This window comes from Elephantulus edwardii, unplaced genomic scaffold (genome assembly GCF_000299155.1).
Source record: "Elephantulus edwardii isolate Elephantulus edwardi_28Jun2011 unplaced genomic scaffold, EleEdw1.0 scaffold00340, whole genome shotgun sequence".
Taxonomy (NCBI): Eukaryota; Metazoa; Chordata; class Mammalia; order Macroscelidea; family Macroscelididae; genus Elephantulus; species Elephantulus edwardii.
The window spans coordinates 1,435,952-1,507,706 of NW_006400090.1; the positions used below are offsets into that span (position 1 = coordinate 1,435,952).

The 71,755-nt window shown below is 42.7% G+C and overlaps 2 protein-coding genes and 1 pseudogene across 8 annotated transcripts in view; 1 reads left to right on the plus strand and 2 right to left on the minus strand.

The window, feature by feature from the left end:
* Positions 1-5,461: 5,461 nt before the first annotated feature.
* PTRF (polymerase I and transcript release factor) lies at positions 5,462-16,357 on the minus strand. The gene is made up of 2 exons (XM_006901660.1): positions 15,743-16,357; positions 5,462-6,238 (listed from the first exon to the last, which is right to left on the minus strand). Exons 1-2 carry the CDS (start codon positions 16,211-16,213, stop codon positions 5,540-5,542), a joined length of 1,170 nt encoding a protein of 389 aa, XP_006901722.1. The 5' UTR covers positions 16,214-16,357; the 3' UTR covers positions 5,462-5,539.
* A 6,146-nt stretch (positions 16,358-22,503) lies between these two features.
* On the minus strand, positions 22,504-22,797 carry LOC102872818 (annotated as a pseudogene).
* A 27,999-nt stretch (positions 22,798-50,796) lies between these two features.
* Positions 50,797-71,755, plus strand: part of ATP6V0A1 (ATPase, H+ transporting, lysosomal V0 subunit a1) — a 60,137-nt gene continuing 39,178 nt past the window's right edge. For 3 of the 7 annotated variants that reach the window (XM_006901664.1, XM_006901663.1, XM_006901667.1), the window contains exons 1-6: positions 50,797-50,959; positions 58,831-58,909; positions 62,909-63,006; positions 63,577-63,705; positions 69,897-69,979; positions 70,296-70,422. In XM_006901664.1, the coding sequence (XP_006901726.1) occupies positions 50,843-50,959; positions 58,831-58,909; positions 62,909-63,006; positions 63,577-63,705; positions 69,897-69,979; positions 70,296-70,422 (633 nt within the window). In that variant the 5' untranslated portion in view covers positions 50,797-50,842. Of the gene's footprint in view, positions 50,960-58,830; positions 58,910-62,908; positions 63,007-63,576; positions 63,706-69,875; positions 69,980-70,295; positions 70,423-71,755 lie in introns of all 7 variants that reach the window. The other 4 variants (XM_006901665.1, XM_006901666.1, XM_006901662.1 and 1 more) reach the window with 3 other exon arrangements.

Consider the following 71,755-nt stretch of genomic DNA (forward strand, 5'->3'; position numbering starts at 1 on the left):
CTTATACTTTCAAACAAACATTAACTAATATAACTATTTTTGAGATACTTTGAGGTTTGGGCGATATAAAAACCAAGTAAAATATTGTCTTAGCTCTCAAACACCTTCTGTTGAAATCCTACCCATGTTTCGAGTCACAGTTGAGGAAGCCCCTTTCTCCTTTAAGTTTTCCCTTACCCTCCAAGCAGTTCACGCCCTTGAGTTTTGCTTTATATCTCTTAAGAGTCATCTCTTGGAGTTTGTTTTGAACATCTGCCTCTCTCTCACATGAAGTGAGAACTCTTTAAAATCAAGTACCGTATCTTGTCTTTCTCATCTCCTGGCGCCCAGCACAGTATCATAAACAGATTATATGGAGAACATTTTATCTGTCCATCACCTTTTCCCTTCCCTATTGATAATGTCCCTAAAGAGGATGCCGAACGCCAGTCACTGGGGCAGGGATCAGAGTCATAAAGGCAAGCCTTGGGTCAAAGGAACACATTTCCTTTAAGAAAAAAATATTCTGGGCACATAGAGGGTGAAAAAAAGATAATTTAAAGTCAGTTCAAATACTCTAGGAGAGAGCAAATGAAGATCTTATTATGCCTGTTTTTCATGTCACCTCTTAGGGAGAAGTCTGGAGGTACCATTTAGAAATCTAGTAACTCAGTACAAGTTTACAGAAGAACCTCCTTGGATCCTAAGTAACATTTAACAGTATCTTTAAGGAGACAATGTTGTTATTGTAGTTTTTATATGCCATCAAGTTGAAACCAACTCACAGTTGAAACGCCAGCAGGTTTTCAGAGGCTGTAAATCACACAGAAGATTTCCCCGTATTTCTTTCTGGGGGAGCTGTTGGATTCAAACTGCCTGCTGTTGGATTGTCAATCAACACTTTACTACTAGGCCATCAGAGCTACCCTCAGGAGACAATATCCTTGGTTAATCAAGCTGTGCTGCAATCACATGGTTCAAGGCCATCCATTGCTGGGCAATCTCCTCTGGTGCAATTAACTGAAAACCGCTGGCGGGTCAGCTAGGGTCAGTACACAACAACAATCAGTGCTGATTGTATCTCTAGTAGCCTAGCCCATAGGATATTAAGCTGTTAACCAAAGCATGTGTATCCAGCAAGAGAGTCTCCTTCATCAAGATTTAGAGCCTTTGAGAACTGATGGTCACTGTGAGTCAGAAATTACTCAAAAGAAGTGAATTTGGAAGAAGAGAGAGATTTGCATATAGTATGTGTGGGGAGGTGGGGGAGAAGTAGTGAATTTGAAATTTTTTGAACATTAATGGTAGGGAGCTCTGGTGGCTTAGTGGCAAGGAGCTGCACTGCAATCCCAAAGACACATGGTTCGAAGGCCACCAGCTGCTCCACAGGCTCTTGCTCATATGTTGTTTCATTAAATGCTTCTGTGTCTGCCAATTCTTTTTGGCATAATGACTCTGTATACTCTTTCCATCTTCTTTTTAATACTTGCAGGATCACTCAGTATTCTGCCCAAAGCACCCTTAAGTATTGCAACTAGAGGCTTGAATTTCCTCTTCAGTTTCTTGAGCTTAAGAAGTGCTGAAAAAGTTCAGCCTCTTTGATTTTCTGACTCCAGCTCTTTGCACATTTCATTATAATACTTTACTTTGTCTTATCACGCAGGCTTTTGAAATCTCCTGTTCAGCTCCTTTATGTCTTGATTTCTTCCTTCTGCTTTGGCTTCTCAGCACTCCAGTGCAATATTCAGCGTCTCTTCTGACATCCATTTTGGTTTTTTTCTTCCTCCTCCATCTTTGCAATGACCTTTTGCACTCTTCCTGGATGATATTCTTTCTATCTTTCCATAACTCATCTGGTCTTCGCTTATTAGTGTTCAAGGCTTCAAACCTGTTCCTGAGATGGTTCTGAAATTCAGGTGGGATAGGATGGGTAATCTCCTCCTGTGCGATTTACAACCTCTGGAGTTGGTTCTGATTTGATGGCAATGAGTTTTGAATGGTGGCTAGACAGATCACAAATGGTTAATGAAAAAGAGGCTTTTCGAGAGTGGAATCTTGCGTCCCGACCAGCCCTTCTCCCCTCAAGACATGCAATCCACTGCTGTTGAGCTGGCTGTGACTCATGGTGACCCTCAATCAGGATCCCTGAGGCTGTATCTTTATGGGAGGAGACTGGCGACCTCCAGTTAGCAGCTTGATACATTATGTATCGGCCTCTCAGGTTTCACATCGAGACACAGAAAAAGGTAAACTGAGTCTTTCTGGAGAAGCTTACAGAGCAGAATTCCTGCACTGATGTAAAGGAGGAATGTCATGGCATAGGGGCCAGCAGAGAAGTGATTATCCAGAGAATTAGGACCACACTAAGAAAATTGTGGGCAGAACAGAACTAGGAGGAAGAGGTACCAGAGAAGGGGGCTGGGCCCTTATTCCTGTGGGTCACAGAGGGCTTGTTACTACTCCACAGCTGGGACCAGAGACACATTCCCTGCTTTTCACAGCTGCATATCTGGATCCCAGAGGAAAAAGGATCTTTGCCGTATCTCTGCTAGAAGAAGATTCCCAAGCTCTACACTTTCAGCATCTTTTCCCACTTTTTAGTGGGCATCCAACCCTTTCTCGGGTATCCAGAGTTCTGGACTTCCCTATGCTTTCTGCTGGTGGGCAAAGGAGTGGAAGGAGAAAGAACAGCTCTTTAGGAAAGACCTGGCCTGTTCACTGTAGGCGGCCAGAGTGAAGCCCCACAAGAAGCATTGTTACCACCATGGCCTTTCTCCAGGTGATTCTGACACCTAGGAAAACCTGTACCTGTCAGCAGGTGAGACAGGCTGCTCTAGGTGGGGGTGAGGGTGGAGAGAAGTGGCATAATGAAAAAAATGGCTGTCACAAGGTTGTGGGGGAATTAAGCATGCTGTGTGTGCATGGTTGGCACATGATCAGAACTGGAACCCTGTCCCTGTGACACTCCACCCTCTGAGCCAGGGTCTCTGACTTTGCCCTCTTTAGGGTGCTCCTCCAGGCCTGAGACTCTGAAGATTATGTTTAGGGGAAGGCCAACCTAGGGAGGATCATCTGGAGGGGGGGTTGTCCCATCAGCTTAGAAGTGGACACAGACAGCACAGTGTTGAGTAGCAGACAATGAGTGATCCCAGGGCAACTACTACCACTACTTACCAGCTGTGTTATGTTGGATGGATAATTCCCTCTAAGTTTCCTCACCTCTAAAATGGGAGTGATGAATACACTTTCTCTCGGGGTTATTATGAGAGCAAATGACCTAATGTGTGTGTGTGTAAGTGCTAAGAACAACAGTTCCTGGCAGATAGTAAACAGAGGGGAAAAACACACAAACCAACCCACCCCAACCCGTTGCTGTGAGTTGATTGTGAGTCACGATGATGTCCTGGGTATTAAAGAACTGCTCCAAGTAGAACTGCCCCATAGGGTTCGGTTTCCTTGGTTACAGCTCAAATTGCCAACCTCTGGGTTAGCAGACAAGTGTAAAGTGTTCACATAACCCAGGGGCCTGGCAGATTGTTAAACTCGAACTCACTGGTTCCCATTAAAAGGGGAGGCAGCCCATATTTCTCTTACTGTGCTGCTAGAGATTCAAACCACTGGAGATGTGTAATGTTAGCAGTGTAAGTAAGACTATGCCACCATAGTAAGAACTCAGTAAACTGGCTGTTACTGCTATACTTCCTCGTGTAGGCAAGTTTCTATCAGCAGGCAGCTCTTCTGTTCCCCAACTCCCTCTCATTCCATTTCTCATGCTCAGTAATTGCCTCTGGAGAATACAATCCAGCACAGACCCTTTTAGAAAAGCAGGTTTATTGGTCAGGCTGCTCACCAGGACACAGCAACGTGAGAGGCTCCCCAGAGCCCACCGGAAACTGCATCTGCCCACAGCTCAGCCCCTTTAAGCCCATCAGCACCAATGGACCTTGTCCCACAATCCTCCTCCCTCAGCTGACATGTCTCCCACTATTCAGAAGAAAGAAGGATAGCAAACCAAGAAAAAAATATATATATAATAAAGCAAAGCCTTGTATTGTATAAAAGATTTGTGTCCCCGGTCTCCCACCCAGAGTCTCCCTTCCTCCCCACCCCCATCCCTTGAAACAATTAGCTGCAATTCTAAAGAGCAGAGCTAGGAAAATGAGCTGTGGTGTGGGGAAGGAGAAAGCCCTCCAGTCCCCTCTTTGGGTTTGGACTGCATGGGAAGGTGGCTGTCCTTGCTTCTGACATGCTGCCTTTTAATGGGGGGATTGAAATGTGGTAGGGAGGAGGTGGTCAGCGGACAACAAAAGCCAGGCCCTTACACTGGGCACAGTAGGCCCTTCACCCCTGAAAACTCAAGAAAGGCACACACAGAAGCAAAACCCAGTGAGGTCTCGGCAAATTCTGCCACGTTTTGATCCAGGGAAGGATCTTGGGGGGAAAAACTCCCAGGAGGGATCCAGGGCTGGTGCTGCTTGACCTGCGGGAATACTATGCTTCTCACCTGTCCTCCAGCTCTCAGCTCAGTCCTGGTCTTTGGTACCTTGCTCTCTTTCCAATCAGCCTCCTTCCTAATTTCCAGCTTTCTATTACCTGCTATTGCCCCTTCTGCGATCTTAATTCTTAGGGAGCTTTGAAAAAGGAGTGCTGCTGGGGGCATTTCACAGACCCAGTTGAAGGAACTGTGAGATTTCTCTCTACAATGTTGATCACTGCTTTCTCCACTCATCTTCCATTCTGATCTGAAAGTAGTCTTGTTGCCTTCAGGAAAACTCGCAGTAACATAGGACTCTTGACCTCTGTTTCTCATACTATTAGTGAAAGGAATTCCCTTCTCTTCATCCATTTCCATTCTCTACTATTTCCCTCTCTCCTTCCGATAGCCAACCCATAGCCAAGTTCTCCTGTGCACAGGAGCTTAAGCACTAAATTTCCTCACTCCCCTTTCTTGCTGGGGCCCTCTGTGGACATAACCTGGGTTGAACCCTCACAGGGGGTCATGGTTCAGCTCACTCTTCCCCCCTCACTTATGGTGTTCCCTTCAACAGGGTTTTCACATCCTCCCAGTAGGGGGCTTCTCATGCAGACAACGGTCACTTAAGAGTTGATGCTTTTAAGGTAATCTTAGCTTTCAAGCCTCCGGGGATCAAGATGAGGAAGCAGAGAAGCTCCAAGTTCAGGAATGCCAGCAGCTGGGGGTGAGGGTAGGATAGGAATGGGGTGAAGGGAAAGGCAGCATGTCTCAAGCGCCCAACCTTGGAAAGAACAGCAATTTCCTATAGGAGTCCCCAGCTCGGACAACCAGGAAATTAATCACTTCCCCCTCCATTTTCACCCCTTTGTTCAAATTGAGGCTATGCATCGTGGGGGCACCTCCCTTCCCACTTATTCTTTTTTGGATGACTGTAAGACTTGGATGGGGTGCTTCTCGAAGGGGAAGTGTTTTTCAGTTGAGAAACATCTCAGGCAGCTTGGGGCCGTGAGAGAAGGCGACAGAAAGTTCAGAAAGGGGCAGGGAGGGGAGAAGCGGTGGCGGGCAAAGCCCCCCGGGGTTCTGGGCTCAGTCGCTGTCGCTCTTGTCCACCAGCACGGCATCCGACTCCTCGGTGATCTCCAGCAGCGTGTGCACGTCGGGGCTGCTCCCGCGCAGCAGGTCCGCGGCCTCGCGCTCCGCGTCGCCCTCCTCGCCATCCGCGCCCACCTCCACCATCTCGGTGGCCTTGAGCACCTCCACCTCGCCCTCGCGGATCTTCTTGACGTGGAAGGTGAAGGGCGGCACCTTGTACACCGCCGTCTTGGAGCGGGCGTAGACCACGTGGTCGGGCGTGAAGGACTTGCGCAGCTTCTCTCGCGAGGTTTTGAGCTTCTCGCGCCGCTCGACGGGGACGAGGCGCGTGCCCAGCTTGTTCATGCGCTTCTCCAGCGTGTGCCGCGTCTTCTCCAGGTTCTCTTTGGTCTTGAGGCGCGTCTTCTCCAGGTTCTCGCGGGTGCGCACCTTGGTCTTCTCCATTTTCTCCTTGGAAAAGGCCTTCTTGAAGTCGTCCACGCGCCGCATGCCGCTGCGCTTGATGCGCTCGGCGCGCGACTCCTCGATGACTTCCTCCACCTCCACCGCCTCGTCGGAGGACAGCTCGAGCGCCGCTGCGTCCTCCTCGGGCCGCTCGCCCTCAGCCAGCTCGTCGCCCTCCTTCTCGGTCAGCGCCTCCGAGTCCTTCAGGGACTTGCTGATGCTCAGTTTGGCCGGCAGCTTCACTTCATCCTGCGAAGAGAGGAGAGATGATGAGTGGAGGCGAAAGAAAAGAGACTGGGGCGTAGGGATGTCTTGCGGACCCCATTAGAAGAGCTTGAAGTCTTGGGGAGTGCATGCAGAAAAGAGAATCCTTGAGGTACCAGGACGATGACTTCCTAGGTTCCATCCCCAGTCTCTGGCACAGAGCTGGACAGAAGATGGGCACTTAGCAAATGTGTTGAATGAATGTTACTTAAACCCGTGCTGAGAGGGCGGAAGTGACTTAGTGAACATCAAAGGTCGGAGATAGACCTGAATGATAATTGCACCTCTGTTAAATGTCTTTAGAGCCCTCCAACCTTGTCCTATTATCTTAAATCCACCTTTTAGAGAGAACTACTCTTGGCCTTTTGTGGTCAAGGAATTACAACTTGACTTTGGAAATGGGCAGCGCGCCCTCTGGCGGCATACATCGGACACTGCCAGAGCCAAGGAAAAAAAGAAAAGCTGTTTGGGGGGAGTCTCAAACCAATTCCAAATAGGGTAGCTTGCAGGCAAGGTGAGAGGAGTGGACTCCTAGACCTATACAATTTCAGAACCAGCGTTAGAGAACAAAGGCTGTCAATCAACCAGCGCCCCCGCAATGGAGTTCACCCCCCCCATTTAAGTAATTATAGTAAACAGCAAAAGAAAAGTTTGCTAGGAACCATGGATAAGTCCCTTTCTCCTCACCCCCCCCCTTGGCCATTTTTTCCCTGCTGTCTCTGACTTCCCTACCTTGAAATGGAGGCAAGAGATCGTTTTTAATTTTTGCTTGGTTTTGCTTTAGTTTTTCCCTAGATCTAAGCTTAAAGGATTAGGAGTAGGAAAGTGGTCTCAGATTCTCTGTGGCTTCCCAAGAGCTCCATTTGGGACCAAATTTTCCAAATTTCAGAATCATCCCCACTAGGAAATGAGAGAGGCTTACACAGAAAAGAAGAAGAGGGCATAAGTCAAGACAAAACCCATCTTTACTTTCTCCCAGGCTCTCTTTAGGGGCTTAAAATGATGAGACAGTATTTTATAGCACATTTTCTAGAATTGTAAGAAAACCCTGTCTCCTGAGAATATGAAATAGCATGAGCTCACCATCTGACATACACGCTCACACACATACACAGGCCTGGTATCTCTACCACCTGCTACAGGAAATCCTTCCCTAGCCTGCCTTCCTCTTGCCTCCCATCTCCATCTCCCCCCCCCCACCCCCCCAGAGTTTCCTGGTTTACACTGAGAACTAGGAACACCCTCTCCCAGCTTCCTTCCCTCCCTGTTAATAGCATTAGCAGAGGCAGAAGGAATGCTGGCTCCACCCCTGCTCCCAGCCTGGGCACCAGCTCTGCTGGACACCATTCACCTCAGGCTTTTTTACTCAACTACACCTCCCAGCAGGCAAGGTGACCTGGGCACAGAGCATGCTGGGACTTGTAGTCCCTACTTGCCACAGCTGGTTTACTACTATCCTGGGCACCCTAAGCATATCAGTCATAGAGGCACTTTGGAGCAGCTTTTTAGTGACGAGGGGAGGCTCCCAGACTTTCAGCCCTGTGATTCCTCTTGTACTCTCTGAATCTCCTTTTGCAGTTATCTTTTCCCTGCCACTTAGGACCGTGGACGTTAAATAGGACTCTCGGGTTCTGTCTGTGCGGCATCTTTGTCTCCACCCAGCATTAGCTCCAGCCCCTGTGCCAGAAAATATCAGCTCTGCTATATCTTCCGCAGCCTCCTAGACTACAGCCTACCCACACTCTAAACACTGGAGCTGGAAACCTGCCTTTTCCTGGAGTTCACACAATGGAGATGGGCTGAAGAGGGATTAGAGTGAAGGGTGGGGAAGAGTCAGGAAACACTCCCAGCTGCTGGAAAACAAATCCACATTGTCTCCCTGCCCCACCCCCAGCTCCTCTAACTAGTGGCCCCCATTCCATCCCACCTCCCCAGTCCATCCTCTAAAGGCTGAGCTGACTGGTTTTCCTGGCTTCTGACTTCCTAGATAAAGGTCTTTGCCAGCTGAGCTGGGAAATGAAGTGGACTCAGAAGGCTGCAGATATCCAATGCCATCTTCCCAGAGCCCAGTGAAAGGTCTCCAGCTAGAAACCAGTGAGAGGAAGTGTGAGAAGATGCAGAGATGGAGTGCCCCATCTAAAAGGTACTAAAAGATAGACTGTTCACTGTGGGCTTCCTTCAGGATGGTGGCTTTGTACTGGAGAAGCTGCCTTCTTGGTGGGAGGTCAGGAAGAAGGAATTTAACCTGCATCACACTGACCTCTGGTTTGCCCAGTCAGTGCCAGTAGACTGGCTTTGGAGAGGGCATACCACTGTGGCCCTAGGTTTTTTCCCCTCAGTGACTGGATTTACTCTTTTCTCCCCCTACCAAGCCAGGTCTCCCTTATGACTCATAGTCCTGGAGTACTGTCTTGGACTGGCTCCATCTGCCTGTTGCTATAGCAACCACCAACACAATCTGAAAGCACACACCTCCCCCCATCCCGGGTACACAGGCCAGGCACCCTTGTCCTACTCCCACTTCCCTGGCAGCACTCCTAAGTCAAAGGAAGGACTGGGAGGGGGCTAGCAAGGAGGGGAGGGGCCTGCTTGTTCTGTTTTCCCGTTTTTATTAAACAAAACCACCACTCCCAACAGGCTTGGTTTCCAGAATTACCTTTAATGACCAGGTCTGAACAAAAGCATGCACAGCCTTGCGGCTGCCTGCCAAGCACACACAGCCGCCCTCCCAGGAAGGATTTAGAGGAGCCCCAGGGAGCGGCCCAAACCTTGTCCACTTCACCCCCAGCCCTGCTATAGAGCCATGAGACCTTCTGGTTCAGGAAGATCACTCAATGATCATTTAATTGAGCACCTACTGTGTGTTCGGTTCCTGGCCAGGCACTTCACATTTGTCAGGGCAGAGAGACAAGTGTCACCTGGGTCTAGGCAGGAGCCTCTACCTGCCCTGTCCCTGACCACTGCCCAGGAATAGTCAGAGAGGACTTGGGGAAAATGGGTAACTCAGCCGCAGGATCTGCTCAGAGTTCGTCAGAAGAAGCGGCAGATTGGAAGATGGCAGTAGAAAGTGGGTAGGAAGATCTGAAAAAACTCAAGGCTCCTGTTCCATTGTCTAGACAAAGGGATGAAAGACCCCAAAGGCAGACAGAAGGTCCACCCATCTACTGTAGCATGCATTCTCCATGGGTGATATTGCCCCTATGATGGTAAGCACTGCTTCTTTTAGGAGAGGAATTCTTACCTATTGTAATGGTATGTGATATAGCACATGAACAGATAGACTATATTCATAGTATGAAAATGTTGTGAGGAAGAGGACAACTAGGGAGGGGCAAGGTCTCTGAGGACTCCTCAGGGGAGATGCTAATGAATAAGCCGAGAAGCACTGTGCCATGGGGAGCCAGCACCCACTCTGGGCTCCTGGCAGCTTGTGGCTGCCCCACCCACTGCAGGATCTGCCAAACAAGGGATCTCTGCAAAATATTTTCTAAAAGAAAAAACTGGAAAAAGGAAGTGTAAATGTTTCTCCCAGCTACAAGGGGTGGCACAGAACAGACCCCAGGCTTGGGCCTCATAGGCACAGAGTCAAACTGGCCCAGCCCAAAGACGAGGCAGGAAGGGGAAGGGAAGGGACTCAGAAGCCATGGCGCTGGCTCATGCAGGTCCATGCAGGGCAGCAGTCAGTGTCTGGAAAGTCTACTGTTATGACAGAAACCTGCAGGAAGGTGGGGGCTCCATCCCCTTGTCACCCACTGCCACTGCACACACCACATTCATCTGAACTCTCAGAACAAAAAACATGAGCGTGTTCTCGCAATGCCCAGCCCACACCACAGGGGCAGTGGCCTGGAAGAGGATGCCAGCTCAGCACTGACCACTGTTAGGCAGCAAGCTGAGGGTAGACTGGGGTGGCACCACATGCCCACAGCCCCATGGGCCCAGGAGACCCTACACACTCCCAACAGATGGCGGCTCCTCTGGCGTGAGCAGAGGCCGGGGCTCTGGGTAATAGGGCAGTGTCCTGGGCGTCTGGTCAAAGGGTGGGAGCTCAGGCACTGGCTCAGGCTTCAGGTCAAAGGGTTCGGTCTCAGGTAGAAGGTCAAAAGGCACGATCTTGGGCGTGGCCGGGTCAGAGGGTGCATTCGGCTTCTTCTTGGGCTAAGATGAGGAAAAGGGGTTTAAATGCAGCTTGAGATTGATGTGAACAGGATAAGAAAAAGAGGCCTTGGCAGCATGCAGAAGTAGAACTGGTGAGTAGGGAGAGGGAGATGAGGCACTTTGTGTTAGAGAGGAAAAACCCCCTAATATATTTTAGTGTTGTCAAGAGGGCCTTGGGGTTCAAAGCAGTGTGACCAATCCAGACCCATCAACTAATAAACGTAACCCAAACTGCAAACCTTTTCCCTTTCTCTCTAGAATGTTTCCCAATCCCATCCTGGAGCTCCCACCCTCTACCCCTTCGCTGCAGTGGTGGTGGGACAGTGCTGTTGGGGGTTTGAGTGATGGGGGAAGAGGATGCTGGTGATAGAGGAGGGCTTTTAAGAGACCAGCTGGGGGATTTTAATGGGAGGCACAGAGAGAAGGCAAAAAAGCAAACAACTTCACTGTCCTCTCAGTTCCCGTTATTCCCTCTGGGGCAGGGTGGATGCTGGGTGTCACCCCGGATAAGAGGAGGGAGCAGCATGGAAGAGGGACATTCTGACCATTTCCCTTTGACTGTATTGCTACTCTTTGCCTCCCCTGACACCCTCTCCTCCAGATGCACAGAGAAATCAGGATCACACACCCACTGGTAGCTCCCAAGTCTCCCTCCCAAGGGGCTGCTGGGCTGCCATTCTTGCGTGTGGTCAGAGGTCAGAAGAGAAAAGTGGGATACTAGCAAGTCAGGGAACGGCAGTGTTCACATTAAGGCCTGCAGCCACAGAAAACCAAAGCAGCAGGTCTGGACCTGCCTGTGGGCACAGGGAGTGGCAGGGAGCCTAAGGAGAAGGAGCCGGTGTGGCACTCTCCAAGCCAGATGCAGAAGCCAGTACAGGGGGACCAATGGCTGGGCCTTCCCTCTGAGCCCCTGCTCTCCCACTGTCATAGGTTAGGTGACCACACATTGCCTCTGCTTCAGAACTCATGAGGCCACCATTCTTAGTCAATCCCACACATAGCCCCACAAACACACACTGAAGTCCAGTGTCAGGTTTTTCTAGCTCCCTCCCTGGGAGAGTGAAGGAACCAGAACTAACCCTGGGCTAGGATTAGCCTTCACCCCATTCCCACAGCAGAGTCTGGGAATGGAAGGAGGAAGGTGAGTGATTGTGACAGAAGGAAAATACATAGGTCCTGGCCCCAGCTTTGACCCCAATCTCTTGAAAGCCCTTTTCTGGGCCTCTATTTAGCTACAAAACAAAAGCGTTAAAATTGACAATCTCTAAAAACTACTAGCTCAAAAATTCTGTGGCAGAATGATGACTTTTTTTTTTTAATGATGACTTTTTTTTTTTTTAATTTAAATTTTTTGTGTGTGTGTGTGCGTGTACCGTCAAATCAGATCTGACTGGTACAGGAGGATATTGCGCCTCCTTCTCCGGCAGAGCGTCTGGTGGATTTGAACTAATGATGACTTTTTAAAAAAATTTTTTCTTTGTGTCTGTGTAGATTGCCCCTCCTACAGCAGAGCATCTGGTGGATTCGAACTGCGTGCCTCTGGGATTGCAGTACAGCTTCTTGCCACTAGGCCACCAGAGCTCCCTAGAATGATGACATTAATGATGATTTGGCTCACAAGACAGCACACATCATCACTCTGCTTCCTTGGAGTGACTCGCCTAGAAACAACACTCCTTTCCCTCTCACTATCAGTTGCCCGCTCTGTGCCATCTTTTTACTTTCTTGACTGAGCTTTGCAATAGTCAGATAATTCTCTCTCTCCCACTCACTCACTCACTCACACTCACAGGCGGCGCAACAAAAGAGATCCTTTAGTCTTGGGAACTCCTAAAAACATCATCCTGTGGTTACGGTAAACCACCCAAAATCAGCATTTCAAAAGAAGAAAAAGGCAAGCAGTCTATGGCCACTAGTCTTAGGTATTGAGAGGTGCCTGAACCCCAAGTTAGGAATATTTTGGGGCAAAGATTTGAGGCTCTTCTGGAGCAAAGCAGCTCTGATTCACTACCAGGTGTGCAGGAAGAAGGTACAAGTTGGGCTAGAATTTGAGGAGAGGCCAAAGGCCCTCACTCTGGCCCTAGTTTCCTCCCTTTTAATGCTCATGAACCACTTAATCTCTTAAATGCTTCCTGGTTCTGTCCCCAAGTACTTGGCGTGGGTCTGATGGGTGTATGTGGCTGGGTTTGGTGGCCTATTCTGTAAGGAAACTAACCCAGAGGCTGAACCTCACCTCTCTGGAGGTTCGAATCCATCTGTGATTCTGTGGAAGAAAGCTGGGCAGGCATCTCCTGTGTGATTTACAGCCTCCAAAAACCTGCTAGGAGTTCAGCTATGAGTCACTCTGACTGACAGCAGTTGAGTTCTGTACCTTATCTAAGCCTTTCCAGAAAGCATTTCTTTTTAATCCAGTGCAACCTCCTTTCTGGAGTCTAGAAGAACTCTGATAATATCCAAGTCATGGCCTAAGAACTGGCTCTGTAGAGCTCACAGCTCTTTCTCTTTGCATGGTATTTTAGAGCAGCCACTGTCCTGCCCACAGCGTGGCCTGATCCTCCAGCAGCTCTCAGATCACCGATCCTAGTTGTGAGAATTCACTTATCTCAATCACCCATCCCATGTTGCCTGATAGGACAATATGGGGATCAGAAAAAGAGAGTAGTGTCTTAGAAGTGAGTCAAAATGAAGGCTTCGATATCCTGGGATGACGTTTGCTGACATTATTTTGAGGAGTATGTGTGTGGAGATGTGTCAGATGCACATTTACCCTACAATAATCTTTATGGCTAGAAGCTCCCTGGATCTGGGGTGGGGCCGCACAGGGATTCCCTCCTTCCTCTCCCTGGAAAAAAGGGTGTGGGAGGCCAGATGGCATGATCCCACAGCTGGGGCCTTCCCATCCTTTCATCCTTCCCAAGCCCTGCCCCTGTTGCCACATCATCAAGGCCGGCATCTGGAATGGGGAATAGAGCATCCCCTCCCTTGCTCCCACTTGGAAGAACTCACTCTATCTCCCAGAGGCCTTTCTCCAGATCAATCTCTCTGGGCCTCTCTCCCAACCCCATTCCGCTGGCCACCCAAGAGTCCTAACCCCTCAGCCTGATTTTACCATAAATGCTGTTGCCCCCAGGCTTCCCTATTAGGCCTGCCAAGGCCCAGAGCTATTTTTACCTCATTCTCTTCCCAGGCTTTTGAGAGGAGCACCCTCTGCGCCAAGCTAGCAGCAGTGTGCATCCCACCCTCCCGCCCCCACCTGGAACATCTGCTCTTTTCCTTCCAGCCAGCCCCACTCCTGTTGCTAGAATAGTTTCCTTACCTCTGAGCTCTGACGTTGGAATCTTTTTGTCCAACACAGCAGACCTTGCCTGATCCAGCAGCATCCTTACTACCCCACTGTGCTTAAGCCCATGGCAGGGAGCATTTTAGTTCTTAGTTATTCCCCATGTGGCTTGGGAGTTTGAACCACATTTTGTCCCTCAGCTCTGTGGCCTGCTCTCAATAACTGTCTCTAGTTTAGTAGAGATGTACTCGTAGGTAAAGCCACCCTGGGATCAGAATCTTAAAACACCACCACCTTAAAAAACCATTGTGTACACTGATACAGTTGACAGAGTATAGTCCTGGGTGTCTCCCACCATTCTTGTTTTCCTTGCCATCTTTGCATAGGGAGGTCTATCTGGAGGCTGAGAACTTTACCAGGTTTTTTGGAGGGGGTTGTTTAAGGTGGGAAGGGTCATCCATCCGAACTTCCTACAGCAGCTTTCTACCACACCAGGCTCTGGAGAAAAGATCGAGCCAGATTGCTGTTCCTGCTCATCTCATTCTTTCCCTGATGCTCACCATTAAAAGAACAAAAACCACCTCACCCACCCGACCACTCCCTCTTGGCTCTTCCAAGCAGCTAGATTCTGAAGTGAAAACAGCTCTAGGGAAACCTTTTCTTCCAGTGAGGGCTTTTCTCAGGGGAAACAAAGCATCTTAAGGATCAAGTGTCTCTGGAAAGCAGCAGGTGATGAGGAGGAAGAGGAATATTACCTCTACCTCTGTCCCACAGCTACCTCCAGATGTCTGCTCTCCCCAAGCACTTGTCTCAATAATGCCCTGCCCTTGGGATTGGAGGTGGCTGGCATCTGTCTTAGGGCCTCCTAGAAACCCAGCCACTGAGCCCCCTCCAACAGGGCCCTCACCGAGGGAGCTCGAGAAACTGAGCTTTCCCTTAGGTAGAGAAAGGATGTGGGGAAGCATTTAGACTACCTAGCCAAGACAGACAGCCCCTCCCCTCAAAGTTTGAACTAGGCCAGGAAGAAGCAGGGAGGAGGACACAGTGGGCACATTCCAGCCTAAAATGGCCAGGCCTACCCCTAATGGACTGAGGAAGAGGCGTGGAACGGGGCAGGAACGCTGAGATGCCAGGTTAACTTGGGGCTGTGGTTCCGAAAGGACATTTTCATCCAGGTGAGAGAAAATCAAAGTGCAAAGGAAGCCTCAAGCGACCAAGTGGAGGCTGGGGCGCGAGTTGGTGACCTCCTCCCTCCTCCTCCCTCCCCTGCTGCTAGTCAGCTGGGGCCAGTGTGGCCTGGCTGTCTGGCAGACCAGCCGGGGTGATTCACTGTGTGCAGACCCCAGGCTGCAGTGGGGGCCGGTCTCCCTCTTCACTGTCCTTGCTCTCCACACACCACAGATCCCCATTCGCTCTCTGGATCCAGGGGTGCAGACACATGGGGAACTGAAGTGTTGCCAAGCCTTAAACCAGGGGCTGACCCCGGCCGAGGACGAAGGTGGGCAGCAGAAGCTGATGCAGGGTTTGCTTGAGGGGGCGGGACGCTGGCGATCCAGTCCCCCCGCCTGGCACAGCCTCCGCGAGTGCGTGCCTGAGCCCTGAATCACCCGCTATATCGGGCGGGCAGTGCCGAAGGCCCAGGCCCGGGCAGCGCGGCCAGTGTCCGCTTACAGCGGGCCCAGCGGCCGCCAGGGACCCCTGGCTTTCCCCAGAACTAACCCTCAGGAAGAAGACGTTTGACAGAGCAAAGTGGGAGGGGTCTGGTAGGAGCAGCGTCTTCGAGCTCGGGCCCCTAACTCGGTCTTGAGTTTAACTCAAGGGGGAAAGGGTGGGGTGGGGATGAGCGGGGAGCAAAGCGCGCCGCAGGAGTCTGCCTCTCCCCCACCCCCTGTAGCCCCAGTCGCACTCGTCGTCGGAAGGGTAGTCTCCCTAGTTCTCTGGCCAGGTTGCTGGGGGAGTTGCGCCGCTGGCAGGTCCTCCACCCCACGCCGGGGCCCCAGGCCTTGGGTAGGGGGTGCGGGAGCTCTGGGCGAGGCCTGTTCCGGGCTCACCTGGTAGATCATGACTTTAAAGTTGCGGCGCCGCAGCAGCTCGGCCTCGTTGACCTCCAGCTTCTTGATCTGGCCGGCCTGGCGCTCCAGGCTGCCGCGCACGGTCTTCACGTTGACGCTGACCTTGCGCACCTTCTCCAGCAGCTTGCTCACGGTGTTGCTGGTGGTGGCGTGCGCCTTGCCCAGCTTGCTCAGCTCGCCCTGGATGCTCTGCACGGCGCCCTCCATCTCCGCCTGTCGCTCTTCCAGCTGCGCTTGGGTCAGCTGGATCTGGTCGACCGCGCCGATGATCTTGTCCAGGAGGCTCAGCACCAGCACGCCGTTCACCTGATCCGACTTGATCAGCTCCTCAGATCCAGCCCCCGACGGCTCCTCCGCTAGCGGCGCCCCCACCACGGAGGGTCCCGAGCCCCCGGCTTCGGGGTACCCGGGAAGCGGCTGCTCGATGATATGGAGCTGGGTGTCCTCCATGGCTTCCCGGAGCCGCGCGGGGCCGACCAGGTGGAGCAGGAACTAGCGCGGGAGACCCGGGGAGGAGCGGGAGGAAGAAGAGCGAGAGCGGATAGCAAAGTAACTCGAGCCACGTCCGTGCGCGCCGGGACCTCGGCCAGAACTGTGGGGCGGGGGTCCGTGCGCTCCCAGGCCAAAGCCCAGAGGCTCGTCGTCCATTGGCTGGCTGCACCCCAGAAAGGGAGGGACCAGGGCCGCAGGGAAGGCCGCCGAGGCGGGGGGAGTCGAGGGGACCGGGGAAGCGGGGGCCCCACCCTTCCCAGGATGGTTGGAATAGTTGGAGCGGGACACGAGGGCCTCGCTGAAGCGGAGGCGGCGAGAGTGGGACCAAGACCGAGGAATGTGAGCTGGGGGCGGGAATCGGACCTGAGTGTTCTTTGGCTTTGATTTCTCGCCTCTTCTGCGCCCCCGCAAACCCAACCTGATGCACCCTCGGACTTTTAGATTCAAGAGCTGGAAGTGTAGTGGGCCCAGAGACCCTGAACTCAGAGGCAAAATACTGCTCACTGAGAAAGATTCGCAGAAGCGTCAACTCTGACAACACCCTGCTAAATGTTACTAATTAGTGTTCCAAAAGCTTGAGGGTGTTTGGGAGAAAGGAATGGAAGAGAGAAGTTAGGGTCCCTGGAGGGAGGGTCTGCAGACTCCTTTAGGCTCCCAGGGCTCCACCGCTGATTCTGAGGCCGTAAATCAGGAGTCTGCCCATCCCACTCCCACAGAACAGTTGGTGGATTTGAACCGTGGACCTTTTCTTGACACATTAAACACTTCAGCAACATCAGGGCAAAGGTTCCTCTTGTGGAGGTGTGCATCATCAAGTTGAAATTGACCCATACCTAACTTTCCAGCGGGCTTTCAGCGGCAGTTTAATTACAAGGAAGATTTCCTATCTTTCCTCGCTGAGCAGCTGGTGGATTGGAGCCGCGTGTCTGTCCTTACCACTAAGCCACCAGAGTTCCCTAGTTTCCTCTGGTTATTGTGTGCCATAGAGTCAGAACAGACTCATAGCGGACCCTCCCACAAGTTTTCAGAGGGAGTTAATCTCATGGGAATAGATTGCTCAGCCTCCTGCAGATTGCTGGGATTTGAACCGTGTCTCTATTGGATAGTGGCACAGCTTCTTAGCACTAGGCCACCAGTGCTCTTAGAGGGACCTAAACAGTGGATAACAGGGCAGTATTGAGATAAGCAATAGGATAGAAAGTCAGTCTCACCTCCCTCAAGAAAATACCTTTCCCAGGAATTTCCTCGACACCAACCTCAGAGTGTAGGGTCTAAGTCCATCCACCAATCTGGATCCAGCTGAGCCAGCGCTAAGCTGTCAGGGAGATCCTGGAATCCCACCTCATCATCTGACAGGCAGGAAACAAGGGCTTAGAGAGGGCAGTGGCTTGCCAGAGGTCGCATGCAGGTTAGGCCGGTGTTGCGTTTGCACTCAGATCTGTGAACTCCTGCTTTCTCATTCTTTCCACCTTAACCCTCTGTGTGACTCACATGGGACAGGGAGAGAGCCAAACATATGTCCTGTTTTTAAGCCTCCTGGCCTGATTAACAACAAATATATTTTCAACCATAGTGGGTGCAAATGAGCAGATTGTTTCCGAGTAAGGGAGAACCTTTTAACTAAAAAGTTAAAAGTCCTGAGAAAGTGAAGCCTCAAGTCCCCAAGTGTCCCATTCTGCTTGCTAACACAGCACTGGAGCTGTGACTTCTCTGGACCTATCCCAGCTGCCTTTCCCCCACAGAAAAGCTGAAAACCTTTTCCCTGGTTAGGAAATCAAGCTTGGGTTTCCCCAGCTGGATGGCAGATGGTCTCGGCAAAAGGTCCTCTCTAGTCCAACACTATTATCAGGAGGAGTGAGAGACTGCTCCTGGGAGCTCCAGGCCCCATAAAATAACCAGAGAGCCCACCAACGCAGAAAGGACATCCACAGCCTAAAATCTGGGACAGTGTGCTTGCAAGAACAGATCAAAACACTTTCATAACTATTTCCTCTTTTGAGATACATGTTGGATGTGCTCGCTTACACAGTTCTCTATATAACTACGTAGGTGAGTTTCTACCACTAAGGGTTTCCTTTTCACATTCCTGAGGAAATGGTGAAGAGGAGGTTTGGTGGTCACTTTGTCTTTCACAGATGCACTAACAAATGAAAGGCTCACCATAAGGAAAGTAATTCTGCTCCACTCCTTCCTGAAGGAATGCCAGTGTATGTGGATGAGTCACGTAGGTCTCAGGGGTAGTCCGTGAAGACATCTCTGACTCATTCGATGCCTCCCTAATGGGGAATTTTGCAGAAAGGGCCCTACCCCTGCATGCTGATGTCCAAGGAACAACTGCATCAACAAGTTTCTGGGACATTCCTTTCTTACCAATTGCCAGCAAGGCCCAACAGGGGGCAGGCGAAGCCAAGGTGCACTTGCTGTAGCTGACACCGGAAACAGAGCCGACCAGTTCCCCCCAGAGCACTACACTCTGTTTCCGTGAAAATAAGCAGTTTCCCTTCATTTATAATTGCATTCAGCAAGCCATTGCTTGCATCCAGCATCCATGCTCTGCACTTTCCATTGCTCACTGAGTTTGCTGAAAGGCACACTGTTCCATTGTATGCTTTCAGCCGGGCAGGCCGAGTCTGTTAAAGGAATGGAGAGGTCAAAACAAACAACTCCTTTGACCCAGAAAAAAACCCACCAGGATGCAACCATGTCAGCAGCAGGAGCTCTATCATATTCCTGCACATATCCACACATTCAACAAAGTGACAACTTATCACAGGCCAGCTACTGGGCTGGGCAGTTGAATGGGGATAAATAAAGCTCTGTCTTTCCTGCTGAGAAGCTCATAGTGTTAGGGGAGTTGTTACCTGCCATCTAATCTTCTCCACTTGCACAAAATGCTGCCTGATCCTGTACCATCTCCATGATCAGTTGTGGAGGAGTCTTTTGGGATCCATAGGGCTTTCATTGGCTGATTTTCAGGAACAAATCACCAGGCCTTTCTTGCTCATCTGGAAGCTTTGCTGAAACCCATTCAGAATCGTATTAACATGCAAGCCCCCACTGACATGGCTGTGCATGAGGTGCATTGGCCCAGAATTGAACTCAGGTCTTCCACATAGAAAGCAAGCATTCTACCACTGAACCACCTCTGCCCTCATCTAGCTGGTGAGACAGACTCGTAATAGCTATTGATATAAGGAGGACAGTGCTCAGCTTAAGGAGGGTTTCCAGTTTCTTGAAGAAATAGAGAAGGCTTCACGGGGGAGAGTCCCTGGGTGTGCAGGGGACAGTGACAACACTGAGTGTGAAAGTACTTGAGGCTCAGAATAGCTAAACATCTCCCACCTCCTCATACTGTGGTTCTGCCATAAGGGCCAACTGTATTGTGATAGGCCTTGGTGTGCAATGGGTTCCATTCAGCTTCGGATGTACGCTGGGATTCCAGGGAGACAGTTTTGTAACTAATAAATGGCTGGATGAATGATGTGTCAGCACATCAGGGAAAGCATCCAGTAAGGGAAGCTCGCCTTAAGCAGCTGGCTTACAGCTACCCCAAACAGTATTTTTTCCTTCTTGCCCAGCTTTATTTAGTCTTGTTCCTATCAGGTACACAAAAAAGGCTTTTCATGTTGATATATTTGACTTCAAGAAAAATGCCTTCCAAAAAAAAAATAAAAAAAAAAAAGAAAAATGCCTTCCTTCTTCTTTATTAATATGTATGGTAACTTTTCTATTGTTGTTGCTGTTAGGTGCCATCCAGCCATCTCAGGGACTCAGTATACAACAGGCTGAAACCCTGCTCGAGGCTGTATTTAGGCTCTGTAGGATTTAACGTTGCTGACTGATTTGATACTGATTTTTGATGCTGATATATTATTTCTTGTTCCATTTACCAGCTTAATTTTTCTTCCTTTTTTTTTATAAAAAAAAGAAAAGCTTTGTGGAGAAATAGTTTACATACTAGTAGTCAGGAGGCCAGAAAATATATTGCACTGGTCTTCAGTCAGGTACCATTCCAAAGTACTGAGGAACAATGATGTCAGTTTGAAGACTAAGGTAGGCCTGGTTCAGGCCATGGTCTTTTCAGTCCCTTGCTACATATTTGAGAGTTGGACGATGAATAAGGATAAGAGAGGAAGAATAGATGTCTTTGAACTGTGGTGTTGAATAAGAGTCCCGAAGATCCCAGGAACTGCCAAAAAACCCAAACAGATATGTCTTGGAGAAGATGCAACCAGAGTGTCCCTTGGCGGCAAAGGTGACAAAGCTTCATCTCACATACTTTAGTCATGTTGTTTGGAGAAGCTATTCCTTGGAAAGGCCAAAAGAGAGGAAAACCCTCAAACAGACTGACATAGTGCCTGCAGCAATGGGTTCGAGTGTGTCAGAGATGAAGAGCATGACACAGACTCGGACAGGGTTTAGATCTGTTGTTCACAGTATTGAACGTAACAGCACCTAACAGAAACAGCTCACACACCATAAAAATGCATTTACTTGGTTTTTAGTATATTCACAATTGCACGATCATCACATTCTTGTTTTGTAGTTGTTCTTGTGTATCATCAAGTTGGACCTGACTCATACTTGACTTCCACTAGGTTTTCAGAGGTACTTTAATTACACAGGAGGCGACTACCCATCTTTCTTCCACAAAGCCCCTGGTGGATTTGAACCAGCACAGCTGGTTACCACTAGGCCATCAGAGCTCCCGTCATTAATTTTAGAACATTTTAATCACCTTCAAAAGAACTACCATGCCTCGCAGTCTGGAAATTTTCATTTCCCTCTAAACCAATCCCCTCCCTCCAACTAGTTCCTGGCAACCACTAATTTTTTATCTCTATGGATTTGCCTTTTCTGGACATTTCATATCAGTGGGAATTATGTAATAAGTAGTCTTTCTTACTGACTTTTTTCACACAGTACAATATTTTCAGCAAATTGTTGTAGTTCATTTCTTTCTCTCACTCTCAATGCCATTGAGTTGAAATAAATTACTAGTGTGCCTTCCATTGGGTTTCTGAGGCTATAAATCTCACAAAAAGAGATTGTCTATCTTTCTGCCTGGTGGAGACACTAGTGGATTCAAATCACCAGAAAGGCGTGGGCCTTGAGTTACCGCACAGCTCTTCATGGACCAGGCCACCAGAGGTCCTTTGTTCCTTTTGTAGCTCAGTAATATTCCATTGTATAGATTTGGTGGTGGTGTTATGTGCTGTAGAACTGACCATGGCTCATAACGACACTATGAACAATAGATCTGAACCTCCTTCCTATCCTGTGCCATTCTCACGATCTCTGATACGAGTCCATTGTTAGTCACTGTGTCAGTCCAGCTCATTGAAGACCTTCCTCCCTTTCTCTAACCGGCCACCTTTCCCAGTATGAGTCTTTTTTCCAAAGACTGGTCCTCCAGACAGCGTACACGTTTCTTCTTTTATCAGTTGATGAGCATTTGGGTTTATGGCTATTTTAAATAATGCTGTTGTGAACATTCACACAATGTGCTTAATGTAGGTATTTAATGCAGGTGGTCTGCCTCCAGCTTTATGCTCTAGTTTCAGGACATTTTCCCTCAGGCATTATCTTTACTGAACCAAGATCTCTGGTCCACAAATAGGGAAACATTTAAAACCACAAGCAGTGACATCAATATTTGTCATGTTCTATTTTAGCCATTGTCGTTGTTGTTGTTAGGTGCCATCAAGTCAACTACAACTCATTGCCATCCTTGGAACAACAAATACGAACCCTGCTCTATTCTGCACCATCTTAACGATCTCCAGTTTGCTCAAGCCCATTGTCATAGTCACTGTGTTAATCCAGCTTGCTGGGGGACTTCCTCTCTTTCTCTGACCCTCCACCTTCAAAGAATAATGTCCTATTCCAAGTACTGGCCCTACCTAACAACATGCCCAAATTATGTGACACAAAGTGTCAGAATATCTAAGATGGATTTGTTTATTCTTTTGACAGTCATTGGGATATTCTGTACTCTTCTCCAACACCACAAGCCAAACACACAGATTATTCTTATGTCCTCTTTATTCATTATCCAACTGTCAGATAAGAAAGCATAGGAAGTAATGGAAAAGACATGGCTTGGATTAGGCACACCTGTCTTTAAACTGACATCAATGCTTTTTAGCACTTTGGAGATTTTCCTAATACAGCAAGTCTTTTGATTTCTTTTTTCCCCCCTTCTTTTAATACTAGAACATTTATTGCATAACTAAACAGTAGAATTCTTAAGATGAGCTAGATGCAGCAACAGCTTCCTGCTTGGGTTTAGGTGTTGTTCCTTCACGGAATCCATGGCTGAAATCTGCGGTAAACAATCTTTAGGTGCCTCATACGACCAGTACCGGTGGTATTTCGCCTTTTAGCCTTGGCACTCCAGTTGTACTTTTTCTTGCGCTTGGCAGGTAGCCACACTTGCCACAGGTGGACTTCTGGAGGTGGTAGGCCTTGGAGCCACAGCGGCAGCACAGCGTTTGTGTCTTATTGCAACGCTTTCCAAACGATGACGTTCCCTTCATCATCTCGCTTTTGCTACCGTGATCAAAGAGCGTCTTTTGATTTCTTGACTGCTGCTACCCAGGATGTTGACTGTGGATCCAAGTAAAATGAAATTGTTGACAACTTCAGCCTTTCTCTTCCGTCTGTCACAATGCTGACTGTTGGTTAGGGTTAGGGTTAGGGTTAGGGATAGGATTATCATAGTGGAAATAAAATGACATCTCACAGTGATCAGCAGCAATGTGGTTTGATCTGCATTTTTCTGACAAGCTAACAAAAGAATCTTTGTGGCACAGTGGAGTAAGTACTGGACTGCTAACTGAAAGTCAGTAGTTGCTGACCTTTAAGCTTCTCCTCAAAAGAAAGAGGACATGGTTCCCATAAAGACTTAAGCCTTAGGGGAGCTCTGGTGGCCTAGTGGCAAGAAGATGCACTGCAATCCCAGAAACATGCGGTTCAAATCCACCAGAAACTCTGCCGGAAAAGGAGGGGCAATCTCTTCCTGTACCAGTTAGATCAGATTTGACGGTACATACACACAAATAATAAAATAAAAAGAAATTTAAAAAAATAATTAAAAAATTAAAAAAAAATTTAAGCCTTGGAAACCATATGGAGTGGGTCTGCTCTATCCTATAAGGTGGCTGTCAATCGGAATCAACTTAATGGCCATGGGGTTTTGAAAAGGCTCACTTCTAAAATCCACCCCTTGAGTCCACCAGATGCCACTTTGGTTCCTTGAGTCCCTGTGACTAGTATATTCCCAGGATTCTTTACGTTGGACATCAGTGGTGCTTTCATGCCATACTAGTCCTTCTTAGAGAGTGGATCAACCACTTGCTCAGTGGTTCCTTTTTTGCCACCTTTTCTAAGGTGCTGTTTCTTGCCACCTGACATGGTTGGTACTCCTGAAAGACCAAAGGGTGAAAGTGCAAGTGCATCTCACATAAAGTATTCCTGTTCAAACAAAACCCGATCTGATCTGAATTGGATCCAACCTCTAGATCTATTCGTTTACAGAAGACCTCCAGGCCAAAGAAATATAGTAAACAACTGTGGAAATGCAATCAGCCAAATCTAGATGTGGGAAATTGTGTAAGACGAACAACCTATTTTCTCCAACAAATAAACTGCAAGACAGAGAAAAGGGAGAAATGATGAGAAAGGAAATCACTAAACTACAAGGAACCAGATCCAGAAAAGAGACGGTGAAAAACAGCCGACAGTGTGTTAAAAATCAGCAGTTTGTCAGATCCACACCTCATTTAAATTGTAGTTGGAACAAATAGGGTTTTTTTTCAAATAGATTTTTTTTAAAAACAGTTAGGTTTATGCTGTCATTAATAAATTAACTAGATATTGACTGACAATGAAAGAGTATCTGCAGTTTTTAAGGTATGATGACAGTATTGAGGTCATATTTTAAAAATAATCCTTGTATGTTACAGATCCTGAAGCATTTACAGGTGAAGTGATATTTCATCTGAGATTTGACTCAAAATAATCCAGAGAGAAGTGGAAAGGGGCATATGTAAAATGTGATTGCCATGTGTTGCTAATTGTTGAAGTGAAGTAAAGATACTTAGGGTTTTTAAAAATATATTCTCTGTATAAACCTCCAGTTATCTCGTATATAATTAGACAGATGTCTCAAGGATAAAATGTAGTATTTGTAAAGGGATTTATTAGCATATTTGACTTTCAGTTGGTGGCAAGAAACGTGTGTGACTCTTTCCCTTTGTCTTACTTGATGTGATCAAGAACTGATAATCAAGACTGTTTCTATAAAACTCATTCTGCCCTACATGTGAGCCTTTCCTTTCAGTCTTTTGGAACCAAGATCAGATCTTTGAAATAAGACTTTCTCAATATGCATAGTAAATGTTTAGCAGCTGTGCATATTTAAGCAAAACCACTTAATTTGTGGAATCTGGCCTCTTTCCCAGGAAACCATGTTCCCATTTCACAATGTAACAGCACAGGAAGAGTGAGAACTCTTGTTTGGATATAGATTCCTTCTGTTCCACTCAGATTTCCCCATTTCCATTGTGTTCTGGGTGTGTGAGTCCAGCTGTGTGTTGGTAGAATGACTCATTTTTCCACTAAGACATATTTCTACGAATCCCAGGGGTCACTGATTGGTGTGAAAGAGTGATCAGTTCAGACTTGGCTCCTAAAGTCATATTATGAATTGAGAGATTTGGTTTAAATAGGTTTTTCAAGACCTTAAATTGAAAGAGACAATTGGGCTATTCAGATAATTTATGCTCCAGACTCTTCAGTGTTTACAAGTGGTTGTTATGAGTAGCTCCTTGATATAACAAAGGAGTACAGTATGAAAGAAACAGGAATATAACCTGCGTCCTTTGTGTGTTTAATGATCTTCTTGAAAAAATAGATAAGAAATGGAAGAGAGATTCCTGAACAAGTAGATGATCTCCAAGACCTGGATATAAATTATGCCCGTTAATGTTTAGGAGCTCCAGAATAAGAAGGTCCTCAAAATGGGAACAGACTATTCAGAACAAAAACGCCACCTTAAAATTATTTCAAATTTACAGTAAAACTTTGTGAAAAATAAAGAATTATTTTATTCCCCTAAACCACTTGACAGTTTAGCTGCAAATCATTCTTTCACCATCACCTTCATTGAGTGTGTATGGACATTCTGATGTAGAACTACAATGCAACCATCAAAATCAAGAAATTAGCACTGATACATCACCATCATCTAATCCTGACAGTTTGTCAAACCATCATTTCTTGAAATAATGTTTTTTTATATCTAAATGTTCTAATTTAAGATCATATTTTGCATTTACTTGTCGAGTGTCTTTGTTCCCATCAATCTGTGGATTTGTTCTTGTTTTGTTTTTCATGATGTTGATGTTTTTGAAGATTATGAATCAGTTATTCTGTAGAATGTTGCTCTATGTGGGCTGATCTGAGGTATCCTCATTATTAACATAAGGGAACTCTATCTGATAATAGCCCCAAAGTGATGTTATGTTTTTCTTTGCATCATATCAGGTGATCAGCAATTTTTATTTGCCCGTTACTAGTGATGATGTTCTTCCCTCCATCTTCTCTTGATGCTTTCTGAGTCATTCAATATATTGCCCATAGCATCTTTCAACATTGCAACATGAGACTTAAACTTATTTTTAAATTCTTTCAGCTTGAGAAATGCAGAGCAAGTTTTTCCCGGTTTATTTTCCAATTCCAGCTTTCTGCACATTCCATTAAAATACTTTGCTTTGTACTCCCTAGCGGCCCTTTGAAACTGTCTGTTCAGCTCTTTCTATGGCAGGAATACACAGAGTCACTGTGCCAGAAAGAATTAATTGACACTGAAAAATTTCAGGAAGTACCATATAAGCAGGAGCCAATCTTAAGGAAAGAGGAAGTGGAAACTGCATTGAAGGCATTGGCAAAAAATAAGGCTTCAGGAATTTGTGGGATACCAATTGATTTGTTTCAATTAACAAATGAACTCTTAGATGCACTAACCAATCTCAATCTATGCCAGGAAATTTGGAGGACGGCTGTCTGGCCAATGGATTGGAAGAGGTCCATAAATTTGTTACTATTCCCAAGAAGGGTGATCTAACTGAATGTGGAAATTACTGAACAATATCATTGATATCACATGCAAGCAAAATACTGCTGAAGATCATTCAAAAATGCCCGGAACAGTACATAGATAGGGATGTAGTTCCTGGGGGTTCTGTGATCAGTGGGTCGCAGAAGGCAGAGACTCATGAGAGATGATAAAAGGCGAAGGGCCAAGGGCTTTATTAGGCAAATGACAAAATAGAGCTTCCCCATCCTCCTTTTAGTTACAGAAGCAGGCATAGCAGACTTAAAGAAAGTCACGTACTCTTTTTTTTCGGGATAAAGAAAGATGGGGAACATTCTTACTGAAGTAAGTGATCTTTGACTACTCAAGGATCTGTGTTCTTTCTCTTTATCTTATCTCAAGAAAGCAGGTGGGCAAGTGAGAAAGATTCAGGGGGAGTGCTAAAGCTGTTTGCACCCCCCCCCCACCCCATATCCCAGGAGATTTTGTAAGCAAGAAATCCTCTGGTATACTTAACCCTTTAGGGGTCAGAGACTCAGAAGATGGCTGACAAGGAATAGCTCTTAGAACTGGATCTAAGTTGTTTTCAACCCGGACTCCCTGAAAGTCCCTCATTTTCAAGGGTCTCAGGTGTTCCTGGAACATGTCCTTGTCCAGGAGACCTCTTATTGTTACTAAACCATTCAGGGATCCTTCATAGGGAATTGCCAGAAGCTCAAGCAAGATTTAGAAGTGACACCAGGGATACCATTGCTGATGTCAGATGGACCCTGCCTGGAAGTAAGGAATACCAGAAGAATGTCTATTTGTGTTTTATTGACTTTACAAAGGCATTTGACTGTGTGGATCATCACAAGTTGTGGCTGGCATTGAGAAGAATGGGAATCCCAGAGCACTTGATTGTGCTCATGAGGAACCTATACCTGGATCAGGAGGCTGTTGTGTGAATGGAGTAGGGGTACACTGGTTTGGAATTGGGAAGGGATGCATCAGGAATGTGTTCTTTCTCCATACCTGTTCAATCCATATGCTGAGCAAATTATCTGAGAAGCTGAATTCCGTGAAGAGGAATATGGCATCAGGATTGGAGGGAGATTGATAAATAACCTGTGTTATGCAGATGACACAACCGTAGTTGCTGAAAGTGAGGACGATTTAAAGTACTTGTTGCAGAAGATCAAGGAATGCAACCTTCAGTATGGATTGCATCTCAATATCAAGAAACCAAAGATTCTTACCACTGGACCAATAGGCAGTGTTATGATGGATGGAGAGGACATTGAAACTGTCAACAGCTTCATCTTGCTTGGATCCACAATTAACACCCATGGTACCAGCAGTCAAAAAATAAGAGATGCATTGCAATGGAAAAATCTGCAGTTAGGGACCTTTTCAAATTATTGAGGAGTAATGATATCACTTTGAGGACTAAGGTGTTTGATTGAGGCCATAGTCTATCTGATTACTAGCTATGCATCCAAGACCTGGACAATGAATAATAAATACGGAAAGGGAATTTATGCGTTTAAACTATAGTGTTGGAGAAGAGCACTGAACATGCCATGGATGGCCAAGAGAACAAATAGATATGTCTTAGAGAGGGTGCAGCCAGAGTGCTCTTTTGAGGCAAGAATGATAACACTTTGCCTCATACATTTTGGGCATATTGCTACATGATATTGGGAAGGGTGGAGGGTCAGCGAAGTAGAGGAAAACCCTCAACCAGGTGGTTTAACAAAGTGACTGCTGCAATGGACTCTTGTGTGAGGATGGCACAGGACAGAACTAGGTTCAGATCTTTTGTTCATAGGATTGCTATGAGTCGTACTCAATTTGATGGCGCTTAACAACAACAACAACAACAAGTGGTATTAACCAAAAGGGGGGAAAAAACCCAAGCCTTGAGTGAAAATAGTGACAGAATCTATGGAAAAAATATTGAGTCACGCAGGAAGGATCAATAAAAGATGAAAGAAATACACAGAGAAAACTATACAAAAATAATTTGTCAATATTAGACCGTTTGTAACATATGGAAGAAAGAAAAACACAACCAAACAAAAGCAAACTACCAATGGTAATAAGTAAGGAAAGAAAATAAGTAAGTAAATAAGGAAAGTAGTCCAGGATTCTGAAGGTGTTACTGTTGCCGTTGTTAGGAGCTGTAGAGTCAAGTATGGCTCATAGCAACTCTGTGAACAACAGATATGAACCCTGTCCTATCCTGTGCCATCCTCATCACTGTTCACACATTGGAGTACATTGCTGCAGTCACTGTGTAATCTATCTTGTTGAGTTTTTCTCTGTTTAGTTGACCCTTCTTTCCAAGTATGATGTCCTTTTCCTTTGTGTGTGTGTGTGTGTGTGTGTGTGTGTGTGTGTGTGTGTGTGTGTACCATCAAATCAGATCTGACTGGTACAGGAGATTGCCCTCCTTCTCCAGCAGAGCATCTGGTGGATTCGAACCATGTAGCTCTGGGACTGTAGTGTACCTTCTTGCCACTAGGCCATCAGAGTTCCCATGATGTCCTTTTCTAATAGCATGCCCAAAGCATGTGAGATGAAATGTCACCGTCTTTTACTCTAAGAAGCACTCTGGCTGCACTTTTGCTAAGATATCTGTTTGTTCTTTTGACAGTCCATGGGGTCTTCAGTATTCCTCTCCAGCACCACAGATCAAAGACCTCAGTTCTTCTGTCATCCTTATTCACTGTCCAGCTCCAGATGCATAGCAAATGATTGAAAAGACAGTCACCTAAATCAGGTGTACCTTGGTCTTCAAACTGACATCATTGCTCCTCAGTAATTTGGAGAAGTCCCTGACTTCAGCACCTGAAGTGTCTTCTGTGGAAGGTCGAGGACTGCAGTCTTCAATATGGATTGAAGCTCAACATCAAGAAAACCAAAGATTCTCACCATGACAGATGGAGAAGAGATTAGGATTGTTAACAATTTCAGCTTGCTCAGGTTCACAGTCAACACTCTTGGCACGAGCAGCCAGGAAATCCAAAAATGTATTGGGTTAGGAAAGTCTGCTGTCTGCTGAAAAGTAAAGATGTCAGTCTAGAGACTAAGGTGCACCTAATTCAGGCCATGATCTTCACAATTACTTGTTATACATCAGAGAGCTGGACAGTGACTAAGGATGACAGAAGAAGAATTGATGCCTTTGAGTTATAGTGCTGGAGAAGAGTATTTAATATACCATGGACTGCCAAGAGAAAAACAAGTCTGTTCTGGAGAGAGTGAAACCAAGTTGCTCTCTGAAGGCAAAGATTTTGAAGGTCCATCTCATATACTTTGGGCATGTTGATCTGATGGTATGCACCAACAATTCAGTGATATTAACCAAGGGAGCTCTGGTGACCTCGTGGGTAAAGAGTTACACTGCCAACTCAAAGTCAGGCAGTTTAAATCTACCTGCTGCTTTAGGAAGAAAGATGGGCAATCTCCTCTTTTGTAATTTAGAGTCTCTGAAAGCCCACTGGAGGATCAGCTATATGTTGGTTCAGAGTCAATGGCAATTGTGTGCCAGATTTTTCCCGTGTTAAATGATTCTTTTTAATCTATAAGAAAATTTGAACGTGGGAATTAGAGACTGACTAATACTCCATTTCCCAGTAAACTCTTAGCTTTCGTTTGAGGATCCATTGATATTTCTTGACTGATTTTATTATCCACAGTGTAACAGTGGATTAAGCACTGAGCTACTAACTGAAAGGTTAGTGGTTTGAATTCACCAGCCACTCCAAGGGAGACAGATGAAGGAATCTCCTTCTGTAAGGGTTCAGGGATTCGAAACCCTATGGACAAGTACTGTCTAGTCTGTATTACAAGGCTCTGTGAGTCAGAACATACTCATTGGTATTGCATTTAGGTTTTGTTTTTTCACGATGGTTGCCAACTTGTGACTATTTAGTTCCATCATTCCTACTACATGCAACTTGGTTCATTTTTATCAGTAAGAGACCCCTCTATTCTTACTCTAATGAATTGATTACAATTAATTTATCAACATGCTGTGAGGAAATAGCTATTAGTTTAAAATTGTGGCACTATTGAAGAAAATTTGCCCCTCTGTAGCCTAATCACTGATTTAAAAATTATTGCTTAACCAACTACTAAAATTCTTTCTTTCAAGCAGGTGTAAAATTAAACTATTTTTTTTAAATTTACTAAGTGATATTACCATTACAGTATGTTTTATTTTTTGAGTGTAAGTTTACAAATCATATTGTTTTTTCACTCAATCATTAATATGCATTTTCTTTTATGACATAAATTATTGTTAACTATCATTGAGTTGCCTATGACTGGTAGTAACTCTATGAACAATAGCTCTGAACTCTGTCCTATCCTGAGCCAATCTCACTGTCTCCAACACACTTACCACCATTACTTTAATTACTGTGGTGTCAATTTGTCTCATCCAGGGTCTTTCTCTTCTGTGCTGACCCTCTGCCCTTTCAAGCATGATGTCCTTATCCAAGGACTTCTGGCAACATGTCCAAAGTATGTGAGACAGAGCTTCAAAACTCTTGACTCCAAGGAGCAAATTGGTTTCACCCTCTCCAAAATAGACCTGTTTGTTCTCTTGGCAGTCCATGGTATGTTAAATAATCTTCTTCAGCACCACAACTTAAAGGCATCATTTCTTCTTCTGTCATCCTTATTCATTGTCCAGCTCTCTGATGCATAGCAAATATTTGTGAAGACCATAGCCTGGATCATGTGCACCTTAGTCTCTGGACTGACATCATTGCTTCTCAGTACTCTGGAGAAGTCCCAGACATATTTTCCTAATGTAATTAGTCTTTTAATTTCCTGACAGCTGGTGTCAAGAGTATTGATTGTGGAGCCAAGCAAGATGATATTGTTAACTATCTTCATTTCTTCTCTATCTATCATGGTGCTGCCATCTGGCCCAGTGATGAGAATCTTTGTTTTCTTGATATTGAGCTGCAATCCATATGCAAGACTATATTCCTTGACCTTCTGCAACAAATGCCTCAGGTCTTCCTCAGTTTCGGCAAGCAAGGTTTTATGACTCAGGTTGTGAGCCTTCCTCCAATCCTGATGCCACATTACTCTTCATAAAGCCCAGTCTCCCAAATTATCTATTCCATATATAGATTGTATGGAGAAAGGATGAACTCCTTTCTTAAATTTGAACCATACAGTGTTTCCTGGCTCTGTTCTGACTTCTGCTTCCTGGTCCAACTATATGTTTCACATGAGTACAATCAAGTGTACTGTGATTCCCATTCTTTGCAAATTAGTCACAATTTGTTGTGATCCACACAGTCAAATGCCTTTGCATCGTCAATAAAACACAAGTAGACATTCTTTTGTTACTCTGCTCTCCGCCAAAATCTGACATTGGCCGTGATGTCCCTATTGATTTGTATTGCCCTCTTCTAAACCCAGCTGGTATTTCTGGTAGTTCTTTGTGTCATCTTTACCATCCCTGATATGCTCGAGCTCAGTGTCAAAATCACTGTGTCAATCTACCTTGTTGAGGGACTTCTCTTCCCCAGACTCTCCACCTTTCCAAGCATAGTGTCTTTCTCAAGGATTGGCCGCTTTTGACAAGACGTCCAGAGTATGTGAGACAAAGTTTCATTATCCTTGCTCTCAAGAAGTACTCTGTTTGCATTTTCTCCAAGATATTTGTTTGTTCTCTTGGTAGCCCATGAAATTTTCAGTACTCTTCTCCAACACTCAGCAGCATTGATTCTTTTGTCATATTTATTCATTGTCCAACTTTCTTTTTTCTTAAATTGGTTTTTGTTTTGTTTTTATTTTTATTGATTTTTTAATGAAAGTTTACAGAAAACTTATATTTCCATTTATTTGTTGTTGCATAATTTCCTCCCTCCCTCCACTCCCCATCCCAGTCTACTTTGTTATGCACCTCTTATTCTGGACTATTGTCATGCAAATAATACCTAATCATATCTTTCTTTTAGACAGTTCTTTCCCTCATCTGTTTCAATGCAGTGTTCATTATTTATCCTCTTTTTTTTAGTTTTCCCCTAACCCTCATGCCAGTCCTATTTTATAAGTGGCATTATGCAGTATTTGTCCTTTTTAATTTTTTTTGGTATTTTTTTCCTTTTGTGACTCAGATACTTCACTCAGCATAATGTCCTCCAGAGTCATCCATTTTGTGTAATATTTTATAAGTTCCTTGTTTTTCAGTGCTGTGTAGTATTCCATTGTGTGAATATAGCGCAGCTTCTCTATCCATTCATTTGTTGAAGGGCATTGTCCAACTTTCAAATGCATGGGAAAAATTTAAAAGACCGTGGCTTGGGCAGGTGCACCTTAGTCTTCAAACAAACATTGTTGCCTGCACCTGGAGTCTTTGTCATGATGGAGGAGACAGATGCCACCCACACCTTGATATATGTATGTTTACTTGTCTTTATTGTTTGCTCTTAGGGAGCTCTGGTGGTCTAGTGGTAAGAAACTGCACCGCAATCCTGAAGGCTTGTTCAAATCTACCAGCTGCTCTGCAGGAGAAAAATGAGCAGTCTCCTCCTGTGTGATTATTTGCCTCTGAAAACCCGCTCAAGGGTCAGTTATGAGTTGATTCTGACTTGACACTACACACAACATTAGGGGTACAACATTTATTTGCCAGTTCTTTTGGGGGAGTGATTTGCATAGTCCTTATTTTATAGCTTAGGTATGGATTGTCTGCTTGTTTGTTGTCTTCTCTTATGAGCTCTGCACTTGTCTGTCAATTTGCTGTACTGCAATGACTTGCAGGTTGCTGTAATGCAGAAAGCTATGCCACCAGTATTTCAAATATTAGCATAACCACCCATAGTGGATAGGTTTCAGTACAGCTTCCAGATTAAGACAGACGAAGAAGCAGAATTGCCCATCAGCTTCTGAAATAACAGGCTTTCTAAAACTCAATGAGGAATATAAAGGAACACCATTAAGATATAGCACTGGAGGTAGAGCCCTCAGGTTGGAAGATGCTAAAAAATTAGGAATAGCTGAAAACATCCATTAATATTTGGAACATGGAATGTACAAAGTATGAATCTAGGAAAATTAGACATTTTTAAAAATGAAATGGTATGCATGATGATCAACATTCTAACTTTAGTGAGACTGACATTGGCCACTTGAGTCATACTATCATATGATCTATTATGCTTGGAATAAAAAATTGAGAAAGAATAGTGTTACGTTCATAGTAAAAAAGACTGTTTCAAGATCCATCTGAAGTGCAGTGCTGTGAGTGATAGGATACTATCCATCTGCATACAAGGAAGACAGTGCAGCTTCTTACCGTTAGGCCACCAGAGCTAAACAAAACAAAATAACCCAACAACTAAAACTAAAGATGAGGAAATTGAGGATTTCTACTATGTTTTTCAGCCTGAAACCAACTGAACATGAAATAAAGAGTAACACTGCATGGTTCAAAATTGGGAAGGGTGTACGCCAGGGATGCATCCTGTCTCCATACCTTTTCAACATGTATGCAGAGCAGATTATCCGAGAGGCTGGGCTCTATGAGGAGAATTGTGGCATCAGGATTGGTGGAAGATCTATTAACAATCTCCGTTATGCAGATGACACAACCCTGCTTGCTGAAACTGAGGAGGACCTCATGCACTTGCTGCGAAGGGTCAAGGACTGCAGCCTTCAGTATGGACTAAGGCTCAATGTCAAGAAGACAAAGATTCTCGCCACTGGACCAATTAGCAGGGTCAGGATGGATGACGAAGAGATTGAGAGTGTTCACAGCTTCAGTTTGCTTGGCTCCACAGTCAACACTCTTGGCACCAGCAGTCAGGAAATCAAAAAGCGTATCGCGATGGGAAAGTCTGCCGTTAGGGACCTCTCAAACGTACTCAGGAGCAACAGTGTCTCTCTGGAGACTAAGGTGCGCCTGATACAGGTAATGGTATTTGCAAACGCTCGTTATGCATCAGAGAGTTGGACAATGACTAGGGAGGACAGAAGGAGAGTGGATGCTTTTGAGCTGTGGTGCTGGAGAAGGGTACTGAATGTACCATGGACTGCCAGGAAAACAAACAGATTCATCCTGGAGAGGATTAAACCAAGCTACTCGTTGGAGGCAAAGATTCTGGGGCTTCGTCTGACATACTTTGGAAATGTTGCCAGGAGGGACGGGTCCTTGGAGAGGGACATCATGCTTGGGAGGGTGGAGGGACAGCGCAGGAGGGGAAGACCCTCTATGAGATGGCTTGATTCGGTGACTGGGGTAATCGGGATGGGTGTGTCAGAGGCGGTGCGGTTGGCGCAGGATAGAGCAGGGTTTAGAGCTGTTGTGCATAGGGTCGCTATGAGTCGGAAACGACTTGACGGCACATAACAACAACAACTGAAATGCAGAAGTTGGAAACACATTGGAAGAATTGGCAATTAGAAATTACAAACTTTGTCACAGAAATGAAGCTAGAGCTCAAATGATTGGATTTTGTACATGGATTAAAATTGATTAATTAAATCATTAACTGTTGTTGTTACTGTGTGCTGTCAAGTTGGAATGACTCATAGCCAACCCTCCAGTGGGATTTCATAGGCTGTAAATCTTATAGGAAGAAATTGCCTGTCTTTCTCCCAAGGAGCACATTAGAACAAAATGTTTTTAGATTGGCAGCACAAATCTTGATGTGCTAGGCCACCAGAGCTCCCTAAACTAACTAGTGAATTGTAATGTTTAATCAACCTCTTATTGTAAATTGCTTTTCTCTTTATCCAATTTACCTATTTATTAATTTTTACTCCCCTACCTCTCCCTTCCCCTCCCTGTTAACCATCTGAGAATCATTCTATTTATATGTAAATCTTCCTTAACTTCGTTTTTTAAAGAGACAGTATTCTACATAGTCTTAACTTTTTATATGAGTGTTCTTATACCATAATATATTCTTTTGTGAATTATTTTTATCATTCACTATACTTTGTTTTAGAATCATCTATTTTGCATAGTGTTTCATGAACTCTTGATAAATTTTTTAGTGGTGCATAATATTCCATTGTGATTCTGTGTCATATTTTCATTAGCTATTCATCCATTGATGTACACTTGACTTGTTTCCAAGTTCTGCTGTTTTAAGTAATGCTGCAATAAATATGAGTGTGCATATAGTTTGGATAGCAGCTATTGTCTTTGGATTATATATGTAGTAGTGGGGCTGCTGGATCAAATGTTATTTCTACTCCCAATTTTCTAAAGGAAGCACCTGTCTGCTTTCCATAGTTTTACGTTCCCACCACTATTGTATAAGAGCTCCAGTCTCTCCACACCATCCCTAGCATTTCTTGTTTGCTGTCTTATTCAACTTTCTTATTGTTGCTGGGTGAGATGATATCTCATTGTTATTTTGATTTCCATTTTTCTAATAGCTCATGAAGAACTCTGGTAGCCTACTGGTAAGGAGTCACACTGCTAATCCAAAGGCGAGTAGTTCAAATCTCCTGGCTTCATTGTGGGAGAAAGATGAGCAATCTCTTCCCATGTGATTTACTGTCTCTGAAAACCCACTAGAGGATCATCTATGACTCAGTTCCAATTCAATGACACTTAACAACAACTACAATAGCGAATGTGAGCATTTTTTTATGTTGGGTAGCCATCAACAAACTAAGGAAAGAATAAAATATGGTTCTTAATGTATGTAGAATATGTATTTGGGGGAATTATAAGTAAGAAAGGTGAAAAGGCCTTAAAGTAAGGATTCTATAGTTCACTCAAACCTGTATAATGTCAAAACCAGCTGACTATTATAGCTCAAAGTTTATTTTTTTTATTTATTTTATTTCATTATTTTGTGTGTGTGCTGTCAAATCAGATCTGACTGGTACAGGAGGAGATTGTTCCTCCTTCTCCAGCAGAGCATTTGGTGGATTCGAACCATGCATCTCTGAGATTGCAGTTGCAGCTTCTTGCCACTAGGCCACCAGAGCTCACCTATAGCTCAAAGTTTATTTTACAAAATGGAATAATTTTTCATAATCTCAGTAATTACCAATGAGAAGAAATTTGCCATGAAAACAACACCCAAGACAATATCCAACAGAATATTTTTCCTAGGCCAGACCATCTTGTTATGTATTTCCTCTCAGGTTTCCTTTATACTTCTCTCCTGGCAGCTCCCAACTTAGACTAATATACAAGAACAGTAAGCTGCTTTCATGGAACAAAAAACAATTCAACTGTAAAATTATAGCCAACTTAAACTTTTAATAATTCTGTGATAACACACACAAATAACCCACCTCAGCTTGCTGCAGGTTAAAAAACTACATTGTCAGTTTTATTTTCTTTCTTTCTAGCAATCGTTATTAAGCATTTTTTTTTAAAAGCCAGGCACTAAGCTAAGCATCAAAGGATCCCGGAAGTTCAGTGGTTAAGTGTTCAGCTGCTGACTGAAAGGTTGACAGTTGGAACCCATCAGATGCTCCGTGGGGGGAAAAGCTAAACAGTGCAGCCTAGCAGTCTCTTTAAGCTTGTTTCTACTCTGTTTCTGCCAGTCAGAATCAACTTATTGGCACTTAACAGTAACAACCTAGGTATTGGGAATACAACAATAATAGAGACAGACAGAATCCCTTCCTATGCCCTCCTTAAAACTGACCACATAATCCAATGGATTCTTTCTACTGGAATTTTTCAATGTATTTGACTCAAGGTTTCATGACTTTTTTTCAGATTTCTAGGAAACAAATACAGAAACATTTGACAGATTCTCTACTCCAGATCTCTCTCACTTTCTGGGAAAATAGTTCAGGCCTGTTCTCTATCATTCAATTCTTTCCCTTCTTCCCATCTAGAGTTTCTCTCTCTCTTTTTTGTAGCATTATAAACTCACACAAGTTAAGAGGCTTTCTGTCTCGTGGGTTGGTCACACAAGTCATAAGGATTGCATAAAAAAAATCACATGCCTCTTTATGTCTCCTTGTTGATGTAATCAGCAGCAGAGCAGAAGGAAGCTGCATTTTAGGCACTACAGCCTCAAAGTCTATTTTGAAATGGTTTACTGTTTTACCAAAAGATCTTCATTTTAAACACCCACAGGCTTTAAAAGTAAAAGCGGAAGTGCTCTTTTAAGGAACTGAGAATAAAACTGTAAAAGGGACTTCTATGGAAGCTGCTAGTTAAAGTTTCAAGACCATGGTTAAATATGGTAACAGGTCAGGTAAAAGTTGTGGTAGGAGAATTCTTTCAAATCCACTGCTTGGTAGAATATATTGTTATTATGTACTGTCAAGTCAGAACCAACTCATAGCTGATCCTTCAGTTTTCAAAGGAAGTAAATTATATCAGAAAAGACTGTCCATCTTTCTCCTGAGGAGCAGATGGTAGAGTCAAACCTTTGGACTGAATACATTAGGAATTAAAAGTTTTACAGGAAAGGAAAACAAGTAGCCAGATTATTAAACTGCAGACAAACAAAAGAAAAATTTTCAATAAAATTTCACTCCTTGTTGACAACCACTTGCAGATGAGCAACTGGAATATTGCGGTTGTTGTTGGTTGGTAGCTGACCCTCCAGTGGGTTTTCAGAGGCAGTAAATTACACCAGAGGAGACTGCCCATATTTCTCCCTCATAGCAGCTGGTGGATTTGAACTACATGCCTTTGGATAACTGAGTCATAGTCACATAATAACAACAACAGTAGGTAAGGAGTTGCACTGTTAGCTCTGAACCCTGCTATATCCTGAGCCAATCTCACTGTCTCTGACACACCTACCCTCATTACCCCAATTACTGCGTTAATACATCTCATCCAGGGTCATCTCCTGAGCTGTCTTTAGACCCTTCCAAGCATGATGTTCTTCTCCAAGACTGGTCCCTCTTGGCTATATGCCCAAATTATGTGAAACAGAGTCTCAAAATCCTTGCCTCCAAGGAGGAGCTTGACCTGTTAGTTTTTTTGCAGTTCATTGTATGTTCAAAACTCTTCTCCAGCATCACAACTCAAAGGCATTAATTCTTCTTCTGTCATCTTTTTTAAACACTGTGCAACCCCCCCTTTCAGTAGGCCACCAGAACTCTCAATTAGAATATTGTCATTATTGTTGTTATGTGCCGTCGAGTTGCCTGTGACTGATATCAACCCTATTTACAGAAGCTCTGAAGCATGCACTATCCTGAGCCAGTCTCACTGACTCCCGTTACACCTACCCCTATTACCTTAATTACTGTGTCAATCCATCTCATGTGGGGTCTTCCTCTGCAGCACTGTCCCTCACCCTTCAGAGCATGATGTCCTTCTCCAAGGATCAGTCCCACCTGGCCACATGCCAAAGTATGTGAGGCAGAGCTTCAAAATTCTAGCCTCCAAGGAGAAACTTGGTTTCACCTTCTCCAAGACAGACCTGTTTGTTCTCTTGGCAGTCCATGGTATGTCAAGTACTCTTCTCCAGCACCACAACTCAAAGGCATCGATTCTTTTTCTATCATCTTTAGTCATTGTCTAGCTCTCTGATGCATAGCAAGTAATTGAGAAGAACATGGCCTGAATCAGGTGCATCTTAGTCTCTAGACTGACATCTTTGCTGTTCAGTATTCTGGAGAGGTCATCTTTTTATTTTCTGACTGCTGGTGCCAAGGGTGTTGATTGTAGAGCGTAGAGCCAAGCAAGCTGAAATTGTTAACATCTTCAATCTCTTCTCCATCATCATGGTGCTGTTAATTGGCCCAGTGGTGGAGAATCTTAGCCTTCTTGATAATGAGCTTCAGTCCATATCGAAGACCATAGTTCTTGACCTTCTGTAGCAAGCACTTCAGATCCTCCTCAGTTTCAGCAAGCAAATTTGTATCATCGGCATAATGTAGGTTGTTGATGAGTCTTCTTCCTCCAGTCCTGATGGCACATCCCTCCTCATAAAGCCCAGCCTCCTAAATGACGATTGAAAAGGTAAGGAGACAGGACACATACCTGATGCACTTATTTCCTGATTTTGAACCATGCAGTGTTTCCTTGCTCTGTTCTGGGGTCTGATTCTTGGTACAAGTATAGGTTTCATATGAGTACATTCAAGTATTCTGGGATTCCAATTCTCTTCAAGGTTAGCCATATTTTGTTGTGATCCACAGTCAGATGCCTTTGCATAGTCAATGACACACAGATAGACATTCCTCTGATACTCTTTGCTTTCTGCCAAGATCCATCTGAGATTAGCAATAATGTCTCTAGTGCCATGACCTCTTCTAAACTCAGCTTATATTTCTGGTAGTTCTCTGTTGAAATGCTGTTGGTGTGTGGCAACAAGGAATTGTGTTATATGCTAAGGCATTTAAAAGATTGGTGGCAACCACCGAAACTGGGGAAAGACAAGGAAGGATTCTTTTCTGGAGGTTTTACAGGGATCATAGGAACCCTGGTGGCACAGTGGTTAAGTATTTGACCGCTAACAAAAAGGTCATTGGTTTGCACCCACCACCTGCTCTTTAGAGGAAGCTGTGACAGTTTGTTTCAGTAAAGATTTGCAGACTGGACTCCTGTGGGCAGTTCTCCTCAATCCTATAGTGTCACTGTGAGTGAACATTGGTTTGTTAACAATGAGTTTTTGTTGTTGCTGTTTTTGTCATACATCTGTGAGTGAGTACCTTGATGTATGACTTTTTGTCTATGGAATGTGGAAAGAATAAGTTTCTGTTGTTTTAAACCTACCTAGTTTCTGGGATTTTCTATGGCAGGTCTAGGAAACAAATAGGGAAGTATATGGCTAAGAGGGACATTTAAGCAAGTATCTATTTCAAAACATGTAGTTTTACTTTGATACACTCCTCGAGGCCCCATCTAGGAATCTGGAGGAGCAAAGAGGAGATGACTCTTACTGATGGACACTGGGACAATTTTTGAACACTCATCCAAACCTAAAAATTGAGAAAGAAAAAGGGAGGCAGTCCCTACATTCTTTTTCAATTATTCCTTTACAATGACAGCCCTTGAAACTTCTCTTTTAAGATTGCACTAGTTTGATCGCTTTCTCCATACTTTGTTTTGTCTTGATAGTAAAGAACTACTTTGATCTTAGTAAATTTGGTCTAGATAGTTCACAAATGTTAATGGATAGCTCAGTTTAAATATTCAAAACAACATCATTATCTAAGCTTTATATGGTGTCGTATCATGTCTTCTAGGACTTTAACTGTGGTCAGCAGTATTTATATATAATTTTGAATATATTTATGAAAGATCTCCTCATTACAGGGAGATCTGGTGGCCTAGTGATGAGAAGTTGCCCTGTAATCCCAAAGGCACACGGTTCAAGGTCACCAGCCACTCGACAGGAGAGGGATGGGCAATTAATCCGCCGATGCCTCTGAAAAACTGCCAAAGAGTCAGCTGTGGGCAGGTTCTGATTCTATGTTACTCAACTACAACTTACTTTATTTATATACATTTGTATGTAATTTTGTCAAGGAATATATTTTTTCAAATGTCAATAAATGCTTAAGCACAGTCCAGGAAATTATTTTGGTTGTCTTTCTAAGAAAGCAGACAGGTAATTGTAGATAAAATCAGTCTCATTGCCCAGGTTCAAAATCAAAAGCTACTATTCATCTTTCAGTGCCCATTTCAAGTGTCATGTCTTCTTAAAGCCTTCCCCAAGCCTGTAGTTGTTATGTACTATTGAGTCAGAACCAACCGTCCAGCAAGTTTTCAGGGGCAGTACATCACACAGGAAGAGATTGCCCGTCTTTCTCCCAGCTGTTCAATTTTAACCATGTACCTTTGTGTTGGCAGCACAATTTATATCTTCTTAAAACTTTCCCCAAGCCTGTCACTGTTATTAAGCATCAGTGAGTCAAATACAACTCGTAGTTACCCCATAAACAACAGATCAGAACCTTGTCCATCTTCACAATCTCTAACATATTCCCACTCCTGCAGTAACTGCGTCATTCCACCTGATTCAGGATCTTTCTTTCCTTCTCTGTCCCTTCATCTTTCTAAACATGATGTCCCTCTTCAAGGAACAACCTTCCCTAGAAACATGCTCAAAGTATTTGAGACAAAGCTTCATTATCTTTGCCTCATACCTGTTTTTAGCACTTTTCTCCAAAACCACAGTTCAAAGGCATCAATTCTTCTTCTGTCATCCCTATTTATTACCCAGCTCACAAATGCATAGCATGTGACTGAAAAAAAAACCAAAACCAAACAAACCAAAAAACATGTGTCCTGAATAGGTACACTTTAGTCCTCAAACTGACATCATTGATCCTCAATAATTTGGAAAGGTCCCTGACTACAGACTTTCGCAGTGCAATACGCCTCCTGATATCCCTATTGCTGGTACCCTGCCTGTTGTTAGATGCAGTTACTTTGGTTCCAACAGAATGAACTGCCTGGTCTTGTGCCATCTTCACAATTGTGGCTGTGCTTGAGCCCATTGTTGTGGTTACTGTGTCAACCTATTTTGCAAAGGCTGTTTCTCAGCTAGGGTTTTCTCTCTTCTGCTAGATTGTGCACTTCATGCCTCAATTTCTAACATTATTTCTAATATACGGTTTACACTCAACAGATGTTTGCTGCAAGAATGATGAATTTTTTTTTGTTTCTGAAAGTTATTTATAAAAGTAGTCATCATCATTTAATTTAAAAAGCATTTTCCTCATATATATGTTCTAATGTGAAATACCTTTGAAAAGTATAAATGAAATACAAACATAAGCACTAATATTATATGAACCTGCCAAGCCTGTAAAGCTTTCACTAGCTCCACACACATTTTTCATTCTCTCCTCTCTGACTCTTTTCCAAAGTGCCCTTCCTGTGTTTGTTAGAAGAATACAATTATCTATTACAAATTCTCCTCTCAACAAATAATGAAATCTATGTCAAAGGGAGACAGAGAAAGTGTGGTTCCATTCCATCTGTGTTCTTTTGTTAGTAGTGGATTCTCATTAATGGCCCTTTTTATGGATTAAATTGTCCCCTCTCAAAATATGTGTTGTAAATCCTAACCACCACTGCTCTGCTTTCATAAAGATTTATGGCCGTGGAAACTCTCCTCTGTCCTGTAGGGTCATGGTGAGTTAGAATCAACTGAATGGCAGTAAGTTTGGGTTTGGAGTGTTGTTTTTGGTGGGGGTTGTGTGTGTGCTTTTTAAAAAAATTTTGGGAATAGAGTGTCTTTTTATGTTAATGAGATAAGTATGTCTTAAGCCAATCTTATTTTGAGACATGAACAGTGTAAAATCGATACAGTGGAGGCATCTTAACTCTTCTAACTTCACAATAGATGGGGAGGATTAAGATCAAGAGCCCAAGGTTGATTCCTGTGAGGTAGAAGTCAGATCCTCCAAACTTCCAACCTTTTTACTAATTCTGACACCAACTGTCTCTCTCACAGTACTCTCTACTTCCCTACTGGTTTTGATAATTTGTTGCAATGACCACATAGAACCCACAAACAATACCCATGATGAAGTTTATTAGGGAAGCAATAGGTTGCAATTCAGGGTCAGAAAGGACTCAAGATAGAGTACTTTGATTGGAACAAACCTATTCTCAGCCATGCCTGAAGGTATGCCTCTCTAGTTCTCAGCCTCTGCCCTGCTCAGGTAAGTGTTACAAAGCTCTTTTAACTCTGTCTTTAAGTGCCCAGAGGCATCCCACTCTATCAGACAGGCTCGCCCAAAGACACTAAACTCTGGTTTAGGCAAACCTAGCTCTACCAAGTTCCCAGAGACACCTTAATCTGCTAGCAAGCTTCTTGTTCTGTGATGCTGAGATTTCTGGCCCTGTGGACCAGGAAATTTACCACATTATCTCTTGCTGATCTGGTTCTGCTGTCACAATTTCGCTATCACTATTTTTCATAATTTGTCATCATCTCAACAAGTTGTTGAGGTGATATTTTGGGTTAAGGAGGTCTTCAGTGCTTAGATTCAGGTCTAAAGGAAACACTCCATTTCTAACTCTTCTTTTTTAGTTGTTATGAGATACTCCCTTTCTGCTTCTGCAAGGCTTGTATTAAGCCCGGAGGGATGGCAAAACTGGCCAATCTCTTCATTGGGATTTTTTTTTGCATGGTGCCACCTCATGGTACCTTATTTACATTATTTGGAAGCTGCTCAATCCCTGTAATGAACCCTAAGCATCTTATTTGTGCACTACCACCAAGTATATAAGACATGATAAGGATGACATAGGACAGGACAGGGTTCAGATCTGCCCTTCCTAAGGTCGCTATGAGTCAGACTCCAATCAACAGCTCTTAACAACAACCACTACCATATACTTGATGGGAGTTACAATTATTATTGCATTATATTAAATAATTTACTGCAAGGAAGGAATAAGAAATGGGAAAAGAGGGATGCCAAACTATGTGAAGATTGCTCAGGAGTAGAAGGTGAGAATAGATGAAGACTTTTCCTTTCAAAACCACAGAAAGTGAAAGCCTTCCTCTAGACCAACACTGTGAGTTCAGCCCTGTAGCCTCCAACTGTGAGAAAATAAATTGCTGTTCATTAAAGCCACCTACTTGTGTGGTTCTCCTCTTATAGAAGCATTAGATAACTAAAACAGGTCACATTTCTTTTTTAAACGTAATTTTTATTTTATACTGGTTCACTTACAAACTTCATATTCATTGTTTTTAACACTTGATCTTTTCTAATTCCTTTACCCACCCCTCCCTCTACCCATCAGATTGTGAATCAATGATTACTCCCCCCCACCACCCGTCCTCACCCCTCTGCTTCTACCCTTCCCCCACCTAGATCCTCATACACATTTTACTAGTAATCTTTCTATTTCTACAATAATGGTCTTATATAGTATTTGTTCTTATGGGACTCAGTTAGTTCAGTTAGCATAATTCACACAATGGAGTACTATACAACATGTAAGATTTTGAAAATCACTACCTAACTTGGTAGGTTACATTTCTTTTATGATCAGTTTTCCATACATTCATTCAACAAATAGAACTTACTATGTAAAATGCTCTAAAAAAATAATCATTGCTGTTGTCTCAGAACTGACTCATAGCCAACCAGTGGGTGCTGGGAGGCTGTAAATTGCAAGGAAGTGATTGTCCATCTTTCTTCCTCAGAGCCACTCATGGATTCAAAACACCACAGAGGCACTGCTTTGGATTAAAGTGCAACTCCCTACTGACTCCACACATGAGCTCCCCAAGAAAAATGCAAGGGAAGAGAAGAATTGTTCTATTTGATAATAGGAAAATAAAGAGCCAAGTGGAAATATGTGCATTCCATGGGCAAGCTGCAGGAAAAGTCTTATAAGAGTTCCAGTGAGGATCTGAGGCTCACAGAGGTGAACTCACTTGCTCAAATTCACACATCCTGCAACTGTGAGAGTCAAGATCCATTTCTGGTCTATTTCACATCAAATGGGGGAAATGGAGGTTTTCAAGCCCATTTCAGATTAGTACAAAAGCCTGCAGTCTTTCTACCACACTACACCTTGGCTTCCCAATAGGCTGCTCCTTTAGTCAAACAAAAAGGCATTTCCGGCAGCCTGAATCCACCAACTGGCTCCATTGGAGAGAAACAAGGGAGCTACACCTCCCATAACTATTTACTGCAGAAACTCAATGGTGAGCCACTCTGCAGTGAAATTGACTTGATGGCAAGGGACCTGGTTTGGTTTGATTTACTTGTACAAGAATGTTGCACTACATTGGCAGCCAGGGGAATAAGAGGCTGAGGTGGAGGTAACAAATAATACAGGAAATACAATTAGCAGGTTGCCATAACTAACGAGATGTGGAAAGAAAAGGGAAATAATGTAGCTGAAGGTGGTTTAAGCTGTCATGGGTGGTGCACCTTGTTAATGTGCTTGGCCAACCAAAATTTTATAAGTTCTGTTTACCTAGAGGCTCCTGGGAAGACCTCGTGGTCTCTTCCAAAAATTCAGTGATTGAAACTCTGTGGAGCACAATTTTACTTTTGACACACATTAGGTCGAAGCTGTAGCCTTTGTAACTAGGAAAGCTGTGATATGATGAAGAAGATTAAGGGTTTTAGGATAAATGACAATTTTTATTTGTTAAAAGTCAACTGTTTAAACATTTTTTTAAAAATTAAAATTGAGTTTTTTGTATAGGAGCAGAGGGTGAGGATCGGCGGGAGGAAATCTTGGTGGATGGAGGGAAGGAGTAAAGGAAATGAGAAAGGTCTGTTAGGAGATCTGAAAAGACAAGGTAATGGTGGGTATAGTTCAATGGTGATTAATTTTATAAAACAATGAATCGAAACTATTGTAAGAAACACAGTGTGAGTGAAGGATAGTGTAAAATACAATGTATATGAATTTTGTATGCAAACTAATATAAAATAAAAATTAAATTTTTTTAAAATCAATGAACTCTTTTTAATTTGAAAGAGGAAAAATTTGTTAGCTAGTGGCCCAGAGAAACTCTTGTTGCAAAGATCTAAATCAATGCATTTTGTATTAAAACTTAATTTTTTAAAAAATAAGCCTCTAGAAAAAGAAAAACCAAACAAAACAAAAACCTACCCTAAATAATTCCAGAATATAATGAAATGTATAATTATTAGTAGAACAAATGAATGCTGGGGGGGGTTGAATCTGTTCTAATGGTGCCTTTTCAATGTAATCTTTTATAATATCATCAGTTACAAAATATATAAAGCATCTCAACATTTATAAGTAAAAGTTTTTGACTATAAGCACCAAGTATGGGGCAATTACTATTGTGGCTTCATTTTGTAAATGAGGGAATCTGAGGCTTAGAGAGTTCTAAGGTTATAGATCTTCAATGGCACATCAAGATTTTAATTCAGTCAGATCAGCAGAGTTTGAACTCAAAATGAAGGTATGTGAGAAAAACATTCACGTAAGAGAGAAAGCCATGCTGGCTGTGTTTGAATTCTGCTGTGCCATTTACTAGCTGAGTGATGATCTTAGGCAAATTACTATGCATGCCTCAAGTTAAACATCTGTTAATCATGAGATTGCTGTGAAGATTAAGTAATTTCATATTTTATAAAGTGTTTAGAAAAAGTACCTGGCTCATAATGAGTATTTACTTTTGTACTCACCCTTCTTTCATAATTATTGGTACTTTCTCACTGAATCATCATCTCATCTAGGATAGAAAATACCCATCTAGAACACCAAGCACTATGTCTGTCAGATGTCACTAGTGCTTATTGCCAGCATGTCTAAACTGACTCCTAGCTGACCGTCTGGTGGGTTTTCAGAGGCTATCTATACCTCATATGAGAGGAGACTGCAAAGAGAAACTGGTGAATTTGAACATACTGTCTTTGGGTTGTCAGTGCAACTCCCTATCCACTAGACCACCAGAGATCCTGTCACATAGTAGGCCCTCAACAAACATTTGTTGTCTGAATAGCATCATCGAGCAGGCACCTCTACTAGAAATATAATCTCTGCGCTTTGGAGAAGGGTGATGAACAGAAAAGTAGTTGTGTCTAACAAGTAGATATTTAAGTAGAAAGACTGCCAAAGAAGAGAGCAAAGAGGGAAAAGAAATAGAATTGTAGGGGGCAGGATTGATAATAGAAGGTAGAATGAGACAGAAAAAGAGCTGTTAGAGAAAAGGAGTTCAAGAGAGTTGAACAACAAAAAAAAAAGAGTTCAAAGGAATTGAGGCGAGATCAGAGGAAAGGCTGTCTTACTATTAAGTGGAGTATGAAAAATTTGTGGTTAGCAAGCAGCTGACTGAGGTTAATTATTTTCTTTTTAAGTCTCAGAAGAAGGAAGCGACAGTGATTGTGTAATAGTTTTCTAAAACTCTGTAAACTTTTCAAATTGGGTCCCTATCTGCCTTGTACAGAAAGTTGGGAGCACTAGCAACCTTTTTTTTTAGCTATATGAGAGTTTTTTGATATATATGAGAGTTTTGATACAGGCCATGGTCTTCACAATCACTTGTTATGCATCAGAGAGGTGGACAATGACCAAGGAGGATAGAAGGAGAATTGATGCCTTTGAGCTGTGGTGCTGGGGAAGAGTATTGAGAATACCATGAACTGCTAGGAAAACAGATTTGTCCTGGAAAGGGTTAAACCGGGTGGCTCCTTGGAGGCAAGGATTCTGAGGCTCCTCTAACATACTTTGGACATGTTGTGAGGAGAGACCGGTCCTTGGAGAAGGACATCATGCTTGGGAGGGTGGAGGGACAGCGCAGGAGGGGAAGGCCCTCTATGAGGTGGATTGATTCAGTGACTGGGGTAATCGGGATGGGTATATCGGAGACGGTGTGATTGGCACAGGACACAGCAGAGGTTAGGGCTGTTGTACATAGGGTCGCTATGAGTCGCAAGCGACTCGACGGCACATAACAATATCATGAGAGTTTTATTCCAGCTTTGTAAACCTTGACTTAAAGCACAATAAAAAGATTTTAAAAAAATAAAGAAAACGAAGTAGCAGAATTTCAATGCAAATTACGTTAAGAAGAAGCAATGAAAACTGTTACTGTGTTAATGTTTCTTTATGAAAAAACCTGGTTCTAATGTACCTGATAATTTACTTGGTGAAGCCAGCAACTTTTAAGAACAATCTTGTTCTTTAAGGTTCACAAGAAAATCATGAGAATCAAGGAGTATCTTCACTTATATGAAAGAAACGTAAAAAATGCAATGTTTATTTTTGCCCTTCTTGTAGAGGCTAGAACAGGATTGATGAGTTTTGCCAGACAGATGAAATTATTAGCACCAAGCTTCTATCTGTAATATCTCCCTCATTACATCTCAATAGGATTTCACCACCTACAGAGATTGAAAAAACTGGTTTTCCCAGTTTTTCTCGATATAGTTCTAGTTTTTTAGGTTCGACCTGGGAATCCTCGTCCTCCTTCACTGAGGAGTCAAAAAGAGAACCAGTACCAGTATTTGAAGGTAGGAGTATTAATAAGCCAGCATGCCTTTTTTAAAAAAATTAAGGGTTTTAGTTCTGATGAACGGCAACTCCCAGGTAGTGAAATGGGGCCACAGGAATCCACCCCACAAGATGTTTTGTTTGTTTTTGTTAATTGGAGAAAAGTAGACGCTGGGAGTGGGGTGGAGAGTGGCTTTTTGAAGAGTTTTTCATACCCAAGTGAATAAGGCCCGCCTTTTGTCTTTCAGAGACATAGACCTTGAGAGTGACAGAAAGCGTGACTGTGTATTTGTGTGTTGTGAATTAGTTCTTTGGATATGCAAATAAAGAGAGCAGGTAGTCCAGCCTCGAAGACAGGGGTCGGGAAGAGGGAGAAGGGCTCAGGAAGGAGACGCTCCCCAAACCCGGACCGCCTGCCCCACCCAACAGCCGGGGTTCCTTAGCGGGGAGAGCAAGATGGCGTCAGCACGCAGGGTCTGCACTGCGGCAGCCCGGGCGAGGCCACACCCCATTGGCCGGATGCGATGAGGTCATCGAGGGGGCGGGACGGCGGCGGCGTGTGGGCGGGGCTTTGCGGACGCACGCACGTCGAGGCCCTGCGGCCCGAAGCTGCGGAGGCTGCGGACTGGGGCTGCTGCTGTGGCGGCGGTGGGGGGGCCCGGCGTCCGCAGGTGAGCGGGGGCTGCAGGTACATCGCCGCCGGGCGCGGCCTCTGATCGGCGCAGGGACCCCCTGGGACTAGTGTCCCAGCGTGTCAAAGGGATTAGGGGGAATTTAGACCCCAGGGAGGTTATGGGGTTCGCCCCCTCCGTGGGCATCCCTCCTGGCAGAGGAAGCGGAGGTTCGCCCCCTGTTGAAGGGCCCGAGCCTCCCTCCCCAGTTAGGGGCGGGCGACAGAGCGGAGTGGTCTGAGTGGTCATTTCACCTGGGGAGGCCAGCAGGTAGGTGTGTCAGGATTCCTGCTTTCTTACCGAGTCGCCCGGAAGAGGAGCCCGTGACTGTCCAGTTAGGTGATGACCTGGACAGCCACGAGCAGCCGGCACGCTGCGGGGCTGCTGGGTCTGAACCCGTGAGCACAGCTGCTATTTTCACGTCCTTTCGAGGCTGCAGGACCGCTCCCATTGGCTCCGTGGGGCAGAGGTGCTCTGGGAAGACCTGTCATCGTGAAAGAGCAGAAAGGGAGCCGTGCTCATCAGACGTCCGTGCTCATCGGACGGAATTTTACGTTTGAAGGTTGTGCAGTGGCACCTTGTTTTGCTTTTTGGGGAGTGAAGGTGGGGCAGCTGATTTGGATGATTCCAATATATTGTTAGTAGCTCGTAATGAGCCTACAGCACAAGGCTGTTACCTGTCAGGACCAAGAGGGCCGCGTCTTTTTTTCTCCACCTGGTGGGTTTGACCTGTCACTTAACACACGGACGTTTTAACCACAGCGCCACCACCACGACCTCGGTTCAATAGTAGACAGTCTTAAAATCAAGCTACGTAAGCTGTTGAGAAGTCGGCTTATATGTGAGTGTGTTAACTTGCTCTTGTCGTCGTCAACATCAAATGCACAAAGGTCTTGTCATTCAGATTCCTTAAAATACCACTCAGCTTTGCAGAACAGTAAATCTTCCTTTGAGGCCAACCTCACCCGAACAGTACTGAGTGTGAATGCCCACATGACACTAAAAATAGCCGGACATCATGCTGAGCTTCAATGTTGAGCAGCCTGTGTACCTTAGAGAAGAAATAAATGGCATTTCAGGACCACTGATAGCGCCAATTGTCTCTCTTACCGGCTCTATTAAGACAACCCTAAAAATGAAAGCTTTATTGGGCCAGGCTTGAAAAGACTTGACAGATGAACAGATGAGAACAGAAAGGTGGAGAGCTTATTCTCTGTGTCATGATAAGACTGCTTTGTCATTATCAGTGTATTCCTGTTATGAGCATGCTTACTTAATAAGCAATTTAATGTGCAATTTGTTTTTTTTTTTTTTAAAGAAAATCATTATATTGTTTTAATTCCTTGTGGGGAAAAAAGTGTTATCAGAAATGTTTGAAGATTAACCCTTTAACATAACCTTAGCTTTAGTGTATTGCTGGGTTTTGACTATCGGAGGGGGGACAGTAAAGGATAGATAGTAAGGGCCATAGAGACATCCTTCTTGAGAGAGTCACCAAGGTCTCTTATGTTTGTTTCCTATGTGAGCAAAATAACAAGGGACAGTACAGATGTCACTATCTCATAATATTGTATCCAGGTTATTTAAAGAGCTGTTTGGGATTCCCACTTCCTGTCCTTAATCCAGATCCATTTTCATGTATTGAGTTGTCTCAAAACACTGTCATTTGATCCTGATGTTGACGGCAAAGGAAGTGACTTTTCATCTGGTGTTCTGTGGAACCGGATTCAGTGACTGCCTTTGCAATTTCTCCTTTCCTTCTTTCTAAGAAGAATGTCAAAACAGTTGTTTATAGCTTGTCAGCTTGGGGTGGGAGAAATGGAAATACAAAAACAAGTGCCGTATGGTGCTGTGTGTGCTTGGCCCACTGAGTTATTCCCAAGGTCATATAATTTTCTCCTTTTTTCCTCAGTTGGAGAGGAATTTCAGCACTCTGCTGACTGATCCTTTTTGCCACCATGGGGGAGCTTTTCCGGAGTGAGGAGATGACGCTGGCCCAGCTCTTCCTACAGTCAGAAGCTGCATACTGTTGTGTCAGTGAATTAGGAGAACTCGGAAAGGTGCAATTTCGTGATGTAAGTAGTTGTTTTAGTGTGGTTAAAAAAAATTAAAATTCTTCTTCCTAACTCAGTGACATTTATTGCACTCACCATGTTGTGCATCTGTTAGCACTCTCCTTTCCTGACTTACCCACCATTAACAGAAACTCCTGCTGAAGCAATACCTCCTCCTCCCTTCCAGCTCCTCCCCTTGGTAACCATTAATAGGCACTGGTTTCTGTATGTTTGCTTGTTTCATTTAAAGAGTAGTATTTGTTATTTTGTAGCCGACTTCTTTCACTCAATGCTATTTCATGGTTCATCCCTGTTGTGGCATGTGTCAGGACTCCATTTCTCTTTATGATTGAGGAGCATTTAATTGAATGAATGTGCCATGTCCTGTTTATCCATTCATCTGATGATAGGCATTTTTTTTAAATTTTTTTTTTTTTATGATAGGCATTTAGGTTGTGGCCAACTTTTTGTTATTGTGCAGTGAATATTGGTTCTGATTTTTCTTTTCAGAAATGACATTGTGAGAGCATATACTGTGAACTGCCTTTCTAGTGGTGAAGATGTTTTGTGTATCTTAAGACTGTTTTATATACTTTGTATATTGTATGTGTCCTTTCTCAGTGGATTTTTAAATTCACTATTCTCTCAGAAATTTGACCATGTTGATACAAGTAATTCTAATTCCTTCCTTTTAATTACTGTTCAGTCAGTGCAAGAATATACACAGTTTATCAGGTTATTTTCTGCGGAGGAACATTTAAGTTGGTTCCAGTTCTTTCCTATTATAGTATTACAGTGAAAGTTCTTGTATATGTCTCCTGGTATACTTCTGCAGTATTTTCATTAAGGTACTGTCTCTCAAACTGTTTGATCTCAGGTCCTTCATACTCATAAAAATTATTGAAAACCCTAAGGAGCTTTTGTTTATATGCATTCTATCAATATTTATTGTATTAAAATATGGAAACTGATAAATGTTCAAAACATGTGTTTATTAAATCCTCTTAGAATTCCAGTAATAAGCCGACCAAACCCAGTGCTATTGAGTCAATTTCAATTCCTAGAAATTCCACATAACAGAGTAGACATGTAAGGTTCCCAAGGCCGTAATCTTTACAGAAGCAAATGCTACGTCTTTTCTCCCACAAAACAGCTCGTGGGTTTCAGCCTTTTGGTTAGCAGCTATGCACTTTAGCACCTCTGCCTCCAGAGTTCTTAATAAATCTAGTAAGATGTTATAAATATTCTTTCTCAAACAACAATTAAAAGGTAAAAAGAGTTTTCACAAACCTCTTTAATATCTCTTTAAGCTATAGAGGACTGATTCTCATATCTATTTCTGTATTCAGTCTGTTGTGGTATGATTATCATAAGCCTTTAGAAAATTACCCTGCATACTTTAGAAAAGGAGAGTGAGGAAGATGGTTTGTTGTTTTGTTTTGGGCTTTTTATTTTTTATTTAATATTGTTTGATTTTTGCATAGAGTAAGGGAGGCTGAAGGTGAGAAGTGACCAGGGAGAAGTGACCAGGGAGGAATCCAGCCCACTTCTCATGTTCTGCAGAAATGTACCTTCTGTCAGTGTGTTTGATCTGCTGTGGCATTGGTATTTTGAGAAGTCCAGGCTAGTTATTTTGCGAGTTCTCAATTTGTATTTATCTGAGAAGTGGGCTGGATTCCTCCCTGGTTACTCCTCCTCATCCCTTTCCATGGTTCTCTGCTAGTAATTCTACCCCGTCTTTATCACTTCTCACCTTCAGCCTTACTAGTGTACTTTTCCCTTCCTAACCCCCAAGTTAATTTAAAAAAAAATAAAAATCAGTCATTGTTGCATCATTTGCTTTCTTCCCTCTCCCTTCCTTACTGGTTTTAAAAGGAACTCTGGTGGCCCAGTGGTAAGGCACTGCACTACATCCCCAAGGGCACACGCTTAGAACCCACCAGCTGCTCCATAGTAGAAGGGTGGGCAGTCTTCTCCCATAATTTACTGCCTCTGGAAACCCGCTGGAGTGTCAGCAATGTGTCGGTTCTGACTCAAAGGCACGTAACAACAATGTAATTAATAAATTATAATGTCTAATCAACCCCTTATTGTGTACAGCCTTTCCTTTCACCCACCTTATCAGTTTAGTGATTTTTTTTTTACTCCCCTCTCCCCTACTTCCCATTCTAGTTAACCCACCAGGGTTGATTCTGTGTGTAAACTTATCTTTGTTATTGCTATGTGCCATAGAATTGACCACAACTCGTAGTAACCCTTTGAACAACAGATCTGACTCCGCCCTGTCCTGTGTCATCCTCATCATCCCTGATGTACTTGAACTCATTGCTACACTCACTGTGTCAGTCCATCTTGTTGAGGGTCTTCCTCTCTTACCCTGATTCCTCCACCTTTCCAAGCATGATGTCCTTTTCGAAGAACTGTCCCCTCCTTAACAACGTGTCCAAAGTAGGTGAAGTAAAATTTCACCGTCCTTGACTCCAAGGAGCACTCTGATTGAACTTTTGAATGCACATTTTCCTGGTAGGAAAATTTAAAAAGACAGAAAACAACACACACACGATTGTTTTGAGATTTCCTAGACCATTGTCCTATTTGTTAACTCTGTACTAATACAGAAGTAACTTACTTGCTATAGCTTAATAATAAGGTTTGATATCTTCTATGAGGTTAAATGTATCTGAGATGAGGATAGGGCGATTCAGAGCCATTGTTCATCGGGTCACTTTGAGTTGTAGTTGACTCAATGGCACATACAAAAACAGCAGAAATATGAGTTCCTACTTTGTTCACCAGAACTGTCTGGGTTAAATTATGGCTCTTTTATTTATTTTTTTTAACTTTCTTTTTTAAATTTTTTATTATTAATTTCAATGAAAATTTGCAGAGACTTTGGATTTCCATTCATTCATTGTTGCACTTTTCTCCCTGCCCCCTCAGTTCACTCTTCTCTTTGAAAAGTTAAAAGAAAAATTCTTCCATTGTTTTACAATCCCTCCCCCCAGGTCCACTCCACTGTGCAGCCTTTGTTCTGGATTTCTGTCATGACAATAATACCTAATCCCATATACCTTTTAAACAGTTTTCTCCCTCATCTGTTTCAGTGCAGTATACATTATTTAGCCCATCTTTCTCAGTCTCCCCCCAACCCCGATGTCAGTCCTGTTTTACAACAGTGGCATTATGCAGTATTTGTCCTTTTGTGACTGAGATACCTCACTCAGCATAATGTCCTCAAGGGTCACCCATTTTGCATAATATTGCATGAGTTCCTTGTTTTTCAATGCAGCATAGCATTCCATTGTGTGACTATACCATAGCTTCTCTAGCCATTCATTTGTTGATGGGCACTTAAGGTTGTTTCCAACTCCTTGTTATTGTGAACAAAGCCACAATAAACATGGGTGTGCATATATCTGTTTGGGTTGCAGTATGGTATCTTTGGGGTATATTCCCAGTATTGGAATTGCTAGGTCAAATGGTATCTATATTTGCAACTTTTTGAGAAAGTGCCACACCGCCTTTCACAGTGGTTGCACCATGTTTTTTAACTTTCTACGGTGATTTTGGTGAAGCTTCACAGAGCAAGTCCATTTTCCTTTCAACTATTCATACACAGTTTGTTTCATGTCATTGATTGCAGTCCCTACAATGTTACAGTATTCATCCAAATTCTTATATTTCCCATTTCCACCCCTTTTCTCTTCGGCCTTCCCTGGGCAAATGAGCACTTTTGATCGCATTTGGTTGATTATTCTGACAAGTGCCTACCTCCCCAGAGCTACTGTTCTCCTTATAGACCTGTCTCCTTTTTGGCTAAAAATTAAGCCATGGGATTGTGTTCATTTCCAAGGGCCATAGGCTGAGGTATTTCATCAGTGAGCCTGGTCTTTTTATGAATCTTAATTAAATTCCACATTTTCCTCCCACTCCACCCAAGAATTTCTTACATGATCTCTTTCAGGATAGTCTGTGGTAGTAGCAGAATGCCATTGAATTCCTCTGGTCCTGGAGGCCAACATCTCCTTGATTGGTGATTTCTAGGTGTCTTTGACTTTCTTTACTCCTTATTGGGCAGATGATGAGAGACCAGTGTTGCATCTTAGATGGTGACTTAGGAGTTTTTAAGATCCCAGTTGGAAACACTAAAGTAGGATCTAGAACGTTTTCTCTGTAGGTTATGTTGTGCCATTAGACCTCGATGTCCTCGAGACAATCATTCAGAGCCTCCAAGCCCCCTGACTCAGGTTTCAAGGTATTTGGCCATGATTAGGTTTTTGTAACTTTGCCCTCAGTATTCTCTACTATATCCATGCATATGTTTGCAGCATATTTAGTAACCTCTGTCAAACCCATATTGTTTGTGAGTATAGTACCATTCACGATTTGGCACCTCTTCAGCTTGGTGTATGTATCTACTTAGAGATTATTGTTATCCCTGTTATTGCAGGATTGAGTGTGGAATATTTACCTCTGTGTTTTTAATTTGTGCCCTTCTCCCAGTGTCTTCCTTTGCTATGATTGTTTTATACTGCCTCCCCCTTACTGTATACTGCCTTCTCCACCCAGGTTACTATGTGTCTACCCCTCTACTTAGTGATTTACTGCCCTTTTACTTTGCATTTCTGATAACCATCAAGAAATATTTCTTTCTGAAACCTTCTCTTGACTTTTTGTAATGGTGTTCTCAAATAATATTTGCTCTTTTGTGGTTACTAGTTTGACTCTCTTCAGTCAGCTGGCCAGATTCTCTACCAAAATTCTTGGCATAGACTAGTGAGCACATCAGGGCTGCATCTGTTTGTTGGTATTTGTTCCCAGTAAAAAAAAAGGTGATCCAAGAAAATATGACAGTTATTGAACAATATCATTAATATTGTATGCACATAAATTCTTGCTGAAGAGTACTCGAAAACAGCTGGAACAATTTGAACAACAATTTCAGTTAGCATATTAACTTCCAGGTTCTTCCATGTTATGAAGTGTTTCCCAGATTCATCCTAACTCTTTGCTTTGTGTACTCCACTATATGTACCATTAAGGATGTTGTGGGCAGAATATTGAATGATCCAGGAAGCATAAAAAGAAGGTGGAAGAAGTATACAGAGTCACTGTACCAGAAAGAATTGGCTGATACAGAAGAATCTCAAGAAATAATATATGATCAAGAGGCAGTGGTGATGAAGGAGGAAATTCAGGCTGCTCTGAAGGACTTGGCAAAAAATAAAGACTCAGGAATAGATGGAATACCAATTGATATATTTCAGCAAACAGATGCTGCCCTGGTTATGCTCATCAGGTTATACCAAGAAATCTTGAGGACAACTACCTGCCCAACTGACTGGAATAGATCCATATTTATTCCCATTCCAAAAAAAGGTGAACTGACAGTATGTGAAAATTATCAAACAATACCACTAATATCAGACGCAAGCAAAATCCTGCTGAAGATTATCCAAAAATGACTGGAAAAGTACATTAATGGAGAACTACTAGAAATACAAGCTGGGTTTATAAGAGATTATGGCACTAGAGACATTATCACCAATGTCTGTCTGTGTATCATTGACTATGCAAAGACATTTGACTGTGTGGATCACAACAAATTGTGGCTAACTTTGAGGAGAATGAGAATCCCTTAACACTTGATTGTGCTTATACAAAACCCATAACTCAGACCAGGAAGCAGTACTCAGAACAGAGAAGGGAAATACTGCATGGTTCATAATCAGGAAAGGAGTGCATCAGGGATTGAACCTGTCTCCATACCTTTTCAATCTATATGCAGAAAAGGTCGGTTGGGAGGCTGGGCCTTATGAGGAGGAATGTGCCATCAGGATTAGAGGAAGACTCATCAACAACCTACGTTATGCACATGACACAACCTTGCCTGCTGAAACTAAGGAGGACCTGAAGTGCTTGTTGCAGAAGGTCGAGGACTATAGTCTTCAATATGGGTTGGAAACTTAACATCAAGAAGATAAAGATTCTCACCACTGGGCCAATTTGCAGCACCATGACAAATAGAGAAGATATTAAAGTTGTGAACAGCTTCAGCTTGCTCAGCTCCACAGTCAACACTCTCCACACCAGAGGTTGTGAAATCAAAAGACGAATTGCACTGGGAAAATCTGCTGTCAGGGACCTCTCCAGAGTACTGAGAAGCATCGTGTCTGTCTAGAGACTAAGGCGCTCAGAGAACTGGACAGTGACTAAGGCTGACAGAAGAAGAATTGATGCCTTTGAGTTGAACATACCATGGATCACCAAGAAAAAAATTAGGCTTTCTTGGAGAAAGTGATACCAAGTTTCTCCTTGGAGGCTAAGATTTTGAAACTCCATCTCACATACTTTGGACATGTGGCCAGGAGGGACAGGTCCTTGGAGAAGGACATCATTCTCAGAAGGGTGGAGAGACAGCGCAGGAGAGGAAGACCCTGGATGAGATGGATTGATACAGTAACTGGGGTAATGGGAGTAGGTGTGTCAGAGTCAGTGAGACTGGCTCAGGACAGGGCAGGCTTCAGAGCTATTGTACTTAGAGTCACTAAGAGTTGGATAACATTGCAAAGAACAGAAATTCCATAACTCATAATTGCTCATGAGTTTCCTGTACCATGTTGAGACATACTTTAAAATCAAGAAAGATAGGCATCAGGGTTGTATCTACTCACTGTACTTATTAAATCCAAATACTGAACAAATAATCTGAGAAACTGGACTATATGAAGAAGAATATGGCATCATGATTGGAGGAGGACTCATTAATAGTCTTCACTATGCAGATGACACAGTCTTGACTCAGTACCCCGTATTACAATGTCTGGCACATATTTGGTGCTCCATAAATATTAAGCAAATAGCTATAATTTAAAATATTTTCATTTTTTTTCTTTTAAAAAGATTTTATTAAAGGTCTTTACAAAGTAACATGCAAAATTCAGATCCAGTTGCCAAAGAGACACTATTATGCAGTTGAGACTGGCTGAGGCACCGCAGGTGGCTCTGGCTTTCCACCTTTCTGCCTGGAGATGGAGATACTTGACAGGATCTCATCTTTGGGCTCTACAGTTTTCACGTGGTTATTTGCATTATTTTTATGGAATATATATCACATGATATTTTACTAGCTGTATTCATCTTCTCTGTTAGAGTGCAGACTTCATAACATGTAGACATTTGTTTTATTCTTGCTTATATTTTTCAGACTCTCATCTTCTTTTGAAAATTACTTGTTTAAAAATTAATAAGCCAAGCAGCTACAATTCCAGAGGCACACAGTTCTAATCCACCAGATGCTCTGCTGGGGAAGGAGGGACAATCTCCTCCTGTACCAGTCAGATCTGATTTGACGGTACACTCACACAAAAATAAAAAAAAAAATGAATAAGCCAAGTTGTCACCCTACAGGTTAAGGCCCTGGGACTGAAGAACAAAACAAATTTATGCCAGATTTCTTCTGCTTGAGATGAAGAAAAGAAAGAAAACCAAAGTTTCTGTTGTATCTGTTGCCCAAATTTTAGTTGGTGATAAAGGGAATCCCACAAAAACTTACAGTCTGGAAAAAAAATGTTTTACCACCATGCATTGTCTAATTTGCCTCCATTCCAGTAAATGTTGAAACAGTAAGATAGGTGGTTTTTCTTTCTCATTGGTGGGACTGACCTCAAAGCCATTTGTACAGGTCAGTATGAATTTTGATTAGTGTTATATCCTACATTGATATACACACCTCTGGGATTGCAGTGCAGCTTCTTGGCACTAGGCAAGAAGTCAAGGTTCAAAAATAACATTGATATAACATTAAGTTTTCACTTTCCACAGGATACATTGTTCTCAGAGGGAATAAATCCAGTATTTTAATGTTATTCATCTGTTATTCTTATTTTTAGTTAAATCCAGATGTGAACGTTTTCCAACGGAAATTTGTGAATGAAGTGAGAAGATGTGAAGAAATGGATCGAAAGCTTCGTATGTATATTTTGGTCTTGTCTGATTGTTACGGTTAAGGTTGTGTGTCAGCTTGGCTAGGCCGTGATTCACAGTAATTTGGCATATTTCATGTAATTGATCTTCATTTTGTGATCTGATGCAAACAGAAAGTCAACTGAAAAGTGAGTCTCCTTGGCCCAGTGACCTGCATCCCGTGTATATGGATGTTCTGACAAAACCCAAACTCTCTTAGTCCTGCATCCAGCTCTATCCTCTTGCCTCTTGTTCTGGCCTGCCAGTTTTACAGGTTCATCCCCGCTGTGACCATGTGAGTCAGTGGAAGCTTACAGCCTGGTGTTTACTGGCATCCACAACTACATGAGCAATTTCCTTGAAATGAATCTCTTACTCTTTCTCTCTGTCTGCATGTATACACAGAAAGACATACACATGCTCCACTGGCTTTACTCTTCTTGTGAAACCTGCCTAAGATATTTGGTACTGAGAGAGGTTCTAGAGGAACATAATTGTAAAACTAAGTTTTCTGAATTGGTTCTCAAGTTGTTCTTAAAGGTGATAATCACTCTGTGTTGAGTCATAAAGAGGGTGCTACTGCTAATCTGTAATGTGAAGAGACAATAGAACTATACAAAATACTGGTGCATTCTTGATTGTGCATATGTTAGTTTTATCATATAAGGTACAAATAAGACTTCGAAGTCATGTTCATTTAGAGATCATGGTGATTTAAGGAGATGTGTACTGGTGTCTAGTTGAAAGTCTGTGATGGTTAAAGTTATGTGTCAACTCGACTAGGCCAGTGATTTGGGATCCTCAGTGAATTGGATGATGGTATATAATAACCTTGCATTTTGTGATCTGATGTGAGCAGCTAAATCAGTTGATAAAGGAGCTTCTTGGGGATGTGGCCTGCATCCAGTATGTATGGACGGATGTTCTGGCAAAGCTCACTTTCTTTTGGCCCTGTGTTCAAGTCCTCTGGCACTTGGGACGTGAATCAGAAGCCTGTTGTCTGACCTGAACATTTTGGGATTTGCCAGCTCCCACAGCCACATGAATCAGCAGCCAGCCTTGTAGGCTGCCAATTTTGGGTTCATCACTTCTGCAACCATATGATTCAGAAGAAGCCTTCAGCCTGACATCTGACACATAAATTTAGGACTTCTCAGCTTTCACAACTCTCTGAGCCATTTCCTTGAAATAAACCTCTGCATGTGTATTTCTATATGTGCTCTGGTTTCACTGGTTTTGCCTCTGTAGAGAATGCCTAACACATTGATGTCTCTGTAATGAATAATTTCAGTCATTTGTCTTAGAGATGCTAGCTCTCTTAATAAAAAATACTATAGGAGATAAAGAAAGGAGGAAAGTCTCATGATTCTGGTGTTTGACGGTTTCATTTATTCTGGTATAGTTTGTGGTTTTGTGCTATGCATTGCTTAATGAAACTTTTCTTTTTGACAATAAGACTGCAGGCTACAACACTGGTTACATTTTCATAGGGAGGACTTGACAACAGAACTGGCTTATAGAATTCTGAGAGTTAAGACCTACACTACCTTTAAGATGGTGTTTGTTTGTTTTTTTTTACTACCTTTGATTTTTAGATGTCAACACAACTACTTTTTAATTTGAAGTATTTATGAGGGTGAAACTAGTATTAGGAATGTGTTGAAAGCTAGAGTTTCATAAACTTTATTTCATTCCTTATCCATAACATTCCTTCAAGCTAGGTGGTTCTTCACTTAATAAATGAAGAACCAGAGTTTAGAGAGATGGATGGAGACGCTGGCCCAAGAATATATTCTGTAATGATGGCATCAGTAGATCAGTCTGGAATCTGACTCCAGATTATTCTCTCTGGCTCCGAATCCACGATGTTATATACTACCCTTATGCTATGCCAGCTAATGAGGTGAATCTGTGTCTACACCTTTAAAAAAAAAAGAGTAGCCGGTACCTGAAACACTTTCCTGGTGTTTGAAAGGAGGCCTTATTCTGCTTTTTATTTTGTTTTTATTTTCTTAAAATGGACATGATGGTTTCAAAACTTAAGAAAACCATTATAAATGCAGCTAAGTGGGTGTTCTATTGATTTGTATTCTTTTATAGCTTTGTCAACAACATCTGTAACCAGAAGTTTATACTTTTGGGAAACAGCAGGTGGAAGAGTTGAAGCCGATGAAGGGACAATTTGGGTGGGGGCGTTTTTTGGTTTTTTCTTCCCTCCCCCAAAGGGCCAGTTTTAAAACCAGAAGAGAGAAAGCAAGCAGTTGTGAGGTTATCATCCTCTTTGGGTAACAGTGCTTTTGACAGTGTGAGGTCAGAGAAAGAAGGCTGTGCTGCTGCTTTTATGTAAAAATATTTTTCTTGGAATGAAGTTCTTCCTCAAATAATGGCAGCGTCAGGTTTGGGAAGCATGTAGTAGTCATGATTGGGTTTAGTTTTATACGTTTGTATGTTGTTGTTTTGTACCATTGACTTGGAATCAACTCATAGCTGACTCTCTAGCAGGTTTTCAGAGGCAGTAAATCGTATGGAAGGAGATTGCCCATCTTTCTCCCACAGAGCAGCTAGTGGATTGAACTGTGTACCTTTGATTTGTCAATGCAACTTTTTAACACTAAGCCACCTTCTACACATATATACATACACGTTGTTATTGTTGTTGTTGTTTTGGTAGTGGTATTATGTGTCGTTGAGTCGCCTGTGACTCATAGCAACCCTATGTACAATAGCCCTAAGCCCTGCTCTATCCTGTGCTAATCTTATTGTTTCTGACACACCTGCCCCTATTGTCCTACTCACTGAATCAATTCATTTCATCAAGGGTCTTACTTTCTTGCGCTGTCCCTCCACACTCCCAAGCATGACATCCCTCTCCAAGGACTGGTCCTGCCTTGCAACATGTCCAAAGTATGTCACACAAAGCTTCAGAATACTTACCTCCAAGGAGGAGCCTGGTCTCACCCTCTCTAGGACAAACCTGTTTGTTCTCCTAGCAGTCCATATGTTCAATACTCTTCTTCAGCACCACAGCTCAAAGGCATCAATTCTCCTTCTGTCATCCCTGGTCATTGTCCAGCTTTCTGATCCTAGCAAGTAATTGCAAAGACTATGGTCTGGATCAGGTGCACCTAGTTTCCAGACTAACATTGTTGCTCTTCAGTACTTTGGAGGGGTCTCTGACAGCAGACTTTCCCATGCAATTAATCTTTTAATTTCCTGGCTGTTGGTACCAAGAGTATTGATTGTGGAGCCAAGCAAACTAAAGCAGTTAACAATCTACATCTCTTCACCTTCTATCACGATGCTGCCAATTGACCTAGTGGTGAGAATCTTTGTTTTCTTGATGTTGAGCTTCAATTCATATTGAAGACTGCAGTCCTTGACCTTCTGCAGCATGTGCTTCAGGTCTGGCTCAGTTTCAGTAAGCAGGGATGTGTCATCTGCATAACACAGATTGTTGATGAGTCTACTTCCAGTCCTGATGCCACATTTCTCCTCATAGACTCCTCTACCCCCACCTCCCAGATACTCTGTTCTGCATATAGATTGAGAAGGTGTGGAGAGAACACATCCCTGGCTCACACCCTTAACAATTTTGAAGCATGCAGTGTTTCCTTGCTCTGTTCTGACATATACCTCCTAGTCCAAGTATAGGTTTCGCATAAGCACAATCAAGTGTTCTAGGATTCCCATTCTTCTCCGAGTCAGCCACAATTTGCCGTGATCCACACAGTCAAATGCCTTTGCATAGTCAATGAAACACAGATAGACATTCCTCTGGTACTTCCTGCTTCCAGCCAAGATCCATCTAACATTAGCTACATACCCTTATATATAAACTTTTTATTGTGATTTGGGTGAAAGTTTACATAGCAAATTGCTTTTCTGTTCAGTAATTCATACACTTTTTTGCTTTGTGACATAGATTGTAGTCTCTGCCATGTGCCAGCATTCTTCCCACTGTTTCCTGTGTTTGCCTGCAATCATGTATTGGTTCTGTCATTTTAGGATTTGTTGAGAAAGAGATAAGAAAAGCTAACATCCCAATTATGGACACTGGTGAAAACCCAGAAGTACCCTTCCCCCGGGATATGATTGACTTAGAGGTAAGCAGTTTTTATGAGAAGGAGAATTTTCTTAGTAGTTATGTGTAGAATCCGCTTTCTTGACTAGATGAAGAATGGAGTGGTTTGCCTTATCAGCCTTGTCTGTTGTTTGTGAGTTTCTTACGGGCGAAATGGAAAAGAATTCCCTATTTTATAGTATGAAGCAGTATCTCCAGCCTTGTTCTTTGCTGTTACATAAGTTCATTGGTCTCTTACAACCTTATTGGATTAATATCAATTAGTCTAATAGCCTTATTAATCGTGTGGACTCTAAATGGACAGCTTGTGGCCTTTTACATGTTACCCATTTGAAATCCCTGAAAGATTCACTGAGTATACACTAGAATTCATAGACAAAGATTACTTTAAACAAACAAACAAAAAATTTCATAGAGAAAATTTTCCTGGAAAAATATGTAGTGTGTAGATGTAAGCTATCCTTGATTGTTCAGGGTAGCAACAAGTCTTTAGTCAGAATTCTTTTTTTTCTTCTTCTTCATTTAATGCCTTTTAGAGAAAGCAGAGTAAGTTCAGTAATTTAGATTTTTTTTTCTCTCTCTCTCTCTTTAGGCCAATTTTGAGAAGATTGAAAATGAACTAAAGGAGATCAACACAAACCAGGAAGCTCTGAAGAGAAACTTCCTGGAGCTGACTGAATTAAAATTTATACTTCGCAAAACTCAGCAGTTTTTTGATGAGGTCGGTCAGATTATTGTTCCTTGTCATATATAAGCAGCTGATATTCCACACAAGTGGGCCATATTTTTATACCAGTAATTATTTTCATTTGCTACTTTGAAAGCAGTACCATTTCTGCACCCCATTTTAGTTGAAGAAATGTTAGATTCAGTTGCATTTTTCATGCAGTGCACAACCAACCATAGTTTTTGTATATTTTTACATTTTCTGCAATTGCTCATCTCAGGAAGGGGAAAGGAACACTAAAGTAATTGTATACAAAGTTAATTGAGGCCCCTAGATGTACTACATTTTTTTTAGATGTACATTTTAAGGTAAGTGTTTACTGAAGTTTAAAGTTGAAGAAAGAAGAAAAGTCTGTTACTTGAGATTATAGCAAAGTTTTAATCTTCTAGATTCTTTTTTGTTAAATTTTTGTTTTAGTCTCTATGTTTCCTTATATTCAAGTTTCACTCTGAAGTATATAATCTTTGGGTTTTTACCAAAGATTTTTGGGAGATGGTGCTAATATGAGTTAAATGGCACAAAACAATGTGTTTGTTTATTAGCCATTGAACATTTTAAAGCATGTTTTCAAGAGTTTTTCCTTGTACTGTATGGAAATATTGTTAGGATGCCCATTTAAAACTCCTGAATTCTCACATAAACTTAACTACATTTATCTCAAAGGGGGAAAAGTTTACAAAGAACTAACTTACTTGCCATTTAATCCCATGGAAAGACTTCAAAACAAGGCTTAAAGGCTTCTTCTAATTAACCTGAGGGAGGAGTCTTAGCTTTAGCCTGCACGATTAGTGTTTTTTTCCCCTGATGATCACCAGGCTTAACAACATTAGAGACTGTTCCAGTCCTGCTCAGAGTGCCTGCTTACAAAGTCCTTTATCTCCTTAACAGAAAACATGACACAGCTTTAAAATATAGAGATTGCAGTTTTTGTCTTTTGAGGAAAGACTTGTGAGTTCCCTAGGTTGGGCCAGGAGCTCTCCACACAGCAGCAGATTCTCAAGTCCAGTCTCAGGATCAGAACTGGAAGGTGTGGCCCCGCAATGTGTGTTTTAACAGTGATGCTGAGCCACATTCTTGTTTGAAAACTGTCGTGCTAGAGAAGGTCTGTCGAAGTTGTGACACATTCTCCAATAACTAAGAATCTGACTCAGAGAAACCATGCTAATTCAAAAGATCGGCTGCAGCAAGGAAAAAAGGAGAAGCTCATACAAATTTAATTGCCTGGTATTGCAAAGAATCAGCATCTGGGTATCTAACTAGAAGTCTGCCGGACTATTCTGCTTGCTCACTGAGTTGAGAATTTTGAGACTGGTGTTAACTTCTTTAAACAGCCCTTGTTATCATTGCGTTTGAAGATGTGGGACAGTATAAAGCTCTATGTGCTTCAGACCTTTTGTAACAAACATCACCACTAATGCCATAGGGTTTTAGCAAACATATAATCCAGAATTCTAGTTTGTCCACATTGTTACCTACTTTCTAAACCGCATTATTTATTTTCATCAATTCTCTGGACATTTAATGAGCACCCACTCTTTGTGAGCACAAAATGAGTAAGACATGGTTCTAGCATTCATGGAATTTTTCAGTTTGTCATTTTGAGGCTATTCCAGACATGATCCCTCCCATATCCTGCTAGACACATAGTATCCACACTGATGTCCATAGATCTGCTCTACATCTGGTCCCAAGGTAAAAGCCTATCTACTTGTTTTATCTACCTTGTCTTCCTCCCTTCATACAGTTCAATCCACTACTAAAGTGTCTTTCATAATCTCTTGAGTTTAAAGGTTGAAATGAATTTCCTAAACTAGTTAATTCTGGGGGAAATTTTTAATAAAGGTTGACAAATAGACTCTTTTAGTAAAGGAAGTAGTTATTTGAACAACGACTTTATAATTTAAAAAATAAAAATGCTTAGAAAGATGACATGTAATTTTTTAAATCATTAAGTTATAAATTTTGGAATCTTATTTTGTGATGGATAGTCCTGCACGTGAAAGCTCATCCTAAGAAGGCACTGTAGGTCTTTATAACTTGATGGCCTATCTGTGATGGGTTTTCCCCCCTTCCTATCTATAAAACATGCTTTAAAAAAACAAAAATTCTGGAAATACTGGTGCATAGGAGGCCTCAACCATGAGGGGCTGTTCCTTTGCTTTGTTTCCTTAGGCCATCAAAACAGTACAGGAAGTCCTCTGGCAGGAACCACTGTGCTCTTTGTCTCCAAAAGAACAGTCAGCACCTTCCCTGCTCTGTGCTAACTCATGGTCAGAGACCTTTCAATAGGCCTTGCAGGGTGAGACCGTGTGTGAGCATTTGAATGTGTGCTCTCAGTAACGCACAAGATGAGGGAGCTCCCACATCTCCCAAAGTGCGGGCTTTTTGTCAGATTTTCTTCTGTGCCTGAAATTATGTTTGCAAGTGATCTGATAACATTGCCAACTCTAAGATCCTCATCATTTTCTTCTTTTAGTTTTTTAAAAAATAATTTGATTAACACAATCAATGGTGCATAATATTGAATTGGAAACGATCAAATGAAAGACTATTTACTTCCATCTTTAGGCACCGGGGTTATGATTGAAAGTGTGTGGAAGAGTTAGAATAAACATAATCGGGCATTCTTATGATTTAAGATGATTGCAAATTTGACTTAGCCATTTCTTATCTAGAGCCTTTAAAATGACTTGTTAATGATTATCCTTTTCTCAGTCTTCTTGCTTATGAAGGACTATAAGAGCTGGAGAGATATCTCTGCATCTTTTCCATAAGCACCATAGCATATGAGAGCGTAAAGAAGACTGGAAAAGTAATGGTTAATGGCATGCAGATCCCTGCTTTCCTTTCCTTCTGAGTTTTCCATCCATCTGCTTTCTTTCTTTTTTCTTTCCCATTTGTCATCTAATATGGGGCTTGGTGAGTACCTTAGGTGGTGAAACGAGATTTCTCTCTCAATGTAGGTGAACTTTAAAGTGTTTGTTCTTCATAATGATGTAGCTTCATTAGGCTGTGTTGCTTTATACTTAAGTGCTGTAGAAATGGAGCTCAAGGAAGTTCTGGTGGTTTGCCAGAGCATAGTTGTCTGTATTCTGGTTGAGGAAAGAGGTAAACCAAAAGGCATAGCAGATAATTGAGTAGAACTTGGGAGAAAGAACCCAGGTTTTCAGGATGAGATTTCTTTACTATAGTGAGTCCCCAGATTAAGAACTGACTTACAGAAAACTCCTACATAAGTACAGACTACTGTAAACCTTATTGTTTTAGAATTTTCAGTTAAATGCAAAAGTTCACCTGGATTTGGTGGTTGACCACATAGGGGAAAAAAAAAGCTATCCATGTTTTTCATTTGAATCATTTTGCCATTAATATTATGTCTAGTGTTTAACTTTACATCTAGCTTAAATTTTCCTTTTACTTACCCTTATAACCAAGCTCCCAGATTATGACTTCTATGTTGATGCATTTTTTTAAAAGAAAGTAGAAATTAGTCATTGAAAAAAGAGTTAAGCTACAGTTGGAAATGTTAAGTCAACAGTTGGAAACATTTTAGAAAGATAAAGCAAGAATAATGGAACATGTGAAAGATCTTGCCATGAGGATGGGTTCAAACCACCAACCTAGCAACAGATTCAAACTTTCTGACACCAAGTGCAGCCTCTCTAATGTCAGGCCCCCATTTTCAGCAGCCATCATCTTTTCATGTACCATGTACTTGTTAATGTTTTCATGTTACCTCCCAAATGCCCCCTCCAGTATGCAAGACAATGATAGGGCAAGAGTTAAGTATTAACCTCAAAGCTGCTTTAAGAACTGAATTTTTTCACAATACCATATACCTACACACAGACACACACACACTTTTATTTTCTTTAGTATAATACCATATATGGGGGGGTTATTATGCACCATATTAATACATCTAAGATGTTTTAGCACATTTGAAAGCATTTTTTGAGATCTTTTATATGTTGGTGTTGCTGTTGTGAGGTGCCATCAAATTGAATATGACTCATAGCAACCCTATGAACAAACGACCTGCACCCTGTCCTATCCTTATAGTCCTCATAATCTCTGACATACATAAAATACATGCCTGTAAACTAATACAGACTTTTCACTGTACCTACTTGTTCCATCTTACTTATAAATCCAACGTAGAGACAGACTTAGAAACAGACTTTGTTTCGAACCTGGGGTTTTCCTGTACTCCATATCATTTAGCTGTTACTTTGAAGAAAAAGTCATCCTACTTTTCCATTAGGAAAAATGTTTACTTTCTTCTGTAAGGTTAAGGATTTTTAAGTGTGAATTATTGGAATCAGCAAGTAGAATATTACAGAAAGTTTCTATTCTTTTTGATTCTCCTGTTGGCTGGGTGTCCTTCTCAGCCTCCTGTACCATTTTTGGCTCCATCTAGCTGCAGGGCACAATTTACTGTTTGGTCAGTTGGTTCTGTCGGAGCTCCTGTGTTGGTCTTAAGTCTTTTCTTGTAGATTTTCTTGTCTGGCTCTCATGAGCAGTACAGGGACATAGGAGCAAGTGTTTTAAGTAGTAATCAGTTTCACTATGTTTTGCTGAGAGATATTACCTGAACAAGTCGAAATGTAGTCCTCTGGACCCTCAGAACAAGTTGTCTGTGTTTTGCAATTAGCTGATTTGATTTCAAATAGAAGCAGAAAAAAAACCCCTTAAAATTATCCATTTGGCAGCAAGTTTTAACTTGTGCCCCATTGTCTTACTAACAGTACATCCATTCTGGTGACAGTGTTCTCTGCCTGTCTAGCTGTCCTTCCTTTTGTTTTTGCTTGTTTGTTGATCCTATATCAGTAACTTCTTTACCAAAAAGTTGCAATACTTTTTAAACCTTCAGATTATATTTAAGTATGAACTCTGATTTATATTAAGTTATTACATAGAGTCCTCTGACTTTATTTAAAGTGAGATTCCCAAGTGACATGTTTTGTTAGTGGTGTAAACAAGAGGAGGAGCTACTTGAAACTTGGAAGGAAAGTGGTAGAGGAAAAATTACCTGACGTTTGGTTTTATTTTTGCCTTTGAAAAGGAAGGGTGTTTTTATTTCCAACCTTTGGTCAGATAAGTAGTATATGGATGTTAATGTTGGGTAGGTCAGCAGGAAGAGAAGTCAGTTCCACTTGATCTTTTATGGCAGCTTCTCCTTTCTGCCATGTAGATTGAGTTAATTAGAGAAGCTAAAAGATGTAGACCCATGTTTTGGAAGGTCCCTCTCCTCCTCCATTTCTTTGTATAAACTGTCATGGTGGAAATCATTTTAAATCAAACCTGTTAAATCAATTCATGAGCTCTTTTTCATCTCATTACCTTTTGGCTTTTCTTTGCCTTATTTGATATTTTATTTAGATCATTGGCTTGATTTATGATAAGAATTAATGAACTTTTTCAATATCCCTACATCCCTCTCAGCAAGTATAACATCTTCCCTTTATGGGTGCAGTGAAGGCTGAGGCTGCCTGGCTATTGTACTTTGTATCCTTTAAACCACATACATGGTTTGAAGGATTTTCTGGACAACAGCTGTATAGCTGTTTTAAGGGCTGGGAAAACCCAGGTGTCTGGAGATGGCCCTTCTGTCTTTCTCCAGATTTAGAACTTAAGCACAGAGACCATGGGCAGAACAGTGACACTTTGTCACTTCCATGGAAAGAGCCTCCAGTTTTCATATTCCCACTCAGAAAATTCTGAGTTTGTAGCTGCCTGAATATGAAACATTAGGAGTATCTGCAGAACTACCCTGTTTTTACTCTAAAAGGAGAGACACGTGAGCTTCCTGTTCACATGGAAAGATAATGTCTGGTATTTTGATGACCCAGCCAGGGACACAGAGACAAGAGAGAAATGGCTTCCACCAGCTAACAGATTTATACTTGTCCACAATTCAGTGTGTTTTCTTTACCATTTCCCCAGCTGCTTTGCTGGGGCAATTATGCTTTCTTTACCTGGTGTTTCTGTCCCTTATTTTCTTCCCCTATTCTTGGCCTCTTTTTGTGGGCTTGTCTCCTCTTTTGTTTTTTGTTTGGTTTTGTTTGTTTCTCATCTTTATTTTCGGAACTTATCTCCTGGTTCCTCGTTCCCTGCATGCCACTAACTATTTTCATTAGATATTAATTGATTTGTGAATTCAGGCTGAATTGCATCATCAGCAGATGGCGGATCCAGACTTGTTGGAAGAGTCTTCATCCCTCTTGGAGCCGAGTGAGATGGGAAGAGGCACACCTTTAAGACTTGGGTAAGTACTGCTTCGGCCCTTCCTGACCCAGTGGGGTCATGGTCATTTTCACTGATAGGAAGAGGCTGACAGTTCACTTGCTGACAGAATTTGCTGTCCCCTGAGCCCATTGAGAGGCACTTCTAAGCCAATCTGAATGCAGTTTGTAAGTCATCTATCCACCACTAATGGGTCCAGAAGTCAGATCAGGACTAAGACTTTGACTTTATGACACATAGTCTTTGCTTCTCTCCTTTCATTTTGCAACTTTGCCTCCTTAAAGCCACCTATCCTATGACAAGGACAAGAGTTCCCAACCCACCTCTTCTCCCCACAGCTTCGTGGCTGGCGTGATTAACCGAGAGCGTATCCCTACTTTTGAGCGCATGCTGTGGCGGGTGTGCCGGGGGAATGTGTTCCTGCGACAGGCTGAGATCGAGAATCCCCTGGAGGATCCTGTGACTGTAAGACAAGGAGATTGCATCCCGTGGATAGGTCTTGGAAAGGGAGCCCAGAGAAGTAGCACAGCCTTGGTGCCGCCTGAGCTGACCCTCCCGCACCAGAACCCTTGAGTTTCTCCTTGCTTTGTGCTGAGAATTCAAAGAACAACTTCTTTCCTCTAATTCTGTCATCTTTGAACATCTCGTGAATATATGACATAGACGTAGACATTTTCAAGTTTTATCTTAAGTTTTACTTAGATATTAGTTTGATTGGAGATACTTTTTTTTTTCTTCTCTATTATTTTAAGCTTTAGGTTTATTTGGGTTTTGTTACTGATCTGGGACCCAAAGAAAATTAAGTCTTTCATGAAGACTAAACTTAAAGGCAAGAAACCTGTTTTGAACTTAATAATATCCATGTGTAAGTAATAAGTAAAGTCCACGATTTTCTGAACTCTTTTCTTTAGTTGATAAGAGTTTTGTACCCTTGTTTGGTGGGAGAATTCAAAACTTGGTTTAAAAGATAGCTGTTGGCCAAATTAGGATGATTGTTGCTCCCCACCCAGTGCTTTGGAAAATGGAAAAGCCTTAGAGTCTTAATGTTTGACATAATAGGATAGACTGTATAGCACATGCCTAAGAAAGAAAGATAGGGCATGTTGTTCCTAGTGTCACTGTGAATTATGGTCGACTTGACACCTAACAGCAACAGCATGTACATCTAGTAAGTACTGATCTGAAAGATTATAAGCAAAAATTGTTAAATTGTTAAAGATAGCAAAAATTTTATTTTACCTTTAGAAATCCGAAGGTGGTTTTTCTGTCCGAAATAATTTTTTTTTCTTTCTACCCTTTTTTTTCCTTGTTGTGCACCATCAAGTCAGAGCCAACTGGCATAGGAAGAGATTGCTCCTCCTTCTCCAGTGGAGCATCTGAAATCATCTTATGGATTTTTTTTTTGGGGGGGGGGGAGGGTTACACAGCTAAAAATGATCTAATTATGTAACTTTTCTTTGTGCTTAGTAGGAATGTGATGATACTTAAGTCACACGTAAGGTGAATCCAGTCAGTTAGAGGAACAATTTTACAGTCTTTTAGAAGGTCATTTTTGGATTGTAGAAACATTGTCATTTATAGTTACGCTTCATGTGAAATTTCCCTAGAATTATGCAGCTGCGTTTTCTCTGGGCAAGAGAAAGGTGGTTGGTTTTTCAAGAAATCAGGAATAGGCATCTGGAGGAACACGATAGAGAAGCCGTACAAAGAATGGCTTGTCGTTAGAGATTCAAGGGATTTTTTTTTTTAATTTTTTATTATTTTGTGTGCGTGTACCGTCAAATCAGATCTGACTGGT

Bases quoted from the DNA above. Each gene is read 5' to 3' on its own strand.
- PTRF (XM_006901660.1), bottom strand. From the start codon at position 16,213: ATGGAGGACACCCAGCTCCATATCATCGAGCAGCCGCTTCCCGGGTAC. The intron at 6,239-15,742 runs GTGAGCCCGGAA...CTCTCTTCGCAG, and splicing joins TTAAAGTCATGATCTACCAG to GATGAAGTGAAGCTGCCGGC.